This window comes from Rhinolophus ferrumequinum, chromosome 24, assembly GCF_004115265.2.
Source record: "Rhinolophus ferrumequinum isolate MPI-CBG mRhiFer1 chromosome 24, mRhiFer1_v1.p, whole genome shotgun sequence".
Taxonomy (NCBI): domain Eukaryota; kingdom Metazoa; phylum Chordata; class Mammalia; order Chiroptera; family Rhinolophidae; genus Rhinolophus; species Rhinolophus ferrumequinum.
In genome coordinates, this window is record NC_046307.1 from 14,294,959 (window position 1) to 14,367,047 (window position 72,089).

General features: G+C 39.8%; 1 protein-coding gene across 1 annotated transcript; it reads left to right on the forward strand.

Moving 5' to 3' along the window:
* Nucleotides 1-4,312: 4,312 nt before the first annotated feature.
* UBE2D2 (ubiquitin conjugating enzyme E2 D2) lies at nucleotides 4,313-57,910 on the forward strand. Its single transcript, XM_033096561.1, has 7 exons — nucleotides 4,313-4,961; nucleotides 43,239-43,302; nucleotides 50,034-50,065; nucleotides 50,145-50,222; nucleotides 50,310-50,415; nucleotides 54,683-54,776; nucleotides 56,243-57,910. The coding sequence occupies exons 1-7, from the start codon at nucleotides 4,938-4,940 to the stop codon at nucleotides 56,286-56,288; spliced, it is 444 nt and encodes a 147-aa protein (XP_032952452.1). The 5' UTR covers nucleotides 4,313-4,937; the 3' UTR covers nucleotides 56,289-57,910.
* The last annotated feature ends 14,179 nt before the right edge of the window (nucleotides 57,911-72,089 follow it).

Below are 72,089 nucleotides of genomic sequence, written 5' to 3' on the forward strand. Positions count from 1 at the left end.
ACAATGGTCAACAAAACTACATAGGTTTCAAGTGTACAATTCTATAATACATCATCTATGTATTGCATTATGTGTTCACCACCCAGAGTCAGTTCTCCTTCAATCACCAATATTTGACCACAAAGCCTAGCTATATAAGGAAATACACTAACCTCTAATAAATAACTTCTAATAACCTCTAATGGTGGTACTATCTTAGAGTCTGGAATGTTTGAGGACATTTTTATGTTTTAAAACTACGCCTTAGAAAATATCAAAAAAAGAAAAAAAAATCACAAAAAGGGGGAAGTGGAAGAAAGGGGAGGGGGGAATCACAAAAAGGGACCATACTGATGGAGCTAGAAAATAAATTCCTGGCTTACTTAATAGTCTTTACCAGTCATTTCAATAAGACTCAATAAACTCTTCTGTAGGATTGCTGAGCTCTAAAAACAGAGAGTTCCCAAAATGTTTGGGCTCTACTCTTTACTCAGCCCAGAGCAATCATCTGGGTATTTATATTGAGGAGAGTGCCCTCCTTATCATTTAATCACAGGTGTCAGCTCTGGGAACCATCTTAGTCAAGGGAAAGCCTTTAAATATTATAATGCTTGTAGTATTGGGTTAACAACCAGAAAGTGAGATCAAACTCCAAGAATATGCAGTGTGCTCACAATTTCAGTAAGATAGTGAAGGGTAAACAGAGGGCATAAGATCCATGCAGGGTGAGTGGGAGGAAAAATCACCTCCAAGGAGAAATCTATTACAGATCAAAATATTCTGTGTACTCTTTAAAAACTTGATATTGTTTTATTATACATATACAATTTACAAATGAAATGCACAGACATTTAGTATTCAGTTCCATGAGCTCTGACAAGTGTGCGTATATAATAAATATATACGTATATATGTATACATATATATAATCTGTGTAACCTTCACTCAAAACAATATATAGAACATTTCCATTATCCCAGAACCCAGAAAACCTCTTTGACCCCTTTCTTGACAAATGATCTTCCCAACAACAGCAACCATTTCAAACACCAAAAATTATATTTGTCTGCTTCTGGACTTCATATAAATGGAATTGTACAGTTCATATTCCTTTGTGTCTTTCTTCTTTTGCTTAACATAATTGTTTTGAGACTCATTGGAGCTGTTGAGTGTATTAATAGTTATCCTTTTGTTGTTATTGTAGAATTCCATTTTGTGAATATATCATAATTTGTTACCCCATTGTTCTGTTGATGGACTTTTGGGGCTGTTTCCACTTTTGGGCTACATACTCATATGAATAAGGCTATTATGAACATTTGTGTACAAGTCGTTTTGGGACATAATGTTTTTATTTTTCTTGAGTAAATACCAAAGAAATTCTACCAAATACTTATTTAAGGAAGAGAAATATGGAATAGAATATGGTAGATGTATGTTTAATTCTATAAGAAATTACCAAACAGTTCTCCAAAATGGTTGTACCATTTTACACTATTACCTGCAATGTATGAGAGTTCCAATTGCTATTTCCCTGTGATCACTTATTGTTGTCAATGTCTTTTATTTAAGTTGTTCCAGTAGGTGTGAAGTGGTATCTCATTATGATTTTAATTTGCATTTCCCTGATGACTAGTAAATTCCAAAGTATTTGAAAATAATCCTTGGTGTAAGAATAAGTCACAGGGGAAATTAGACTATTTTAAAATGAATGAAAATGAAAACATAACAAAATTGTGGGATGCAGCAAAAGCAGTGTGCTTCTAATGCTTTATTCGAAAGTACTTACATTAGAAAAAAGGAAAAGTTTAAATCAGTGATCTAATACAAATAGCCAATATCAGGCATACAAAAAGGGATATCATAGATGCTACAGATGGTAAGAGGAAAAATAAGAAGATATTATTATTATTTATTGTAATAAATTGGACAACCTAAATGAAATGGACTAATTCCTTTAAAACCACAAATTACCACAATGGACACAAGAAGAAAGAAAAATCCGAACATCCCATATTTATTAAAGAAATTGAACTTATTATCAAACTCTTTCCACAAAGAAAACTCAGGGCCAGATGACTTCACTGGTGAATTCTACCAAATACTTATTTAAGGAACAGAAATATAACAATCGTACTCAAGCTCTTTCAGAGCACAGAGGAGATAACACTTCCCAATTTATTTTATGAGGCCAGAAAACCTTGATAACTAGATAAAGAAAACTAGATAAAGATATTACAAAGAAAATTATAAACTGATATCCTTCATGAACATAGATGCAAAATCTGATTACTCTTTGATAAAGCAATTTCATTTCTAAGAGTTTACCCTAAATAAGCGCTCTTAGATTTGTACAAAGATTAACTACAGGATGCACACTGTAGCAAGATTTTTTAATAGTAAAAATTGGAAACAACTTAAATGTTCTCATAAATTTGACCAGTTAAATAATTATGGTACATGCATATAATAGAATATGTAGACATTAAAATATGTATTGAAACAGAAAAATTCACTGTATACTGTTTATTTTAAAAGTAGATGCCAAAGATGTCAGGTGCTCTCACCACCAAAAACAAAAAAAAAAAGGAAAGGAAACGGATATGTTAATTATCTTGATTGTAGTAATCATTTCACTGTGTTTATGTATATCAAATCATTATGTTGTACACCTAAATGTATACAATTTTTATTTTAAAATAAAGGTAGATTACCAAATAATATTATGATGTGATATTTTTCAAAGAAAAATATGTATTTATATGTAAGAGAAAAAGACTGGAAGGACATAAACCAAATATCAAAAATGGTTAATCATTGGATGATGCTCAGAGTATGGTTGACTTTTATTTAAGAAAAAACAACTTTTTTTTTTAACAGGACTTTGTTGGGGAACAGTGTGTATTTCCAGGACTTTATTGGGGGACAGTGTTTTTTTTCCAGGACCCATCAGCTCAAAGTCAACTTGTCCTTTCAATCTTTGTTGCAGGGGGCGCAGCCCACTGTCCCTTGCAGGAGTGGGAGTCGAACAGGCAACCTTGTGGTTGAGAGTCCACTGGCCCATGTTGGAAACTAACCGGCAGCAGGGAGCTCCAACCACCCGAGCCACTGGGCTGGTCCTGGTTGACTTTTATTTCCTTCCTTTTGCTTATCTGTATTTCTTGCGACTAATATACATTGCTTTTCTAATACAAAAAAGCTTTTGAAGAAAAAATTTTAAAAATGTGACCAATAGGCATTTTTGTCTCTCTCCTCACGCGTATTAAGAAGAAACAATTTGGGGCTGTGGAATATTCCTTTTCCCCTCTAACCTCAAACACACCCAACCTGGATGACTGGATACAGCTTTTCCCTCCTTTGATTCACTGAGTCTACAGTGGCCCTGCCCTATTGGCCTAACCTTCTCTACTTAGTAGGTGAGGCAATATAAGTATTGACAGGGCTCTCTACTGCATGACTTTTGGCAAGATCCTTCTCTTAGGGGCTCCAGTTTCTCCTGTCTAAATTCAGGAGTCAGAATCAATGATCTTAAAGGTCCCTTCTGGATAGAGGAAAGAACAGTTTTAGAATCAGAAAACCTCGGGGTGCACTTGAGAACGTGGACATCATCTCCCAAGGAAAATATTCCTTACTAATCTCCCCTGGAAGTGTCTTCAGCCAGATAACAAGCACCTCCCAGCCCAGGCCTGGCCTTATATCTCATTGATCCTGGTACAGAGTTCGACACAGAGTAGTAGTTGCTCAGTGAGTTAGCTTTTTGCCTCCACCCCCTAAAAAACAACTCCAGAATAGGTTTTCTAAACTTGTTCCTGATGGTTATCTGAACCACAAGGTTGGTTTTAACTACCGGAACACACAAACTGTACAAGTTTTTTTCTGAGGTAATTGGTACAGTGCGTGTTTGTAACAATTCACCAAAGAGCGTGAGGTCTGGGTACTTCTACGACTGTCATGCCAATGCTGAGACGTTGAAGTTGTCACCCAGCTGACGCCTCGATCGGAAAAGCTATCTCAGGGCTGCCCGGAACTACATTCCTTGCAGGGGTCCAGGCTGTTACACGCGGCTTGGGAAAGTTCTAGCTTTGCCACTGTGGAACTGTGTGACCTTGGACAAGTCCCTTCCTCCTTAAGAACACTGCAGTGGGACTAAGTGCCTCCTCCCGGGTTTGTCTATGCTATGGGGACAGTCGAGCGACCGGGAAAACATTCGCCTGTAAACGTTTATTGATCTCTGATGACACGCGCGTGTCAAAAGCAAGGGACTCAAGAGTCGCGGCGCGGGAGAATCCATGACCCGCGCCACGGCTCTCGCGAGATCTCCTCTCTGGGCTCCGCGGCGTCATCTTCTAGGGAGCCGTGGCGGCGACAGCGACGGCGACGGCGCGTAGATACTCACAGGGGCGGCCCGTATCCCTCCGCCGCAGACGCGACCCAGCCCTCCTCCCCCTGGCCCTCCAATCCCCGAGCCTTCCGACCTGCCCCTCGGCCTGGGCCCACCCCGCGCTCGGGCGGCCCCACCCCGGCGGCGCCGCCCGCCCGTCCGCCCGCGCGTCTCTCGGTCCACCTGCAGCAGGCAGTCCCTCCAGCTGTCCGACCCAGAGGCGCCGCCGAGCCTGAGGCCTGGGCTCTTGCTACCCGGCGGAGGGATCCGCGCCGGCCGAGGAGGCGGTGCTGAGCTAAGAAGGAAGAGGCAGCTACGGCGGCAGCGGCGGCGGCGGCGGCTCGGGCGGCAGCGCATAAAGGGGCCGCCGCCGGGTGATGCGGTGACCGCTGCAGCTGGCTCGGGAGCCGAGTGGGCCTCGGCCCTCAGTCGGTCCCTGCGGACCCGTGCTCCCGGACTCTCCATCTTCTCCGGTCGACCCGTGATCACCGAGGCGGCCTCGCGCCCCCTCGCCCCTTCCCCATCCCTCCCCTGTCCCCGTCCCCGCCCCGGGGGCTGCCGCCACCCGCCTCCCACGATGGCTCTGAAGAGAATCCACAAGGTAAGCGGCCGGAGGTCGGTTGTGGGTTCGGGCCGCCGGGCGGGCCAGCTGAGCAGGCCGAGGCCTGCACTTCCCGCCGTCGCCTCCACCGGGCTCGCATCTTCTTCGGACCCGGCTGCCCGCGAAGGCCCCGCCGGGCGGCCTTCACACCCCACTCCCAGTGATGGCGCCGGTGGAGGCCCGGGCGCGCAGCCCGCGCTTAGGCCGGAGGTGCTCTGGCCCGCTCAGAGTTCCTTCCCGGCCTCCTTTCTAGGCTCTGCGGTGGTATGGAGTCCCAGGGCCTCTCCCCGGCCGGGGACTGCTGCGCTAGAGGGCCATTGTCCCGGCATGCCGGGAGGGGGGGCTGGGGCGTTGGGCGGCCCCTTCGACCGAGGTCGAAAGGGCTCCTTGCCCCTCTCTGCCGGTTCTCCCCTCCCCCCCACCTGCCCTGGCTCTCCTCTGAACCGCCCGAGCTTGGGGCCCACATATCAGGCAGGCAGAAGAAGCCTTTTTGTCCGATCCACAAGTATTTCTTGAGTGCACTCACCTCTTGGCGGCCGCACACTTTGGTCCACTCTACTCGTCCAGAAACTGTTCAAGTAGGAAGTTCAGAAAGGAAAAAAACTTGATTCTTTGAGGGAGGAGGGCAGTAGAGGGAGAAGTGTTTTATTCCTGAGGTTGCCAAATGTAATCAGAAACTTCAGTTTTGCAGGAATGGATCTTACAGAAAAGCTGTTAAATTGGCAGGGGTAGTGGTAGAAACCTGAACATTGAAACCCACTGGAGAAGTTACACAAAGTTTCCCTTTACAGCTTAAATTAGGTGATACATTCAGGGAGACCCTTTTAGTTTCGAAGGGATTTTGTTAGATTTTTCCATTAGAAAGGACTTCTTTGCCCTTTAAGATGAAGGGTTATTCAGTTAGTTACCTATACGAATGTTTCCCTAATACTGCTTCTAGAATATAGACTTTGCTTAAAATTTAGGGTTCCCCCCTCTAATATTGTAATTTCCTAGTGCCTTTCACTATCATGTTTTTTTCATAGAAGTGGGGAAGCACCACTGGTGATTTTTGTTTGGTGTTTCAGTTGGCTGTATTAAACCTCTAGCTATTTAGGAGTAGATCCTGGGATTATCCATCCTGAAGGATGGGGTGGAGATGCAAGGGCAAGAGAACCAATTTTCACCTTGCCTTACACTTAGTGAAAGTGCTGATTGGTGGACAAGTTAAACTCCTCAGCTCAGCAGTTGGTCCTCATTTCATTCTTGATCCAAGACCTTTAATGTGAAATTAATCCCAATGGTTACTGTAAATTAGGTTAGATCCTTACCAACTTCTTTTGACTTCTTTGATTTCTAACAAATGAAAAAGGGCAATCTTTAGACAGAGTAAATCTTGTACTGAAATGAAGCAGGTTATTTGTTAAATGAAGCTTGAACTTTAAGCAAAGATCTCTTAACCGTTCAAGGGGCAGGAACACACTGAGGAATGGTCGTCCAAGTAAAACTATATATGCTTTTTTTTATATATATGCATTTTTAAGGGTTTTAGGAGTTACTAGGTTTTTATAAAGTCTCGGGGAAGTTACCAACTTGAGATTATTGCCTGTAGAAAATTGTGCTCTTATTTTAAAACCTAAAGAGGAGTGAGTATATGTGATAACTTACAGTCAAGAGATGTAGCCTTTCATTTCTACAGATTGATAACGTGTTACAGGGATCTTTTACAGAGTGGGGAAATAGCACTCAAAACATGCATTTTAATCTTCCAACGTGCTTGTTCTCAGTAATAATGTTTCTTTTGAGTTACTATAAATTCTCTAGATTTTCTCTAAAGTATCCCCTTATAAAAATTTGAATGAGGAAAATCAAGTTTAGACAATGATAATTTGAACTTTCAAAACTTAGTATGTTCCCCCAGTTTATTGCCTAGAGCCCTCCTCAAAGTATGGACCAACTTCTGAGACTATCAGGGATTAGAAAAATAAAATTTATTTTTGGTATACTAGTTAATAACAATTGTAAAAACAAAAGGGAGATCATTTTCCCCCAAAACTTTTTGTATGACACCAATTTTAAGTTGAATGCAGACTTACTAGATATGGATAATACCAATCCTATCTTATCCTCAGCCCTAGGAATATATCTACACCGGAATCCCCCAAAGACTTACTTATATAATTGACCTTGGTCTTCAACCTTCCCAGTTTTTTTCTGACAAAATAATTCTGCTTAAATACCAACTGTAGATATCATGAACTAATGCATCTGGGTTCTAATAAGATTTTGCTAAGAACGAAATACATTTGACATGTGGCATCTTTAGGAATTCAATATCTTGTTTCTCTGACAGCTGGAAATAGTGTTCTGTGAATTTGACAATGCCATGTCTTTTTTGGAAAAAGCTTTTGATGGAATTTATTTTGATACATGCTTTAAGGTATCCTGACCTATGCTTTAACAAAGTGTGTGTACCAAAGAGGGTTGTTACTAACATCCAGTATAGTTCTGTGCAGAGATTGGGACCCTCTGGGGTTGTTTGTAGCTACACCAAATGGCCCCAACCTGCTAAGTTTTAACATTTTCTGCTGACTTTATAGGTCTTTAGCTTTGATTTTGATACTTTGAGTGTTTCCCTCTCGCAGCACCACCCCCCAGCCCTTTTCCAGTTGGCTGCATCTCATCTGTTGTGGGCTGGGAAACCAGATCTCAGAGCTTATTAAAATTATGTCTAAAATAAGATCCAGTAGGCTCCGAGTGAAGAAGTCTTCATGAGTTCCGTGAACTGTGTGGTTTCTTTGACTGATCAGAGACCTTTTTAACTTCCTGTTTTTCTTCTTTACGTTTGTTATACAGATGCAGGAGGCTATTTGGTTCTCTTACAGTACCGTAGTGGAGGGCGCAGCTCACATGGCCCATGTGGGGATCCATCCGGCTCTAACCAACTGAACTAACCGGCCGCCCCCGTGCTTGTACATTTTAATGATATCCTGCTAATTATAGTTAACATTTGGTATACGTAGCTTTAATACCAGGACCATCACTTGATTTAATCTATTTCTATGATAAAGATTTAAAAATTGTTTTTAAAATTTATTTTCCAATTATAGTTGACATACAATATAGTGATTAGACCTTTATATACCTTACAGAGTGATCACCCTGATAAGTCTAGTACCCATCTGACATCGTACATAGTTATTCGAATATTATTGACTATATTCCCTATGCTGTACTTTATATCCCTGTGACTATATTTATATCTGGCAATTTGTACTTCTTAATCCCATTCACCTTTTTCACCCATCCCTCCAACTCTCCTCTCATCTAGCCACCACCAGTTTGTTCTCTGTAACTGATAAAGATTTTTATGGCTAGCTTCTTTCAAGGCCCCTCAAGAGACAATACATAAGTAAGTTAGTTCTCAGTAAAATAAAATTTTCAAACCTGTTGGCTATAAATGCCAGGCAGGTAATCAAAGTGAGCAAAGAGAATAGGGGATGGAGGGGACAGACTAAAAATTGCATGTGCTATCAGAAGAGGGCAGCTGCTACCCAGCTCTCTCCAAATGTTGTGATTGCCAGAATCTGTGGGCCTAATGTTGCCAGATCTTCCATTTTTTTAAAACAGGAAATCCACAATCCAGATTTTTGGCAACCAATTAAAAAAAAACAACCAAAAAAACAACCCATACTTTTTGGTAGGTTCGTAGGCACCAATGTGAATTAGAAATAACGAAAGACTGAGGTTCAGTAAGTAATCAGGAGTGTAAGGATTAAATCATTTAAACCATATTTTTCTATCTTTTTAAAAGTTCCAAAGTATTGCTTAATGTAGATGGGCAAGATTAGGTAGTTGGGCAGGATTAGGTAGTTATATGTAAACTTCAAATTAACTGCTTTGCTGAGGTTTTGTATGATTATGTGTGAGGTTATAGGGAAAGCCGATTTGGTAGATGCACTGATCCCATAGTAGAAGTTTACATCTTACTCTTAACTTCATTGTGAAGTGTTCATGTTATGAATCAGCTTTCTGTAAACTACATACTTGCAAAATGTCTAAGATGGGAGATTACCAAAGGATGATTCTTAAGGACGTGGGGAAGGCGTTGTAACACTGTTAACAAGTCTGCTAAATTTTTAAAAAGATTATTTTAAAATACTGTGCTAGAAGTATGATATCATGTATGACATTAATATTATCAGAGGTACGAACTGAGTGAATTCCAATCAGAGTGACAAAACAAAAGGTCTTGTGGAGTACTGGGAACTTTAACATAATAAATGGTTGGCTGAAGATGGCTGTTTGAATTAGTTCCGTCTTGGAAAGCAGACATACCTCTTACTCCAAAAGATAAGCTTCTTGAAATCTTTGGAAAGTTTTTTTTTTTTTTTTTTTTTAATTAGAAAAGGGTTCTTTGCTTTACAAAAGATTCATTGAATTGAGAAACTTTCTTGCCTCTTCCATGTTGCTATTTAAATGTAGTTTAAACAGCTATCATTGAAGAAGAACTATTAATAAATCCAGGTTTTCTTTGAAGTCTCCTGTGTGTATTACTGTACTGTTGACTGACAAAGAGGAAGTGTTGACAAAGTCCAATTCTGGATATTTAGAGAGAGAGGGCTGCTAAACTATCCCAGGCTGTTCCCAGGATCGGAATACCTGACTCATGCCTGATGCTGCCAGGAACCTTTGCAGCCTCATCCCAGAAATGCAGAAGCACACTTGTTTTTTTCTGTAGAAATAAAGTTTTGGTGGTTAGGTTTCTGGGCTAACCTTCAAATCATAATAAATGATGATATAGGAAAATAAAGTACCTTTTGTTCTTTTTGTCTACAGAGTCAGTTGAGATTTCACGTAATAGAATTGTAAAATGTTAGTTTAGCACTGTAACATATCTCAGAGCTAGTTTCTGAAAAGGACATGTGACTGACTTATTAGGGCTAGATCGAGAACCTGGATTTCTTGATTGTGTCCAGTGTCTTTTTGGCAAGCCATTTACCTTTATATAGCTGTTAGGTATGTAAATCCAGAGGATGCAATCTCTTTCTTTTGTTCAAACAACTGGGTGTTTAAAACTATGCCCTGGAACCAGAGGATCTTTTCCTCAACATCTCTTTATTGTTAGAAAGGTGTTTATAACTCCCTTAAAACTATGCGAATTTTGGATGTTCTGTCTTCTATATATCTTGAATCAGAGTCAAATGGATTTTTTAATCTCTCCAAAAGTTAAGAATCACTCTCCTACCTCCTTAAACACTCTGTTTTAATCTCAGTAGGTGACCCAATTATCTGTTTTGCAGAGAAAATAGAAATCTTACATGTGAATTCTTTCAGATTTCCTTCAAAACAAAACCAAAACCCCACCCCCACAGCTACCATCTTTAGAATACTCACTTTGTATCAGAATTATTGAATGGTCTGAACCACCCTATGAGAATTCTGTTCTCCCTGGTTAGATTAAGAAAAGGGAGACTTGGAGAGGTAAACAAACGCCCAGTGATTATTATATGGTCATGGTAGGAAAAGCCAGGATTTCGATGCATGCAGTCTTGACTCTTGAGCCAACCATTGCTCCAAATTTACCTTAGTCATCACTCTTTTTCCTCTTGTCTCTGGAGAAGCTATACTTTTCCCTTTGCCAGGCTAACTTTTGCTTTCCATTTTATTGTTTTCTTTCGGCCAGGTCATTGCTCTCCAGTAATTGACCCTGCTCTCCTAGTTCCGATCTCTTTTCTACTAATTCCCCTCAGCTTCCAAAATTATTCAGGATGTCCCTCATCCTAAAAAAACAAACAAACAAAAATTTTTAACCCTCCTCCTGGACTAGAACCCATGCCTTCCTCTTCTTTATCCCTCCCATCTTTGGCATTTCAGTACCAAAATTCTTAAAAGAATAGTCTTTTCACTGTCTGGGACTGTTTAGTAAGATCACTTATGATTACTTAATCGCTAAATTCAATGGATATTTCCGGTTTTATTTAACTTTTGTAACAGTTAACATGGTTATCCCTCATTTCCCTTAGTTTCTGATAAATTGCTGTCTCCTTCCTCCTATCTAGTGTTTCACAACTTTATTAGAACACTTTTCAAACTAATAATATTGATAGCTTCAAACGAGTTCATAAAACAATGCACACTTGGATTAAAATTGACAGCACAAATAGTCCCAGGTAAATTAATTAAAATACATAAACCACTACAGCACAAAATTAAATTATTTAAAAACAAAAATATATTAAAATGGAACATCATTCATTGTCATTTTGTTATAAAGTAACAAACACTTAAAGAATAGTATTTTTCTTACATAATAAAAGGGATCCTCATCAGGTGCTGCATTAAATGTTACATTGTTTTCATTGCAGCATACTTTGAAAATGTTTCAAACAGATGTAGCAAAAGAGGATATAGAGTGCAGATTTTCAATATTCATGCAATTAGGGTAGTACCAACATTGCTAATTATCTCAGACAGACAGGTCACCTAATTTAAAAAAACATAGAAGTCTATGCTTTGCTCATGTTTGTTTTAAAATAATCTGACTTTTGGGGACTTAATCAAAGGACTCTGATTTTTTTTTTTTATTTAAAACTTCTGTATTCTAGCTATAAGTCCATGGGAAATGGGGTTAGTATAGTAGAAATATTTAATGTACAATAAACTTTGATTAAATAACTTATCAAATGTATATTGAATTACAGCAGAAAACGGGAGATAACCAGTGGAATCAAATAGACAGTGCCTATGGTGGAATGCTGTTTGTGCATCAGAAAACAATGGGTAGCATTTGCTTTGTGATGTGCAAGTTTCTTAAGGCAAATTGTTATTTCTTAAAAACATTAAAAATGGACAAAATTTAGGACAAAATGTTGCCACCTTTATTACTATAATACATATTAGTATCTCATGAGAAACATTATTGTAATTGAAACAGTTCTAATTGATCCTTCTCGGAATCATTTTCCTTTAGTCTTTCCTTTTCCTTATCCAGAGAATGTCTTCTCACCCTACCCCCTCCTTCTGAATTCTTTATTCATCCTTGGAGACCCAACAGAAATGGCTTCTCTGTAAAGTATGCCCCAGGCATGCAGGCAGTAGGGTTCCATTATAGAACTGTTTCTTAGTATGTGGACATGACTGATTATTACCTCCTCTAGACTGAGCTCTCCTGGGCAAAGTTCTCGTCTTATTCATTATATTCCCTGAATATCACTGAATGCCTGATGCATATTAGGCATTCAGTTTTTGCCGACAACATGCACGAAATGCCAACAGCAAGGGGTGTGGTGGGACAAAATAGGAAGATTTTGGAGCATCATGCTTACTGAGTCATGTTCTAACCCTGTGGTCTTAGGCAAGTCACTTCACTAGTTTTCTTTAGCCTCAGCTCCCTTGTCTATAGAATGGGGATGGAGTCACATACCCTGCAAGCCTGTGGGAGATGAGTAGACAGAAAATGTGGACGCCACAAAGGGTGGTTTTTAATAGTAATTATCACTGTGGCTGGTTTAACTGCCCAGTAATGTTGACCCATGGAAGTGGTTGAATCTTGAAATCTTGGGTGTCAATGTTAAGGACTATTTAGCATTTCACTTCATTGCTACCCCAACCAAAAAAGAAAGAAAAAAAAAACACTATTATGTTGTAAAAGTAATGTTTTATAAAATTTCAAAGTAGAAAAAGGGACTGAATTCCAAATTTTTTCTTCAACTACAAAATATTGTCACGTAAGTGTGTTCGTAATGCATGTGATATTTTTGTTGGCCTAGAAGTAAAAACAATTCTCTTTAACATCTTGTAAGATGAACAAAAAAAGAAACATACACAAAATACATTATTTTGTAATAGAAGGATCTGCTGCTGTCCTTTGAGCACTTCCCTCTACTGCCTAGAGCGTCATGCCAGCGTAGGTGACAGCAGTCCTTTGCCAGCTTCTTAAGGGCTTATATCAGATGACATTTTTGAAATCTAGAGTTGTTTTACAGAAGCCACAGTTTATAGAAACATTCCTTAAAATAATAGTATACTAACAGGAGTGATTGATTTTCTTTAGATTAAATGTCCTATTATTTATACCATTTATATTAGTTACCTAATGAGGCTGCCAGTTAGTTACCAAAAACTGAGTGGCTTAAAACAACAAATTTATTCTCTCACAATTGGGAGGCTAGAAGTTCAAAATCAGTATATCGGCAGGCCAGACTCCCTCTGGAGGCTCTGAGAGAATCCTTCCATGCCTCATCCAGCTTCCGGTGGCTTTTAGCATTCCTTGGCTTCCCTGGTTTGTGTCTGTATCACTCCAATCTCTGTCTTCATCTTCATTGCCTTCTGCTCTGTGGGTGTCTTCTCTTTTGTCTCTTACAAGGGCACTTGATATTAAATTCAGGACCCACACAGGTAATCCAGGATGATTTTATCAAGATCCTTAATTTAATTATACCCACAAAGACCCTTTCTCTAAATAAGGAAACATTCATAGGTCCCAGAAGTGCCACATATCTTTTTGGGGACCATTCAGTCCGATATATTATGTAATCAAATTCTAATAAGTGATTGCTGTAATTGCCGTTGGGCTTTTCTGTTTTTGTTTTAACTTTCTAAAATTTTGAAACAATCTCAAGCCTACAGAAAAGTTGCAAATACAATATTTAGAACACTTTTTCTTTAACCATTTCAAAATGAGTTGTCAACATGATGCCTCATCAACCCCAAATCCTTTAATGTGTTTTTTAAAAATTTTATTTTCTCCTCAAATTTTTTTTTAAATTAAAGTTTATTGGGGTGATCATTGTTAGTAAAGTTACATAGATTTCAGGTGTACAATTCTGTATATTTTTTTAACTTTTATTTATTTTAAGTGTATTTTTCCAGGACCCATTAGCTCAAGTAGTTGTTTCAGTCTAGTTGTGGAGGGCGCATCTCACAGTGGTGCATGTGGGGATCGAACTGGCAACCTAGTTGTTAAGAGCACCTTGCTCTAACCAACTGAGCTAACCAGGCATCCTAACTTGTATTTTTTACAAACACATTCTGTTACATAATCACAATACAACCATCAAAATTAGGAAAGTTCCGTTGAGATCTTACTGACGTCTAGTCCTCAGACCCCATTCAAGCCTTGCCAATTGTTCCAATAATGTCCTTTTATAGGAAAGGATCCAGTCCAGAGTTACCTTGCATTTAATTACCTATCTTTAGTCTCTTTCCTTGGCTTCACGACCTTGACGCTTTTAAAGATTATAGTCCAGTTATTAATATTTTGCAGAATGTCCCTCAGCTTGGGTTTATCTGGTTTTCTTGTGATCAAATTTAGGCCCTATATCTTTGGCAGGAATGTCCCAGTAGCAATGCTGTATCCCACTCAAGTGGTGCATGGTTTTGGTTGGATTCTTCTCATTATATCCTGTCAGGTGGTATGCAGTTTCACTTTGACCCATTTACTGAGAATTTTCACTTTCATCACTTGACTAAGGTGATGTCTGTCTCCCAGGGTTCTCTACTACAGAGTTACTCTTTTTCCCTTTGTAATGAATAAATAATTTCTTGAATAAATAATTTGAAAAAACATATTTATCCTGTTTGTATTACTTATCTATTGCTGCATAGGAAAACACCCCCAAATTTAGCTGTTTAAAACAAACATTTATTTTCTCATAATTTCTGAAGATCAGGAATCTGAGAATGGCTTATAGCGAGGTGATTCTGGCCCAGGGTCTTTTGAGGTTGCAGCGAAGCTGTTGCCTGGGGCTGCAGTTCTCTGAAGGCTAGAGGATCCTCTTCCAAGCTCACTCCCGTGGTTGTTAGCAGTTCCTTGTGGGTTGCTGGAATGAGGGAGTCATCCCCGCACCCCCACCGTGTGGATCTCTCCATAGGGCTACCTGACTGGGCTTAAAACACAGTAGCCAGCTTCCCTCAGAGTGATCCAGAAGAGAGAGAGCAACAAAATGAAAGACCACGTTATTTTTTAGAACCTAATTTCAGAAGTGACATGCCGTTCCTTTAGCTGTATTCCTTTGGGCTCACAGACCATCATTGCTGCAGTGTGGGAGAGAGGACTACGCAGGGTGTGAATACTAGGAGTCGGGTCAGTGGGAGGCAACTTGGAGTCTGGGGACCACACTGTTACTCCAAAATTTTAACATACTCATTTTTAAACTTATATTTGTATTCACTCATTATTTCCTATTTTATTCAGGTAGGTTATAATAATTATCATTTATTTTCATCAAATTGTTACGAATTTGCTCTTTTTTCCCCATCATTCTTTGAGCACTTTTTTATATTCTGGCATAACAAGGTGTTTCTGGCTTTTTCTTCTACTTCTGCGCCAACCCTGTAATCATCTGTTTTTCCAAGGATCCCTAGTTCTTTTTAGTGGACAATGGTATATAGAAACCAAGATCTGGATGCTAGGTATACCCGTTGCTCTTAGAATCTCGCTTCCAAGCTTTCTCAGTGTAATCAGAACCATGAATTCAGACTGGTACCTCTAATTCCAGTCCAGTACCATAGGGTTCACCCTATACGTCTTCCTTTCAATCTTTTTTTCCCCTGGCAGTGAGAAACCTGGCTTCTGTTATTCTTAATATATTTACTCATTTGATCAGTTCTCCTGTATATAATCAACCTCCCATTGCTGTGACTCACCTGCATAAATACCATTCTGGTTCCCCTTCCCCTGGGGGATGCCCTTCTTAACTGTCTATCGTGGACATCCTGCCCTGGGCCATGCCTATCCCTCTGTGGATGTCCTCACCATTTTTAAAAACCTAAGTAAAATGTAGGGCTTATTTGACACATATTATTAGATAAAAACTGTTGAAATAATAGTGCTAGTCATGTAGAACATTACTTAAAACCGGAGTGGGGGTTAAGGAGGGGAATGGGGCGGGGAAGGAGGGGAGAAGAAAAACAGATAGAGGAAGTTCAGCCCAGTGATACGACCACGACCACGTAGTACTTTTCCAAGTTAGGGAATATGGCATTTTCTATAGCCTATTCTTGGAGAAAACTAAGACAGTTTAATGTTACTCTGAAACCATTTTGGTAACTCTAGTAACTTGTATAAAATAGTCTTCATCCCTAGAAATAGCTGGAGTCCCGAAATTTATCTTTTATTAAATATTTTATGTTTAAAAAAGTTTTAAACACTGATATGGCCAACCTCTGTATACTTACTGACCCCCTTAAAATTCAGACCTACCTAATTTAGCTTTAGTGTTCAAGTTTAGTCAGGAGCGATGGCTTCTCTTGATAATTAATGAGCTTGGTGTCTTTGCATATTTAGAAATATTATTCATGTTTTGATAAGGGAACATTGTTGGGGTGATACGGAATTACTAGTAGAACCTCCCCTACTTCACGTATTGCATCAAGGCAATAATATCATCACTGAGTTTAGTAATAGGCCAAATTCCTGTCCATCAAAAGGTTATTTGTATCTTTAATCATTGTGCTTTAATTGTGACTAAAAATAATAAAATCCTCTGAAATTATTGAGCTTATAGGCGTATGTCACACGTTTGTGAGCTCTTTTTAAAATTGATTTATAACACTGATTAAATTGGTTTATTAAAAAGTTGAATTTCTTTTCAAAAGATAAATAGTTATACCCTTTATTTTCATCACTATAGGACAAACCTCAAAATCTGTTTAACTTACAGTGGCAATCCCAAAACATGTTTATGCAGTCCATTCCCCCCCCCCCCAGTGTATATGTCTTATTTCTTCTGTTGAATCTGTTAATATAACTTGATGTGGAAATTAAATTGTATGAGGTTTCATGCAACATCGATAAAGATTGAGAAAATTGTTCAGACTTTGAGGAACAACTTGAAGCTAACAATTTTTATTGGCATTCGGAAAGGAGCTAGCTATTAGTTTCTTAGTCCAAACTGTGAACATGATTTAGCCTGAGATAGGAGCACTAGTGTGGCACTTTTTACTTTTGTAGTCAGTATTTTCATTGTCTTTTAGTTTCTGGTATTGCTGTTATACTTTGTCCCCAGTGTTGTTAAATTTCATGATACGTGGTGGTGTAGGTCAATTTTTATTTATCTGCTCGACATTGGTCTTTTTTCCATTTTGAAATTCATGTTCTAAAGTTTGGGGAAGTTTTCTTGAATCAACTTTTCTCCTGGTTTCATTAACTTCATTTTCTCTGGTCTCTCTCTCTCTCTCTCTCTCTCTCTCTCTCTCTCTCTCTCTTTAATTATTGGGGAACAGTGTGTTTCTCCAGGGCCCATCAGCTCCAAGTTGTCCTTCAATCTAGTTGCGGAGGGCGCAGCTCAGCTCCAAGTCCAGTTGCCGTTTTCAATCTATGGTTGCAGGGGGCGCAGCCCACCATCCCATGCGGGAGTTGAACTGGCAACCTTGTTGTTGAGAGCTGGGCTCTAACCAACTGAGACATCCAGCTTCCAGCTGCCCCTCCGGAAGCTCAGCGGAGCCGCTGCCTGTCTTTAATGTAGTTGTGGAGGGCGCAGCTCACTGGCCCATGTGGGAAATGAACCGGCAACCCTGTTCAGAGCTCGCGCTCTAACCAACTGAGCCAACTGAGCCATGGTCTCCCTTTAAAAAAAAGAAGGAAAAAAAACTTGTCAGATACTGGACTTCCTGGACTGGTCCCCTATCCCCATCTATATGGATTTGCCTATTCTGGACATTTCATATAAATGTAATCATACAATATGTGACATTTATGTCTGGCTTCTTTTGTTTAGCATAGTATTTTCAACGTTTAGCCAAGTTGTATTATGTATCAGTACTTAATTCCTTTTTATGGCTGGCTAATATTCCATTGTATGGATATGTACTTTTTTTTTCATTCATCACTTAATGGGCATTTGGGTTTCCATTTTTTTTAACTACTTAAATAATACCGCTATGAACATTTATTTTAAAAATTTTGTGTGAACATATGTTTTCATTCCTCTTGGATATATATTAATGCCTAAGAGTGTAATTGCTGGGTCATGTGGTAATTCTACGTTTAACATTTTGAGGAACCACCAAACTTTTCCAGACTGGCTGTACTATTTTACATTCCCACCAGCAATGTATGAGGATTCTAGTTTCTGTCCATCCTCACCAGTGCTTGTTACTTTATTATTTTGATTATAGCTTTCCTAGCAGGTGTCAAATGATACATCATTGTGGTTATGATTTGCATTTCTCTCTGATGACTAAATTATGTTGAGCATCTCTTCATATGCTCATTGGCCATAGATATATCCTCTTTGGAGAATTATGTACCTTTTGCCCATTTTTATTTTTTAAAAAAATGGGTCGCTGGTTTTAATTTTGGCTTCCCTCCCCCCCTTACTTCTTCCTCCCTCCTCCCCTACTCCCTCCTCCCCCTCTCCCTCCTCCCCCACTCCCTCCTCCCCCACTCCTTCCTCCCCCACTCCCTCCTCCCCCACTCCTTCCTCCCCCTCTCCCTCCTCCCCCACTCCCTCCTCCCCCACTCCCTCCTCCCCCACTCCCGTTCAAGTCGTTGTTTCTCAGTCTAGTTCAGTAGGACACAGCTCTCTGGCCCATGCTGGTATCATGAGCCTTGCGCTCCCCCCAGCAGAGGCGGTCGGTCACCAGCTGCTCGCAGGGAGAGCTGTTGTTGACAATCTTAGCTGTGGAGGGCGCAGCTCACTGGCCCATGTGGGAATCAAACCGGCAACCTCAGCATTGGGAGCATGGTGGGCCAACCACCTGAGCCACTGAGGGCCCTGTATTAAGTTTTGAAATCAGGAAATGTGAGTCGTCAACTTTGTTCTTTTCCAGAATTGTTTTCACTGTTTAGGTCCCTTGCAGTCTCATACGAATTTTAAGATCAGCTTATCGTTTCTATAAAATAAAAAAAAAGGCAGTTAGAATTTTGATAGACATTTCATGGAATCTGTAGCTCAATTTGGGTTGTATTTGGATTAGTCCTACCTATATTTTCTAGTTTCCATCTTTGTCTTTTATTTATTTTCTGGTAGACTGATTCCCAGAATGTATGTTTGTTTGAAGGATTTTGTTCTTGTTTCATAGAAGCAATACCTTCTGTGACCTTTGAGGATATTTATGAGTTTTTCTTTTGTTCTGACTTTTTCCCCCCCTTCCTGGTATTTGTTTTCTTTTTTTTTTTTTAATTAAAGTTACATAGATTTCAGGTGTACAATTCTATATTACATCATCTATAAATCCCATTGTGTGTTCACCACCCAGAGTCAGTTCTCCTTCCGTCTTTGTTTTCTTTAGCTTCTTTTTTTCTCTGCATTATTTTGGTCTTTCATGTTGAAGATGAATCATCATATGCTGATTCCTTCATTGTCAGTTTTCTATCCTTTTAAATTTAAGAGTAGGGCAATAAAAAGCTGATTAAAAGGTCTGGACATACCGGGTAAGGTTTGGCAGCTGTGGAATTCAATTTATGGTTTGCTGGCTGGGCTATTTCTCCAGATGAACCACTAATGTCAGTGAATTGTATAGCTCTTTATCTTGGGCTGGTCAGATTTTCCTGAGGATCTTCTAACCTCCTTCTTGGGAAGGTATAGGCTAGGCTTCCAGTGTTCTCTGAACCACTGGGAACAAAGTGTGTATATAAATATTGACTTAACTTTTCCTGTGTTCTATACATTATCCATGTCCTTAACTGTACTTAATGTCTTACAGTGCTAAGACCTCTGTTTTATCCTGTCCAAAGAGCAAACCTCTGGCCAATTGCTTGGGTGGGGAAGGCATTCAGTGGAGGAGTCCCGAGTCAGGGAAATGACCAAGGCATCACTTTATTACTTTTAAGTTTTAAAGTTTTAGCTTTATTATTTATTTTATTATTTTATTTTTATTGGGGAAGGGGAACAGGACTTTATTGGGGAACAGTGTGTATTTCCAGGATTTTTTCCAAGTCAAGTTGTTGTCCTTTCAATCTTAGTTGTGGAGGGCGCAGCTCAGCTCCAGGTCCAGTTGCTGTTGTTAGTTGCAGGGGGCGCAGCCGACCATCCCTTGCGGGAGTCGAGGAGTTGAACTGACAACCTTGTGGTTGAGAGCCCACTGGCCCATGTGGGAATCGAACCGGCAGCCTTCGGCGTTAGGGGCATGGAGCTCTAACCGCCTGAGCCATAGGGCTGGCCCCTACCTTTATTATTTTTAAGATTTTTATCCATAAACCATATATAATATTATTTTGGATGTTGACACAATTTACATGGATGTTATGGAAATGTATAAATGCTCCTCAACTTAAACAATGGGGTTACCTTCCTAGATACCCATCGTAAGTCGAAAATACATATGATACTCCTAACCTACTGAGCATCGTAGCTTAGCGTAGCCTACCTTAACTGTGCTCAGAGCACTTACATTAGCCTACAGAAGGGCAGTTTCATCTCAAGAGTAATTGCCTTCTTCTTCTCACCAGAAGCAGGCGACACAGATGGGATGCAAAAACCCAAAACACAATATTCAGAAAATGCTGGCAACACCGCACACTGTAGAGTATCGGTTGTTTACCCTTGTGGTCACGTGGCGGACTGGGAGCTGTGGCTCGCTGCTGCTGCTCAGCGTCACGAGAGTATCATACCACGTATTGCTGGCCCAGGCAAAGATCAGAACTCAAAGTACGGTTTCTCCTGAATGCGTATCACTTTCACACCACTGTAAAGTCAAGTTGAACCATTCATTGTAAGTTAGGGACTGTCTGTATACATTTTAAATAACATGCATTTTTCAATGAATACAAATATACCAACAATTTCTTTTTAAAAAGTTATTCCCCATGGTAGACATTAGTTTCCAAGTTTTTGTTACTACAAACACTAAAGCTTCAGTATCTTCGTATGTGTCTCAGTGCACATAGGTGAATGTTTTTCTTTATAGTCAGTAGAATTGTTTGGTTCTAGAGTGTCAGCCTTTTCATTTTTGTAAGATGTTGCCAAATTGTCTTCCAAAGTTTTTAGACAACCAACTACAGGATATGAGAGTTTGTAATTAACTTTTTTCTTTTAAATTTTCCTTATTATGAATATACCACACTATAGAAAAATACACAAAACACGTCAAGTAAACTTCAATGAAATTTTCAAACATTCTATAACAAATTTCCATGTGCCCCATCACCCATCATTTTGTATTAATTCTTGATTACTTCTTATACCCTCACTGGATTACTTTGAAGCCACTCCCAAATGTCATATCATTTTATTTCTAAATATCGGTAGTTCAGAATGTATTACTAAATGATAAGGCAGTGGTTCTCAACTGCGGGCAATTTTTCCCACCAGGTGACATTTAGCATTTTTGTAGACATATTTGGTTTTCACAAATGGGAGGCTACTGGATGCTACTGGCATGTAGTAGGTAGAGGCTAAGGAGCTGCTTAATATCCTACAATGCATAGGAGAGCTCTCAACAACAAAGAATTATCTCCCAAAATGTTAATAGTACCCAGGTTGAGATAAGGATTCTTAAAAAAATAACACACACACACACACACACACACACACATATACAATTATCACATCTAAACATATGAACAATTTCCTGATATCAAAAGTCCAATCAGTTAAAATTTTTTCTCTTTCAAATGAGATTTTTTAAACATTTTATTTGTTTGAATCAATATATAAACAAAGTCAACTAATTGCATTTGGTTGATGTCTTTTAAGTCTTTGTTAATACATAGTTATCCCTCATTTTTCTTACTTTTTTTGCTCGATAAAACAGGTCCCTTATCCTACATTCTATTCTACATTTTGTACACATTGCTGATTCCGTCCTCATCTACTTAAACAGACTTGCAACCAGTCCTCCTGTTTTTAACCCTGCTTCCAAGAGTTGCTTGCCCAGTCAACTTTGTAAATTTGGTTCCTTGTTGAGTTTTTCCCATAAATTAGGATTCAACCTTCCTCTGAGTCACTATCGTTCATCATTCTGCTTTTTAGTTTCCAAAAGTTTTATTGCTGTTGCTTCCTCTCCCATTCTTTGGCTTGTGGGTTTAAGCCTTTTTTAAAAAATCTGTTTACTCTTATTGTAATAGGATTTTGGGAGAGAGTAAAATTTATATGTTTAATCTGTCACTTTGCCTGGAAAGGTCTGAGATATTTTCAGTGGTTCTTCCTGTATATATTTCTAAACATGCTGTAGTGTTATACCAAAATTCATATTTCCAGGACTTGTAACTCGAATAGGCACTTCAAAAATCATAAAATACAGAACCCCTGTGGATCTAATTACCTTTATGTAGCTGATAAAAGTATTGGACATTTACATGTTTTCAAAGTAGTTCATTATTTTCTCCTAGATCAATATGTAACATTTAAAAATGGCTGTCTTCTTTGGCTACAAAAAAAGAAAGAAAGAAAAGCAATTTTGCCATTTGTGACAACATGGATGGACCTAGAGGGTATTATATACTAAGTGAAATAAGTCAGAGAAAGACAAAGACCGTATGATCTCACTTATGTGAAATCTATAGAACAAAATAATAATAATAATAATAAACAGAAAGACTCATTATACAGAGAACAAACTAATGGTTACCAGATGCAAGGGGGGGTTGAGGGACTGGATGAAAAAGGTGTAGGGATTAAGAAGTACAAATTGGTAGTTATAAAGTAGTCATGGGGATGTAAAGTACAGCACAGGGAATGTAGTCAATAATACGGTAATAACTGTGCAAAGTGCGGGGGGTACCAGGCTGATTGGAGGGATCACTTCATAAATTATATAAATGTCTAACCACTGTGCTGTACACCTGAAACTAATCTAAAATAATGTTGAATGTCAACTGTAATTGAAAAATAAATGTAAAATATAAAAATGGCTGTCTTCTAAATTTAGCTAAGGTGGCTAGCTTATTATTTACCTAGTTTGAGGTTTTAGGTAAATACCAGGGGTGCCAAAAAAAATGTATACAAGTAGACATTTTGGTCAGTGTTGCTCAAGCAGTAGTTCGCCATAATTAGAAGTGTCTGGACGCTAATGGTAACCACTTTGAGCACCTCTTGTAACTGCAGAAGTCAAATGTGACTCGTATCCATCTTTTGTTACCAGTATATGTTGAATATTACAATTTTAATACAGTTTTCCTTTCTTAAAATGTGTATTCGTTTTTTTTGGCACCCTCTGTATTTATACCTAAGATTAAATATTGTTTGGTGTTGTAAAGGACCCTGGATGATATATTAGGATATTAAATCTGAAAGGACATAGATCACTTGAAATAAACTACTTTTATTATGACTTTCCTCCCTTAACAGTATTTTAAAATATTAAAAATATTTCTCTTGAGCCAGTAGCTTTCATTAACAGAGTAGTTTTTGTTTTTGTTTTTGTTTTAGTATTTAACAGAATTAGAAATTTGTTAATTGTTTTGCTGAGAAACTGATATGGTGATAATTGTTGAAAGGATCTGTTATTCAGAGTCCTGTTCTCTATAGAGACATGTAGGGATATTTATCAGTTAGCTTTGCTGTATTACAAAGGACTCAAATTTCATGCCTTAAAACAACAATTTATTATTTCTCAGGATTCCGTGGATTGACTAGGCAGTTTTGCTTCATGTGTTATCAACCAGGGTCATTCCTATGGCTGTATTCAGCTAGCATCAGGGTTAGAATGTCCAGGAAGACCTCTCCCACATTTTTGGGGCCTTGATGCTGACTGTTGACTGGAAATGTGCACCTCCTCCCCCACCAATGGTCTTTTCAGCAAGATAGCTTTGACCTCCTATTTGGTGGCTCAGAGCTCCGAGAGAGCAAAAGAAGAAAAACTGTACTTGTAACTGACACAGTGTCACATTTGCTTTCATTTTTTTGGTCAAGCAAGACACAAGACCAGCCTGGATTTGAGGGGAAGGGAAATAGACGACTACTTGATAAAAGAAGTGGTATGTTCTTACAAGGAAGGGAGAAACTGTTGGCAGCTATCTTTGGAGATAATTTATTGCAGGGAAAATTACAGTAAATGTTGTCTTAATAGCATAGTAGTTATTGCTGGAATAAGGTCACATGTTGTAAATTTAATTTTGTAGTATACTTTTGCATCTTTGGATTCATTAAAAATAATTCTAATGGTTGAAGGATATTAAATTAACATTTTTTTCAAAATGTTGATTTCAAAAAAGTTTTTCTGAAGGTTTGTTTGACCAGTCAGTCAATGGGAGGAGGGAAGAGAGGAGCAGAGGGGAAGGGAAAAACTTGTTGGATGTGAAACCCCAAAATGTGATTGTTTTGAGGGGTGGTATAACCATTTACCTGGGGCTTGGTCTTTTCCTGTCAGAATAGCTTCCTAAGTCGCTTTGCTTCCCATCCCCCACCCCCCACCGGCTTTATTGAGATATAACTGACATATAACATTGTGTAAGTTTAAGGTGTACAGTGTTGATTTGATACACTTAGATATTGCAAAATGATTACCTCCATAGTATTAGTTAACACCTCCATCATAGCACATTCAGTGTTAGCTAAAACCTCCATCATGGCACGTAATTACCAATTTTTTAATTTTTTTTTTTGTGGTGAGAACATTTAAGATCTATTCTCTCAGCAAGTTTCAAGTATGTAATACAGTATTATTAGTTGTAATCACCAAGCTGTGCATTAGATCCCCAGAACTTATTCATGTTATAACTGGACATTTGTAGTCTTTGACCAACATCTCCCCACTTCCCTCATCCCCCTTCAAGTTTCTTTGTTTAGCCTAGTACTGGGAACTAAGGAAAGGGAATTAAAAAGGAAAAAGATACTAGGACGTAAGTGTTCTAAAAAGCACGTACTGGGATTAAACTATTTCTTTCTTGTAACATTAATATGTAATCACTAGGGTTTTTTTTACCCGGTATTCTCTAAGTTTTTCCTATAGCACTTTAAAAGCCTAAAGTCCAGGGAGGTGGCTCTCTTCATGGTTGCCTGTCTGTTGTGGGAAAGTCAGATAAAATTGAGTTATAGGAAGAAAGGAAGAAAGAATTTCTTATTACTAGCTTTGTTCCTCCAAGATTCTCACTTAATCATTGTCTTGATAGCACACATGTATTAAGAAACTTGAGGCTAACTAGTCTGTGCTTTTTTTTTTTTTGACTTGATTCATAATGTTTTCATACCGAAGAACTGCTTCTCTGCTTGCCACCTCCCCTTTGTTAATCTCAAAAATGCTCTCAGAATTCTCAAGTAGCACCACTGTAATGATTATACGAGTTAAGCATTCTCTGTAAGTTAATTGGTCAGATCTACCATATTGAAAACTGCTTAAAGTACTATGCTTTGTTCTTAATGTCAGGAAGTATAAAATGTTTTTGAAACAGAGAATATACTCCTTGGTACCAAACCTTTCCCCAGCCTAACTATGGGCTTGAATTTTCTGTCTAATCCTCTCCCAACCCTTGCTGCAGATAAAATGGAAACCCTTTTAGAGTGTGAATTTCATCCTAGGAAAACAAAAACTGTTAGTTTTTCTTATTATCGTCATGGTACTATAATATCCACCCCCAAGACAGTAGTAAATGCTTCTATTACTATGTAGAAGATCCTTGATTAGATGGCATCAAGTGATTTCAACGTGGACAAAGAGCTCCTGTCTCTAAGCTTACATAAAATGTAATTTTGAAAGGACATTTCTTCAGATGTAGCTATTCACATTTTTGTTATTACTGTCTATTGTCTAGTTTTGGAGGTTGGACCGTTCCAGGGAGACGCAAAAATCTTTTTCTGAAGTTAGATGATGGTGTTGAATAATTGTTCTCAAATATAATCTCAGCCTTGAGACTTGCTTTGGGCTTTTTTTTCTTTAACTTGAATTACATTATCTGTGCTTTGATTCATCACATAAGACAGCTTTGCAAATGTGCAGCCAATCTTCTAGCATAGTAAAATTTAATGGCTTACTTGACTATTGCGCACCTACCTAACTTACATCATAGAGACTGTCAGTCTGTAGGAAGATTGACGTAACTGGGCAGATTCATCATTTTGAACTCCCTAGGTTAGTGTTAGAGAACTTGTGAAACAAACTGTGCTTTGGAAGAGTGAAGAGTAAAGTACATGAGAAGTACTACTTTTAAGTTTCATTTCAGAACATCAGAGTACCAAAACTTAACCATGTTACTTACTAAAAATAGTATGTGTGGGGTTTTGAGGGGGTCGAAGCATAATTTTACAGGGTATAATAGGAAATAGGGTTTCATTTTAACCCCTTTTTGAGGTCCTCATTGTCGTGCCACTTTTAAGTAGTACACCAAGACAATATTATGTAACATTAATTTATTTCCCCGTTTTCTCAAATGTGGGACTATAGTACATGGTGATTAGTGTTACAGAGGAATATGGCAGTGATTTGACAAAATAAGTTCTTCAGGTTTCTAGTTTGCTATGTACAGTTGACCCTTGAACAACACGGGTTTGAACTGTGTGGATCCACTTATATGTTGGTGCAAATGTAATTGTGGTATGTGCAATTATTTTTAACCTTTTAAATAGCAATTACTTTTTTCCCCCCTTTTCTTCCGTCTCCCCCCTGACTCCCCCCCCAGTTCAAGCCATTGTTTCTCAGTCTCGTTGTGTAGGACACAGCTCCCAGGCTCATGCTGGTATTATGAGCCTTGCCCTCCCTCAGGCAATGGGTCTCCGGTCATTGGTCAGCTGCTCACAGCAGCTCTCGGAATCTCTCAGCTGTCGGCCACTCACGCCGGCCACCGGCCACTCATGGCAGCACATGGCAGCCCACGCCACCTCACCGCAGCCCCAGCCCAGCTCCAGGAAGAGCTGTTGTTCACAATCTTAGCTGTAGAGGGCACAGCTCACTGGCCCATGTGGGAATCGAACTGGCGGTCTTTGGCATTGGGAGCAGGACACTCCAACCATCTGAGCCACCTGGCTGGTCCCGCAATTACTTTTGCACCAACCTAATACTTGGATTTTTTTCAATAGATACATGCAGTACTGTAAATGTGTTTTTTCTCCGTTATGATTTTCTTAATATGTTCTTTTCTCTAGCTTACTTTAGTGTAAGAACACAGTACAGAATACAAAATGTGTTCATCAACTACTTATGTTATCAGTAGGGCTTCCAGTCAACAGTAAGCTATTAGTCGTTAAGTTTTGGGGAGTTAAAAGTTACAGATTTGTGACTGTGCAGGGAATTCAGCACCCCTAACTTCTGACATTGTTCAGGAGTCAACTGTAGTTGTTAACTGAGGTAGAATTGGCTGGTGTAGAGGATCCTGGTTGCCCAAATCCCAGGAAGGGAGCTCTCTTCCTAGCATTTCAGTGTTTTCTTTGAGGCTTAGCGAGTGGTGGAATCTTTTGGCATAGGTGCTCCACCATGTGTCAATTAGTACATAGACTCTTCCCATTTACCTGGCTATATGCCACCCCCATTTCGGAACTAGAATGTTGAAGAACAGTGACCACTGCTTCGGTAACTGAAAGGAGAGGGAATTTCATCTATTCATTCAGGCATTTGAATGTCACTTATGTTCCAGTCTCGGAAATGCAGTCAAGACTATGATATATAATGCCTTATCTCTCACACGAGGAATTTATAATTAAACATTCAAGGGGTGGAGGTGAGGGTACACAGAAGTTAACTTTTGATAGTTGTGGATAAAAATATTGAACATAAAATATTACTATATAGTACTACATATGATACTGGGTTTGTATGGTACAGTTAATGAATACCATAGCTGCTTGGAGAAAGAAGGATGTCCCTAGGGAATAAAGATTTTTTTCATCCTAAAACAGTATGTGAACACAAATCTTTTTATTAGGTTGGTGCAAAAGTAATTGGCATTTTAAAAGGTTAAAAATAATTTCGGATCCTGAATCAAAATGGCAGCATGAGGTGAGCCTCTGTAAAGCCCCCCTGGAATTTACAACTAAACGAGCAACAATAACTCCACAAAGGACTCCCTGCACAGCAGACAGGCAAGACGAAGAGGCCCACTACTGAATTCACCTCAAGGTGGGCAAATCGCGTGAGGGGGGAGGAGGAAAGGGAGAAGTGTGGAGACGGAGCCGCGCAGGCTCAGGACACAGATCTAGCTCAGTGCTCCGAGCTCACTGTATCCTGGAACTACTGCAGCTGCGGGAGAGGGAAGAACTCGGACTGCTAGGGCTCCATTTATGGCCCACAGGGCTGAGGGGACAGCATATAACACGGCTAAACCCAACGCTCACGGCAGAGACCTCGGAGAAAAGACTGAGGGAAGAAGGCTGAAAATGGTGGTTTAAGTCCTCACGGCCATCAGAGAACGGAAGCCTTAGGCACTGAGACTAGCCGCCCCCTCCTTACCCTCCCAGAGCTCACCCCACCCTCACCTGCCGGGTGCTAGAAGCAGAACAGTAGCAGTGTCAGATCAAAAGAACAGAATATTTGCTGTTCTGAGAACGGTGGACCGCAGACACAGATTCGCAGCCCAACTAGTTCCGGCAAAGGGGAGGGAGCTGTGGAAGCAGGACCGGCTCTGGTGGTGGTCACCGCCATTGCTCTGGGCCACCTCTCACAACTCACCCCGCCCCTGGCCCCACCTATCTGGGCGGATCCCTGCAGGAGAAAAAAGAACTGCTGAAACTCAGGAAAAAAACATCTTCACACTCTGTTTTTTTAGATTCACCTGGCCTCTTTTGAGTCTCTTCTTCTGCTTCATCCACATGGATGGTAAATGCAGGCTGTTGACTGTTTGCTTTCCAGGGAGGAACAATAATATGCTCATCATTTACAGGAAGATCCTTAAGAGGTGCAGCCCGTCTCGTCTTGGGTTTCTGCGGCGGTGCTGGACCCCGCTGGTTCCCGGCCTTCAGTACAGCCAGCCCGGCTCATTGTCTGAATCTGGTGCAGGAAGAGCTTTGGTACTTCAAAAGCTCTCCTTGTACCCACATAGACACTGCGCCCTGTGACCCAGGCGAACTATTAACACAGGAGAAACCCGTCTCCCAGGGAATTCCCCCCATTGTGTGAGAAGCTGGAATAGTGCAGAGAAAGCATAGCACTACCGTGTGAGAGAGAAAAAATGGCTGCAGTCGGAGAGAAAATAAAACATTCTACCAACAAGTACTGGAAAACAAAAGAAAGACCTCTTCCTATCAACCTGTTGCAGAAGCCACTCCTGTAGATGTCTAGGAAGAGAAATAATAAATCAGTAATTGCCATGAATAACCAAGGCAACAAGACAGCTCAGAAAGAAAGTGAAAAGTCTCCAGAAAAGGAACTTAAAGATATGGAAATATGTGACTTAAATGACAGAGAATTCAAGATTGCTGTTCTGAAAAAACCCAATGAGATGCAAGAAAACACAGAAAGGCAGTTTAATGAACTCAGAAACACAATCAAAGAACAACATGAGCATTTTACAAAAGAGATTGAAATTTTAAAAAAGAACCAAATAAAATTTCTGGAGATTAAGAACTCAGTAGAAGAAATTAAGAATGAAATAGCCATCTTAGGTAGTAGAGTTGACCAGATGGAGGAAAGAATCAGTGACATCGAAGATAGAAACCTGGAAATGACACAGATGGAAGAAGAAAGAGACTTGAGACTTAAAAGAAATGAATGAACTCTACAAGAACTTTCTGACTCCATCAGAAAGAGCAATATAAGAATAATGGGCATACCAGAAGGAGAAGAAAGAGAGAAGGGAACAGAGAATATATTCAAATTGTTGATGAGAACTTCCCAAACTTGTGGACAGAACTGGGTCCTCGAATCCAAGAAGGAAATACAACACCTAATTACCTCAATTCCAACAGGCCTTCTCCAAGGCACATTGTATTGAAACTGTCAAAAATCAACGACAAAGAAAGAATCCTCAAAGCAGCCAGGGAAAAGAAGATGGTAACCTACAAAGGAAAGCCCATTAGATTATCATAAGATTTTTCAGCAGAAACTTTACAAGCCAGGAGGGAGTGGAACCAAATATTCAAACTATTGAAAGAGAGAAATTATGAGCCAAGAATAATATATCCAGCAAAGATATCCTTTAGATATGAAGGAGGAATAAAGACCTTTCCAGACATACAGAAACTGAGGGAATTTTCTAACACACGACCTGCACTACAAGAAATACTAAAGGAGGCTATTCGACCACCATCAACAGGGACAATTTGTGGCAACCAAAACATAAAAAGGGGGAGAGTAAAGGCCTGAATTGGAATATGGGAATGGAGAAAGTAAGCGTGCTGAAGAAAATGGAATACTCTAAATATCAAACTTTCTTTTACATAAACTTGAGGGTAACCACTCAAAAAAAATCCAGAACTGAAATATATACTGTAATAAAAGAAGAAACAGAGGGAAACATCATAGAATACCACCACACAGAAATAATAGACAATAACAAAAAGGCAAAGAAACAATGGAGACACAGCCTTACCAGAAAACTAAAGATAGAATGACAGGAAATCCTCACATATCAATAATCACCCTAAATGTAAATGGACTGAACTCACCAATAAAAAGGCACAGAGTAGCAGATTGGATCAAAAAACTAAACCCAACCATATGCTGTCTCCAAGAGACACATCAGCTACAAAGACAAGCATAGACTCAAAGTGAAAGGGTGGGAATTGACACTCCAAGCAAATGGTACCCAGAGAAAATCAGGTGTAGCCATAATGGTATCAGATGAAACAGACTTCAGGGTGAAAAAGATAACAAGAGACAAAGGTGGACATTTCATAATGGTAAAGGGGACTATACAACAAGAAGATGTAACAGTCATCAGTATTTATGCCCCCAGTCAGGGAGCACTGAAATATACCAAGCAACTACTAACAGAACTAAAGGGAGAAATTGACCAAAACACAATTATACTAGGGGACTTAAATACCTCATTGACAGCTATGGATAGATCATCCAAACAGAAAATAAATAGCAAAATAGCAGCTCTAAATGACACATTAGATGAAATGGGCATAATTGACGTATGTAGAGTACTTCTGATCCTAAAACATCAGACTATAAATTCTTTTCTAGTGTACATGGAACATTCTCAAGGATAGACCATATATTGGGACATAAAATCAGCCTCAGCAAATTTAAGAAGATTGAAATCATACCAAGCATATTCTCTGATCACAAGGCTTTGAAATTGGATATCAACTGCAAAAAGAAAGCAGGAAAAAACACAAATACATGGAGATTAAACAACATACTTTTAAAGAACGACTGGGTCAAAGAAGAAATTAGAGGAGAGATCAAAAGATACATAGAAACAAATGACAACGAAAATACATCCTACCAAAATTTTTAGGATGCAGCGAAAGCAGTTTTAAGAGGGAAATTTATATCATTACAGGCCTATCTCAAGAAATAAGAAAAATCCCAAATAAATAACCTCATGTTACACCTTAAAGAACTAGAAAAAGAAGAACAAGTGAAACCCAAGGTAAGCAGAAGGAAAGAAATAACAAAAATCAGACAAGAACTAAATGAAATAGAGAAGAAAAAGACAATAGAAAAAATTAATGTGACAAAGAGCTGGTTCCTTGAAAAGGTTAACAAAATTGACAAACCCTTGGCTAGACTCACTAAGATAAAAAGAGGGAAGACACTAATTAAAAAAATCAGAAATGAAAAAGGGGAAGTTATCATGGACACCACAGAAATACAAAGGATCATCCAAGAACATTATGAAGGACTATATGCCACCAAATTCAATAACCTAGAAGAAATGGACAAGTTCTTAGAAATATATAGCCTTCCTAGGCTGAACCATGAAGAACTGGAAAATCTAAACAGACCGATCACCAGTAACGAAATTGAATCAGTCATCCAAAAGCAAAAGTGCTGGACCAGATGTCTTCACTAGTGAATTCTACCAAACCTTCAAAGAGGATCTAATACCAATCCTGCTCAAACTCTTCCAAAAAATTGAAGAAGATACAGTACTCCCTAACTCATTTTATGAGGCCAACATTACCCTGATACCCAAACCTGGTAAGGACAACACAAAAAAAGAAAACTACAGAACAGTATCTCTGATGAATACAGATACAAAAATCCTAAACAAAATTCTAGCAAATCGAATACAACAATGCATTAAAAAGATTATTCATCACGACCAAGTGGGGTTCATCCCTGGGGCACGAGGATGGTTCAACATCCTCAAATCCATCATGTGATCCATTATGTGATACATCACATAAACAAAATAAAGGACAAAAATCCTATCAGTTGATGCAGAAAAAGCATTTGACAAGATACAACATCCATTTATGATTAAAACACTTAATAAAATAGGTATAGAAGGAAAAAACCTTAACATAATAAAGGCCATATATGACAAACCCTCAGCTAATCTCATAATGAATGGTGAAAAACTGAAGCCCTTTGCTCTACATTCAGGAACATGACAGGGCTGTCCCCTATCACTGCTGCTTTTCAACATAGTGTTGGAAGTCCTCGCCAGAGCAATCAGGCAAGAAAAAGAAATAAAAGGCATCCAGATTGGGAATGAAGAAGTTAAATTGTCACTTTTTGCAGATGACATGATGCTATATATAGAAAACCCTAAAGACTCCACCAAAAAGCTATTAGAAACAATCAACAAATACAGTAAAGTTGCTGGCTACAAAATCAACGTACAAAAGTCCATTGCATTCCTATACACTAACAATGAAATCTCAGAAAAAGAAATACAAAAAATTCCTTTTGCAATTGCAGCAAAAAGAATAAAATACCTAGGATAAACTTAATACCTAAGAATAAACTTAACCAAGGATGTGAAAGACCTACATGCTGAAAACTGTAAGACGTTTTTAAAAGAAATTGAAGAAGACACAAATAAATGGAAAGACATTCCGTGCTCATGGATTGGAAGAATCAACATAGTTAAAATGGCCATATTACCCAAAGCAATATATAGATTTAATGCAATCCCCATCAAAATCCCAATGGCATTTTTTAAAGACATAAAACAAAAAATCATCAGATTTGTTTGGAACCACAAAAGACCCCGAAATAGCCAAAGCAATCTTAAGAAAAAAGAACAATACTGGAGGTATCACACTCCCTGACTTTAGCTTGTACTGCAGGGCTACAATAATCAAAACAGCATGGTATTGGAAGAAAAACAGACACATAGACCAATGGAATAGAACTGAGAACCCAGAAATAAAACCACATAAATATGGACAGATAATTTTTGACAAAGAGGCAAAAAACATACAATGGAGAAAAGACAGCCTCTTCAATAAATGGTGCTGGGAGAATTGGATAGCCACGTGCAAAAGAATGAAACTGGACTGCTATCTGTCACCATGTACCAAGATTAATTCAAAATGGATCAAAGACTTAAGCATAAGACCTGAAACAATAAACTGCATAGAAGAAAACATAGATACTAAACTTATGGACCTTGGGTTCAAAGAGCATTTTATGAATTTGACTCCAAAGGCAAGGGAAGTAAAAGCTAAAATAAACAAATAGACTATATGAAACTTAAAAGCTTCTGCACAGCAAAAGAAACCATCGACAAAATAAAGAGGCAACCAACTGAATGGGAGAAGATTTTTGCAAACAGTGCCTCCGATAAGGGGCTAATATCCAAAATATACAAGGAACTAATGAAACTCAACAACAAAAAAACAAACAACCCAGTTGAAAAATGGGCAGATGACCTGAAGAGATGTTTCTCCAAAGAGGACATACAAATGGCAAATAGACGTATGAAAAAATGCTCAGCATCACTAACCATCAGAGAAATGCAAATAAAAACCACAATGAGATATCATCTTACCCCAGTCAGAATGACTATCATCAACAAGACAAATAGTAACAAGTGTTGGAGAGGCTGTGGAGAAAAAGGAACCCTCATACACTGTTGGTGGGAATGCAGACTGGTGCAGCCATTATGGAAGGGAGTGTGGAGGTTCCTCAAGAAATTACGAATAGAACTACTATATGACCCAGCAATCCCTCTCCTGGGTATCTATCCAAAACTTCTGAAAACATTTATACATAAAGACACGTGTGCTCCAATGTTCATTGCAGCTTTGTTTACGGTGGCCAAGACATGGAAACAACCAAAATATCCTTCGATAGTTGAATGGATAAAGAAGTTGAGGTATATATACACAATGGAATACTATTCGGTGGTAAGAAAAGATGATATAGAAACATTTGTGACAACATGGATGGGTCTTGAGAGTATAATGCTAAGTGAAATAAGTCAGACAGGAAAAGCAGAGAACCATATGATTTCACTGATATGTGGTATATAAACCAAAAACAACAAAAGAACAAGACAAATAAATGAGAAACAAAAACTCAGACACAGACAATAATTTAGTGGTTACCAGAGGGTAAGGGGGGTGGGGGATGGGAGATGAGGGTAAGGGGGATCAAATATATGGTGATTGAAGGAGAACTGACTCTGGGTGGTGAACACACAATGGGGTTTATAGATGATGTAATACAGAATTGTACACCTGAAATCTATGTAATTTTACTAACAATTGTCACCCCAATAAATTAAAAAAAAAAGATTTAGTCACAAAGATGTTTTGTTAAGAGTATTTTTATAAAAACAAAATGAGAAAAAAAATGCAGCAAACACAAAGAATACAATTTTAAAGAATCCATTGACGAAATGGAAATCCGTGGATGAAATGGATACTATGCTGTATGATAGACTGCCAGGTAGGCATTAAAAAAAGAACTATGTTGTAGAAGAATAACTATGTGGAAAGACTAAAAGGAAATGCTCCAAAATGTTAGCAGTGGTTATGTCTAGGTAGTAAAATTATAGATGATTTTTCTTTTCTTTCATACAATTTTTTATATTCTAAATGTATTATAATAAATATGCATTATTTTTAATAAACCAAAAGAAAAGCACAATAAAGGTTATTTTTTTAATTTTTTACTTATTGGGGTGACAATTGTTAGTAAAATTACATAGATTTCAGGTGTACAATTCTGTATTACATCATCTATAAATCCTATTGTGTGTTCACCACCCAGAGTCAGTTCTCCTTCCATCACCATATATTTGATCCCCCTACCCTTATCTCCCACTCCTGACCCTCTTTACCCTCTGGTAACCACTAAACTATTGTCTGTGTCTGTGAGTTTTTGTTTCTCATTTGTTTGTCTTGTTCTTTTGTTGTTTTTGGTTTATATACATATCAGTGAAATCATATGGTTCTCTGCTTTTTCTGTCTGACTTATTTCTCTTAGCATTATACTCTCAAGATCCATCCATGTTGTAATAAAGGTTATTTTTAAATGCTTTAGTCGTCATTCAAAAAAAAAAATTTCAAAAACCACAATTACTTTTGCACCAACCTAATAATTGGAAGTATTTAGTGTTGATGTATTTTAAAACTGTAACTCTGCTAATTGTGAAGATAGATAAAAATAAACTGGGATCTAGCCTTTTAAAAACAATTTTAAACCTCATGTTCATAATTGGGTTAACTATATGCATTGTCAGAATTTCGTATTGGTTTCTCCTTTGTGAAAATTGCCACGTGCCAAGCAAATCTGAATGCCTTATAACTCAAATCAACTATAATTTATTTTATAGAAATATCTTATAAGTGTGAACTCACTAACTTCTATTTAGACTTCATTTTCTATAGTTGACTTTTTCCCACTTGCCAGAGACTTAGTGACAGACCTCATTATTCTCTGACTTCCTGATTCTACTCCCCTCATCTCCGCTTTATTAAAGTATATTCCTTGTTGTTTAAGGTCAATAATGAGTCTAAAGAAAGAATTTTCTTTGAAATTTTATAATTCTTTGAATTCTTTGTTTTAGCTTAGAATAATCAGGGTCTCCTTTGTTACACATAATTTTAGATCATATTTCATAAATATAAATGCAATAAGGTACCTTGCTTAGCTTGAATTTCTGGGTTGTTATATGGATAGTATAAGCTTTCAATATTTATCTAAATTTTTTAGCATAACAGGATTATATAAATGAAAATTTTTGCCATTATCTTTAGCATATCATTTTCCTTTTAAAAGATACATGCTTCATAAGAAAAATATTTTTTCCCCTTTTTACCTAGAAAAACTATTTTAAGCCATAGATGACACATCAGCTATATATTTAATGATCACTACTAGAAGCTATCAATACTGTCACATAAATAACATTTGTAAGGATTTCCTGGAACTCGACAAAGGTAACTTAAAAAAAACATCCCTGTTTGATAATTAGTAGAAACATGTATTCTCTCTTGGAAAGGGAATTTATGTTGTGTTAAGTATATCTGAAAAGCACCTCATACATGAGCTTTCTCTCTTACTATAAACATTCTCTTAAAATACTTTTAGCACAGCATTATGAATGTATTTAATACCACTAATCTATACACTTAAACATGGATAAGATGGTAGATTTTATGTTGCATGTATTTTACCACTATAAACTAAATTTGAGGGGTGGCGGGTTAGCTCAGTTGGTAGGAGCGCTGAGTGGTGCTCTTAATAAGGTTGCCGGTTCGATCCCCACATGGACCATGTGAGCTGCGCCCTCCACAACTAGATTGAAACAACTACTTGATGTGGGTCCTGAGAAAACACACTTAAAAGTTTAAAAATTAAAAAAAAAAAAGCACTGAGGTAATTTATAATCTAGATGAGGGTGACAAGATACAGACATGAGAATTATAGGACAGTTTTAGCTGTGTTATGTAGATTTCTCTGTCATTCTTGAAAGGCTTTTATTGTAAAACTAACATTTCTTTGTTTAGGATAAAAAAAAATGTTTTTCTTGTTTCCTTCAGATTTATTTCTGACTTTCCCATAGGCATTTTGTGAAAATAAAATTTTGGATGGGGAAGGTGGTGTAGGAAGAATGGGCCAAGGAAAAAGGCAAAGCCTGGTGCTGAGTTCAAACAATAATGTTTCCTTTATGTAGGACTTCCTTAGAACCTTGAATATCCTTATAACGATGTGGATTATAACATTTCCCAAACTTAACGAGTATTTGACCCCTAAACCTATAACCAAACCATGCTGTGTAAACTTCTAATTTAGGTTAACTTCCTTGTTTTACAAATATGAAAATTCTGATCTGGAGAAGTTGAATGACTTGCTTCAAGTTACCCTAAGAACAGAATAATGAAAAAACATCAAAGAACATTAAGACTGAGAAAACCTGAATTCTGCCTATTGCCCCTACAGATACCAGCAAGAACATAAACAGGTTATAGAATAACCATCATAATCCTTTTGAAAACTTTTTTTCATTAATATACTTACACGTGAGATGGTTAGTTTTCAATATTTACAGCATAAAGATCTCCATGCAGTTTTTTGGTAGAACCAAGTGAAGGACATCTAGAGTTATTTATTTATTTATTTATTATTTATTTATTTTATTTATATTTAATAAACTTAGAAAATAACCATCCACTTGGACATTTAGAACAAAATTCCTCTTTAATAATGGAAGCACTTCAGTTTAATAAATAGCAAATAAGTTGTATGAAGCATTAACTATAGAGTTGGTGAGAAGAAAGGGTTCCCCTCAAGCACTCACACATTTTCTGGTGATACTCAAGAAATATATACCCCATATTTCTGTAGTATTAGATGATGATGAAAGTCTTCTTGGACATTTAATCATTGCTGGCGAGAAATGTGCTGCTGATCTGGGCTGAATGGTTCAGGTGGGGGGCAGTGTCATGTTCATCTCTGTTCTTAGAGGTCGGCACATGAATTGGCCTCCTGATTAAGCATGTTTTAGGGATTGTTTTCCCTTCTCTAGGCAATGATCAAGTTTGCAAGTTCCAGTGTATTCAATAGTATACTTATTTTTTGCCAGTGTGTTTAGACTGAGAAAATAATTTTAAAAATACATACTTAATAAAAGGCGTTGTTACATGGTTAAGAAGAGGTTTGGAGGGGTTGTGCTTTTCTATTTAAATTGAAGAAGTGTTTACCTAGAAAAACTCACGTGTACAAGAATAAATGAGAATATTTACTAAAAAATTGTAATAGTGAAAAATAGAAAATACATTAAATGTCCATTAACTAAAGAAAGGAACCATTGTGGTTTAGACATTAAGTAAGCAAAATAAACAGCACTAAAAAGGAATAAACTAGATCCACTTGTGTATCTTCATGGAAAAATATCTCAGTATGTTGAGGGAAAAGCAAAGTACAGAAGAATACATCCATTTAATACTTTTTAAATAAAAGTTTAAAAACACGATAGCAAGACTATATTGTTTCTGGACACAGAAAAGTAAAAAAGAATACAAGGGAATGATAAACACTAAATTCAGGGTAATCATTACTTCAGGAAGAATACACAAGGGACTTTTATTTTTTTATGAATAAATTTATTTTTAGTGAGGTATCATATATATAAAGAGAAGTGCACAATTAGTAAGTATATACCGTGTTGCCCCGAAAATAAGACTTGGGACATCTTAAAGACCCAAAGTTAACATGGCAATGTTAAGATTTGGTAAAGCTGGGTGGTACGTTTTGTGGTGGGTATATTCTATACTTTTAGTTGACGTTTCATTTTTTGAAAGGAGTACAGACTAATCTTGAATGAAGTAACCACTTCTGCTTATACTCAGTTCAGGGAAAGATTGATATTGCCATGTTTCCATTAATTTGTCTGTCTTTAAAATAGAAGGCAGCATTATTAAGAGAGAAATAGAAAATATTTGAGAGTGCCAAGAGATTAAGTGCCAGATAATTTGAGATTCTATAACTTGAAATTGTCAAAGATTATAATACTACTTCTCTTTCAAATTCATCTATGATAACTATGAGTTACTAATAATTCCTGTATTTTAAAAACTTGTAATTTTAAATACTTGAGCAATTATTTTCAAAAATAGCTTCAAGTATTGTATAGGTCACATAAGCAGGTAATAAAAATTAACATCTGTTGCAACCCTGATATAAGATAGGACTGGGGCAAGGGCATGCAGTACTATGGTAATGACAGACTGCTTCCCTTCCATGTGTCTTGAAAACATGGGACATACCTTATCTTTCTAAATCTCACCCCTTTCTTGATTTCTTAATTTTGTGCTACCATTTTGCCCTTCACCTTCCCTTCCAGTCTTGCTAATAGTGAGTTTTTTTGTGATTGCCTTTTGTCTCTGGTGCTTAACTAGGCAAAGGTAATCAAGATTTAGTGTGCACCAGAATTACCTGGGAGGTTTGTTAAAACACGTTGTTTAGGCTGCACTCCAGAGTTTCTGATTCAGTAGGTCTGGTTGGAGCCTGTGAATTTGCATTTCTAACGTTTTCTTGTGATACTGATTCCAGGATCTCGTTTTTTGAGAATTACAACTGATTTAGCTGTTCGTTCTTTACAGTTGACCAGTCATCTTAAAGGACGTTCAGCTTAATTTCCTGGGCAACATATACCTTCTCAGACAGTCTAACTTGTATATTTCTAATATTTTTGATCCAGACTATGAAAGAAGCATGATACAGTGGAACACTACATCCTTACTCTGCTAATTGCTAATATCTTCCTTGAGTTAGGTATTTTGTATCTTGTTTTCTTATAAAATTGGTAATTGATCTAGATGATTTCTTCTTACTTTGAAGTTATAATTCTGTGAGTCATAATCTGCTTAAATCTTCTCATATCCTGGTTATCACCACCAAAGATACAAAGATTTGTATAGCAATATTCAGAACTATAAAAACTTGACTTTAGAGCTATTTTTCTATGAAATTAACCTCTTATTTTCCCACCTTATTCCTTTCACTTTATCCCACAGCGTGAAGACCAAAATGATGTAATAAATCTTTATTCCATGCCATCTGTATTTTGTTTCATAATTGTAAAGGTTAGAAAAAGAGTTACTTAAAAATAGCTAATAGAAGCATTAATTTTTACCAAGTAATGACCTTAGGGATACAGTAAAAGGATAATCTGCAAAACCTTTGCAGGACCCCCTCCCCTCAAAGAATTAGGGATACTTCTTTCTTTTTGCTGCAATGCTATGATACAGAAATAATTTGAGGCTTTCAGAGGTTTTAGTGTTCTATTTTATTTGCTAGTGGTTCATTTTAAGTAAGGGCTAATCCTTTGGAAAATAGATGTTCGTAAGAAAATAATAGAAGGCACTGTTATTATCCCTGAATGAATATCTTCATTGCAAATCATATTCCTGAGCCAAAAAAGATACTAGTAGGAAATGTATTTAAAAAGTTTGTGGAAAGTTCAAATTAATTGGTATAAGGTTTTGAACTAAGATGAGAAACACTTAGGAAAGATGAAGGGGAATCAAAGTTGTTTATAACCCTAAATCTTTACAAATACTAGTTCTGCTACGTACCTTGAAACAAGGGGGCTATACAGCGTCAAAGAAATTTTTAAAATTGAGAACAATTCAGTCTCAAAAATCCATAATTTTCTCCCAATAAAATAAGGATTTATTTTAACATTTTTTTTTTAGATTCCAAGGAAGGTTAGAATATAAAATCTTTTTAGAAATTGAGGCTTCTCTACCTTAACTGTCAAGTTTCCTCCTCCCTCTTTTCTGAATTTAATTTTATGCACTTTATTTCTCTTCCTCTTTCTACAGAAAAGTTTTTCAATGAACAGAAAAATTCCTTGGTTGTAGGTTTTGTCCTAGCCCTACTCTCAATCCTAGTAATGTATAATTTGCTATATGATATAGAAGACAAATCTGAATAGTTTCTTTTAAAATGAAAAGTTGAAGAAACTAATGTGTAGGTATAAAAGCCAACTGTTAAACAAAAAGACAGCCTGATATATTGAGATATTTATTTCTGCCCAAGTGATCTGTCTAGATCAGTGCCTTTGTTAAATTTTGAGATTCAATTTCAGTTTTCATCTTGATGCAGAGACATCAAATTTTGTAGCTTTTGTGTTTATTCAGTATTTGTTTTCACTATTTTGATTATCTTCCGGATGACTACAACTTTTTTTGGGGGTAGGCAAGACATTTATTCACTTACTGTATGATCTCCGTGTAACACATGCCTACAGTATAAATAGTAAACGTACAACTAGTCAAAACTATTAATAAAAATTTTTACATTGTGCAATACATGTAGGGATGTTTAATTTGATAAGACAAACATCACATGTCTCCCAAATAATAACTCCAGATTTCCTATTGTAATTTCTTAAAATACACAAATTAATGTTATCAGGTTACAACTTTAAATAGCTATTTTATTTCAATCCAAATTTATAGTCAGAATTGGTCATTTATTTTTTAAATAGGAAATAAATATACTTGTTATAAAATTTAAAATATATGAAAGGAATATATATATAGTTCCCATGCTCACCCCCAACGCAAGCTTTCCTTCCTGAAGGCAAGTACTGTTTACTAGTTTCTTGCATATTCTTCAGAGATATTTTATGCATATGTAAAAATGAATGGATATATGCGCCTTTTTTTTTTTTTTAAAGGAGGGCTCAGCTCACAGTGGCCCATGTGGGGATCGAACTGGCAACCTTAGTGTTATTAGCACCATGCTATAACCAACTGAGCTAACTGGCCACCCCTGGATATATGCTTTTTAAAAACTAAACCACTTTGAAATATATATTACATACAATAAAATTCAATTTAAAATACCAGTTTGAGTTTTGATAAATATGTACGCAGTTGTGCAAAGTCCTCATACAGAACATTTCCATCGCCCCCACATTTTCATTATGTCCCTTAGGAATCAATCCCCTCCAACTCTCTCCATCCCTTGGAACTATTGATCTGCTTTCTGTCACTATAAGTTTGCCTTTTCTCTAATGTCATATCAATGGAATCACATAGAACATAGTCTTTTTATGTCTGACTTCTTTTCACTTAGCATTATGCTTTTGAGATTAATCCATTATCGGTGCCTTGAACCAAGGAAGTGTTGAATGAGTGTGTTAAATGTCCAATAGCCTAAGTTTGGGTTAGGTTTTTTTAAAATTAATTATGCAATACTGGCTCATGAAATGGACTGATGGATCTTATATTCAGCTTAAATAAAGTTTAGCTTTGGATTTAAACCTTGATGTCATTCAGCATGGAAGACGGTGACTTAATTTGAAAGGAGCAAGAAAAAAAATATTAAGGATAAATCACAAGTAAAATTTCATTTAATGAACATGGCAGGATTTCAGCGTAGCTTGTTTAATTCAAATTATATTTTAAGAGCAATCTTGCTATATTAGTCAAAAGAAATGGCTAGTTGTGTTTTTTTAAATCAAGCAGGCATTCCTGGTTATACTAACCTGTATTACAAACATTTGGAATGGGCACTGTATATAGGTTATTTTTTCTTGAGATGGGCAAGGATTCTCTGATGTAGAGATACAAAATCCAAAAACTGAGATACTTGAGAAAGTAAATACTGTTAAATCTTTATCTCAATCCCAACACTTTAAAAAGACAAACTTTATTTTTGTACTTCTATGCTTTGTCCTCCAAGCTTGTAATTGATGTACCAAATTACTGGTTGAGTAAGTTAATTCAGAGGAAAGGACTTTCGGAAATAACTATGGTGCTGTGAATTAAAAAGTATCTAATTAGAATATTAAAATCATACCTTTAACTCTATAAGATTCTAAGTAATTTTTATTGTACTTTAAAAATATTATATTTTACTGTTGTAGTTTTAAAATAAAATCTAAAACTAATCCTTCCCTAGAGCTTGATTTTATCTCAAGTACCAAGCCAAGAGGAAAGGGAATATAGTATGATTTCCTGCCTCATGTATTTTTTCAGGCGTTGCCACCCAGTAACACATCTCAAGTTTGGGGGCTCTTATGTTAAAATAGCTAAGAAGTTGGCATCTGGTTGTAGAGCATTACTACAGGTTGACCTATCTCTGATTATAAAACTTTATGGTGGATTTTATTACTTCAGTCAGCCTTTTTAATGTATCCTTTTAAAAGATTTTTTCCTACTCCCTTTGGAGCCCTGGTAGTGGATATCAGCTGAAAACATATCAACATCTTGTCAGATGGTCCTGTATAATTTGGAACATTTATGACTTCAAGAGCTTGTCCCAAGTGTAACCTAATAGTTTTGAGGTAGAAAAACTAGCCTTGAATATTTTTTGAAAACTAATAAATGCCATTTTTACTTTAAAAAGTTTTTGTGGTTCTTTAGTACATAATCATGTTTACCTTCCTTATATTTACCTACTAAACTCTGAACAAAGCAAAAATGATCTACTTTTTAAAACATATGTTTGCATTTAAGAATCTAAAATACTTTAACCTACGCCTCTCTGATTTTGAAGGAGTGCTCCTAAAAGAGCTTTACTGGTGGGACAGAGAATGTTGGTGGTGAAATGTTTATTAATGTATAAAAGTTAGATTTGTGTTGAATACATTTCTTTTCTCTCTCCTTTCTTAAGGAATTGAATGACCTGGCACGGGACCCCCCAGCACAGTGTTCAGCAGGTCCTGTTGGAGATGATAGTAAGTATTTAAAACAAATGATGAAGTAAAACAGCGTAACAGTCTGCCCCTGGGGAACTCTGGGACTGATGAGTATACATCTCTCAAGGTTATTTTGGGTGAAGGATAATTTTACTATAGAGAAGAGGCCGTGTTGACCGTACTTGCCAATGAAAGATGCTTTTCTACATGTATCAAACCATCTTCTGTATTGTTCAGTACATTTTGAACCTTTTTTGCCAGATATTGTCTACGTAATTATTCTGGCCCCTTCCTACCTATCCTTTACCACATCTGGGTATTTTCCTGGAGTAGAATATTTGAGCTTTTTTACCTACAACTAGGTATTGTTCTTTAAGATAATATTAAGGATGATTGTGTGTGTGTGTGTGTGTGTGTGTGTGTGTGTGTGTCTGTGTGTCTGTCTGTCTGTCTACTGGCACATAGTTGTGAAGACAGGTACAGTTTATTTGTTTTCCTTTTTTTTTCAGTTTATTTTTAATGTCCAATTTATTTGCTTAATCCTGTCTAAAGTGATTAAATCGTATTGCACATGTTGGATAATAATTTTCCTTTTGTTCCACTTGTCTCAACTTAGCCTTCCCCCCTTATACCATCTTCTAGCCTTTTTTAAAAGGAGGATGTTTGAACAAGATTACTTTTTAATACAAAACTAATTCACACACCAAAAAAATGTAACATAGCAAATAGAAAAAATAAGCATACTTGGAAACATTTGTGTAAGAGAAGTATATAGATTAAGACAAAAAGTAAACATGAGGTTGCATTAGCTTGTGTTTAAAATTATTATTTCCTGATTTTCTTAAGAATGATGTTTTCAGTTTGTTAAATCCTTAAGAATCAAAGCAAGGCTCTTTCATAAGGATTGTATTACAGATAAAAAAAAGATGGATGTTATAAACTATAAGACTTAAGTACATGTGATGAAAAATCCCATTTATATTATATTCAGACCTGTCTAGTATGAGTAACTATAGTATTTGATACCAAACAAAACAGGTCAAGTACTTAAACACACATTTTCTCATTTAAGCTTCATAATAATTCTTTTGGGTGAGTGGAATAGAAATTGTAAACTGTTGTAGAGAAGAATCTAATAAGAGGCTCATGGAGGTTCCCAAAGTGAACTCATTCTTAAGTTTTCTAATTTTAGTTTTGTCATTCCATGGTATCATATAGTGTAACTGCATCAGTATGGTCTTTCAATTGAAAAAGTGGTTTTATTTCAGGCAAATTGCTCAACATTGAGAATAATTGATCTTTAATTAAAAGTGTTTGAAGTCTGGGGATAAGATTTCATTTTTGAAGTTCTCTTTACTGTGCTAAAGTAATTTGCCTTTGCTTTGCTTCTGTCATAGTTAATATTATCACATTTCTTTCTCAGGTAGAAAAGTTGTTACCCTGGAGATTTAAATAAAACTCCCCCAAAACATAATCAATAAAAGAAAAAAAAACAGATAAATTAAAATTGAAATTTAAAATCTAGGTGCTGCAAATGATACCTCTAAGACATCCAAACAGAATGAGAAAAAGTTTGCAGGTCATATATTTGATAAGGAATATTTATCCAAAACATATTTATAAAAATTGTAATTCAACAATATAAAGATAAGTAACCCAATTTAAAAATGAGCGAGGGCGGCCAGATGGCTCAGTTGGTTAGAGCACGAGCCCTGAGCAATAGGGTTGCCGGTTCGATTCCCATAGGGGCCCGTGAGCTGCGCCCTCCACAACTAGATTGAAGACAACGAGCTGCCGCTGAGCTTCTGGAGGGGCGGCCGGATGGCTCAGTTGGTTAGAGCGCAAGCTCTCAACAACAAGGTTGCCGGTTCAATTCCCGCATGGGATGGTGGGCTGCACCCCCTGCAACTAAGATTGAAAATGGCGACTGGACTTGGAGCTGAGCTGCGCCCTCCACAACTAGGTTGAAGGACAACGACTTGGAGCTGATGGGCCCTGGAGAAACACACTGTTCCCCAATATTCCCCAATAAAAAATTTTTTAAAAAATAAAAATGAGCAAAGGATTTGAATAGACATTTCTCCAAGGAAGACATACAAATGGCCAATAAGCACATGAAAGGTGCTCAACATTATTAGTCATCAGGGAAATCAAATCAAAACCATAATGAGATACTACTACTTTACATCCACTAGGATAGCTAGAATCAAAATGTCAATAACAAGTGTTGATGAATGTGTGGAGTGAATTGGAACCTTCATACATTGCTGGTAGGAATACAAAAGGACCCAACAGCCTGGTAGGTCCTCAAAAAGTTAAACATAGAGTTACCATATATGGTCCAGTGAGTTTGCTCCTAGGTATATATCCAAGAGAAATGAAAACATATATCCACACAAAAACTTGTACATGAATGTTCTTAGAAGCATTATTTATAATAGCCAAAAAGTGGAAACAACCCAGATGCCCAACTGATGAAAGGATAAAACTTGGCAATAAAAAGGAATGGAGTACTGATACAGACTACAACATGGATGAGCCTTAAAAACATTATGCTGAGTGAGAGACGCCACGTACAAAATGATTCCATTTATATGAAATATCCAGACCAGGCAAATCCATAGAGATAGAAAATAGATAATGGTTGCATAGGACTAGAGATTTGGGGGCAATGAGGAGTGACTAATGGATATGGAGTTTCTTTTAGGGATGATGAAAATGTTTTAAAATTAATTGTGATGGTTGCACAACTTTGAATGTATTAAACACCGTTGAATTGTACACTTTCAGTGGATGAATTGTATGGTATGTGGTTTGTCTCTCAGTAAAGCTATTTAAAAAAATCATCTCTTCCTGAACTCCAAGTCTTCCTATTCAACTTTGAGTGTCTTAAGTTAGATACTATTAAAGTGTCAACAGTACCTACGGTGTTTTGCCGTATATAATGTGCTCCTGTGTATAATGCACACCCATGTTTTTGGCCCAAACTTTCAGGAAAAAATCGTTTTAATTTTTTAATTCAATTTTTTATTTGTTTACATTTAGGTACTTGTTTTTTGTATTATAAAGGAATTTTAGCATTTATTTTTTTTAACATATTATGGTACAAGAAGTTTTATGTAACAAATAATTACAAAACACAAGAACCAGATACAAGGCACAAGAAATTTTGTGTACTGGTAACAAATTTACAATATTTGCGCATCATAGAAGGCTAAGTTCAGCAAAACCGATTATCGTATTCCAGGGTATTATTTTGCATACGGATATCGTTAATTGATTTTTAGAGTTACACTTTTAACTCATAAGCATAAATAAAAGAATTAAAATCATTTATATAAATACAGAATTACCGTGTTTCCCTGAAAATAAGACCTAGCCGGACAATGAGCTCTAATGCATCTTTTGGAGCAAAAATTAATATAAAAGACCCACTCTTATTTTACTATAAGACCGGATATAATGTAATGTAATATAATATAATATAACACAAACACAACATCGGGTATCATATAATATAATACAGGGTCTTACATTAATTTTTGCTCCAAAAGACGCATTAAAGCTGATTGTCCGGCTAGGTCTTCTTTTTGGAGAAACAGCGTAAAGAGTAATCATTGAGCTGTGAATTTCACATTTAAACTTGCATAAAAGAGGGTGTAGCTTTTAGTTTGACAGCATCAGACCAAGGTGGTAGTGGGATTTTTTTTTTTTTAGACTATCAAACTTTAAAATTCAGTACCATGAATTTTATTTTGAACAGCTCCTAAGACTGAAAGGTTTGTATATAAAATGTAGCAGTATTTTATACTTATGGCCAAATATTTCACCCAGTAACTATTTCTGGAATTCTTTCTACTTGGAACTGTAGTGATTCTTGAAGTATTTATAAAATCATTGTAATTTGAGGCAGGTTAGATATTCTCTCACTACCTTCTTCCCTTTTTTTTTTTTTTTAACTTTATTTAAGAGTGTTTTTCCAGGACCCATCAGCTCCAAGTCAAGTAGTTGTTTCAGTCTAGTTGTGGAGGGTGCAGCTCACAGTGGCCCATGTGGGGATTGAACCGGCAATCTTGTTAAGAGCATCGTGCTCTAACCAACTGAGCTAACCGGCCACCCTATCCCCTCCTTTTTTTATACTTCCACTTTGGAGAGCTAGGAGTCCAGGAGAGTTCCAGAGGGAGACCTAAGTTAGTGATTACAATAGGTATCCTTATTTTTAACCAGTGTGGCAGAATACTCAATTAAGATTTAAATGATAGGTCTTCAAATGCTTTTGATAATTAAATTCATCCTAATGTGTTTTTACTTTGTCTTTCTCTGCCTTTTGTTGGTATTGTAGATTCTAGATCATTTTAACAAGAGACAAATATCATTGATCTCAGTTGCTACATTAGCGCTTTTCTTTGTCCTTTTCCCTCCTGTTTTAGAGACTTAGCCCTATGTATATGTGTTTTCATTCATTTTTCTGATGACAGTACTTGAACCTTTATTTGTAAGAGTGAGAACAAATAAGTTAATCAGTAAATAAAGGTTAGCATTTGAGTATTAATGGTTTTTATTTAGAGCTTGGAATGCCAGTGGTTCATATCCAGTTAGTCCTGTTGAAATATTAAACAGATATGATTTACTAACTAAATAGATATGAATTACATGAAATATCCTGTTGATGTTACTTGTAAGAGTTCTCAATAATATAAAAATCTTACTCTAGAATGCCTTCAACTTTCTGAGAGTACCTTGTATGAAAGAGATTGTAATAGAGCAGGGGTTTCCAAACTGCGGCCCGCAATCCATTTTTAATTGGCCCACAGCAAATTCCAAAAATATATTTAGTTTACTTAAATAAACCAGGTGAGGCAATACGTACTTCAGCTCGAGTGAGTGGCCCGGCTGTTTGTGTATTTTACCGCATATGGCCCTTGGTGAAAAATGTTGAAAAAAGTTTGGACACCCCTGTAATAGAGGGATGTTCTTTCTGTAATCGTAAATGTTCTAGTTGCCAGCTTGCAAGGATTTTTGCTCCATACCCCTTGCGGGTTCTGTGTTGTCCAATTTTTAGGGGGTTTTCATTATAGAGCATAAAATATGCTTTGGTTTTTTTGTAGAGGAACAATGAGAAATCACAAAAAAAAAGAAGTATTTTACCTTTAGCCAAGAATTTGTCCTGATTAAAATTTTCCTAATAACTTCTTAAATCTGGTAGTATTTTTTAACAAAAAAAGGATTGATCTTGAAAACACCCAGAAGAAAAAAAAATAGGACTTAAATAGTTCATGGAAAATTTAACTTAATTTTTTTTAGCATGTCAATATTTATATTATCTAAGTGCTTTCTTCTTATTCCTTACGTTTTTTTGACTCTTGCAGTCTTGAGCAAGAGTGCAGGTATAGATAGTTATATCCTCCCATTTATTGCCACAAAATTAAAGAACATAAGAGGATTAAGTGGGAGAACAAGACCCATTTTAAAACAGGTCCCTTGACCTGTGACTTGGTCCTCCTTTTGTCTAATAGGGTTTTCAGCCTTGTTATTTGGGGTTGTTTACTCCAGTTATCAGTATGTTTTATTTCCTGGAATCATATTTTTTAACACAGTGATGAAAAACAGAGTGAGACTTCCTTGTTTCTTTTAACAGGAATTAGGAGTCTTTTATAGGACCTTTGGTGAAGATACCAGCTCAAAGTGACTTTCTCCTTAGCTACTTAATCCACAAAAAAGTTGATTGGCAGAAATTGTGAGGAATTTTTCTTAGTGCTAGTAATGGGTAATCTAAGAAGGGGAGCCTCAGCAATACCTCTCCTTCGTTTTTCATTACTAATAAATAGCTGCTGTTTGTGTGTTCTGGCCTCCATGAGGAACAAACGAACCATAAGGACAGTTTCATATGCAGGAGGTCAGAAGGCTTTGGCTTGACATCCGAGTGGATTTTCACATGGCTTCTTAGTCTTCACATTTCCTCCTTGTGACAAGAGTTAGCTGGTTTGTGTTGTTCACGTGTAATCTCAGTGACAACTTCCCTTAGTTTGCCCAGATCCTGGTATGAATGTTAAATGCTAAATAGCTTGCTTACAAGTGACTGGCTTTTGGTCTCTGTAGTGTACTTAGTGACACCACCTTCAAAATGGAACAAACATCATTTTTTGTAGTTTGAAGAGAAGATATAATTATTAAACAACTTTATAATTTATTTGTATTATCCTTAGAGCTTGTGATCAATCTTGGGGCTTTCAGCTAATGTTTTCTTTATTTATTGAGGGACCAGTAATTCTAAAGACCTAGAAATTAGAAATTAGAGCTCTTAGAAATATTTTCACATTGTAAAAACCATTCTTTCCTAATAGGAGTATTATCTACTTGACCTCACATGTCTGCTCTATACCAGTAGTATAGAAGGAATATGTTATATATAATTGTGTTGGGGAAATGATATGTCAAAGAGTTGAATCTTTTGGTTCTTTTTTGCCCTTTGAGGTGAGGAAATGCCTGTTTAAAAGTAGAACTTTGGGCCTTGTCAAGAATTTTGTCTCTCTGACATGAATTTTCAGGTTTTAGCTCAAATACTTTCATTAATCAACCCTATCAGTGTGCTAGACCGTGCTAATCATTTTTCTCCCTTCAGACTCAAACTTGATTTAGATTCCTCATCCTGCCCAGGACTCATCATATGGCTTATAAATGAACTGGGATTAGATGGGAATGATTTGTTGTTATGATGTGGGTACAGTGTGGATATTGTTTCATGGTGATTTTTTGTTGTTCTTTTTCAGTGTTCCATTGGCAAGCTACAATAATGGGGCCAGTAAGTATTCAGATTAATTTCAGAATAAATAGTTTATGTAATTCACTCATTTTAATCCCACTTTTCTCGTTCTCAACAGAATGACAGTCCTTATCAGGGTGGAGTATTTTTCTTGACAATTCATTTCCCAACAGATTACCCCTTCAAACCACCTAAGGTAATTGGGATATGGCAACTGTTTTTTAATGTGTTTTCTATGATACTAATAAACCAGTTTACAAAGTTCTTTTTCTTTTTTCTGTAGGTTGCATTTACAACAAGAATTTATCATCCAAATATTAACAGTAATGGCAGCATTTGTCTTGATATTCTACGGTCACAGTGGTCTCCAGCACTAACTATTTCAAAAGGTAATGGAATGGGTATTTGATATCAAGATAAAGCAACTATGTTTTTAAGGTTATTCTTGAAAAAATTACTCACATTCCTTTTCAGAGGAGGTAGCAGTCCCTCGTATTCTAATTAGATCTTGAGACCACTGGAGAGAGTTGGATTTTTCAAGCGTAGGTATCCCTCGGTGATGTGACTACTCTGTTTATTTTGCTATTCAAGCATTAGGTTGGAAAGTCTTAAAGAACAAAGTATAGGTGGATTCATATTCAGACTCTTTAAGGTTTCACCAGCACTTGTCTTTAGCTTCCTATCAGGAATAGATTTCACCCCCTATGATGATCAGTTTAATATAAATTTTTATTTAAGCATATTAACAAATTTTGGTATGAAGTCGTGTGTGTATGTGTGTGTGTGTGTGTAAATGTGTAGGGAAAATTAGTCACTAATTTTGTGATTAAAGACCTAATTGCAGGAGTATGTTGGGCATTTTTTTATATCAGTGAACTGAGTGGATAGTTAATAAATATCTTGTGTATTGATTTGAAATTATACAACCCTTCAATATCATACTTAAATGAAATCACAAGTGAATTAAAGTTGTCAAAATACAAATACAAGGGGTAGGCTGCAAATAGATAATGGGCAAATATGTTTAAAATACAAAGAACAAGGGTGGCTGGTTAGCTCAGTTGTTTAGAGCGTGGTGCAAATAACACTAAGGTTGCCGGTTGGATCCCCACATGGGCCACTGTGAGCTGCGCCCTCCTTAAAAATAAATAAATAAATAAAATAAAAATAAAATATGAAGAACATATATAAATCAGTAAGAGAAAAAAAGAACACCTAGATCCCAACAGATGAGTGGACAGAAAGGAACAAAATTAAGAAATAAAAATTAAAGTATGTTGCCATTTTTCACCTTTTTAATTAACAAATATCTTTTAAAAAGAACTAAATGCTGGTGAGTACATTGAAATGAGTATTTATAATACTATAGACTCACAGATTTGTATAAACCAGTATGTATTAAGAGATGAGACTTAATAATTAATAATCTTTGACCCAGTAATTCTAGTTTCAATTCATTTATATTAAGAAAACAACCCTAGGCAGTTGCTCTCCTTCTGGGCCTGTCCACTACCACATTTTGGGAGTGTATTCTCATTCTTTTAATAAATCTGCTTGCTATAAAAAAAGAAAAGAAAACAACCATGCTAAAAAAAAAAGCTTTGTGAGCAAGTACATTTGTGACAGTGTTATTTATTTCTGAAAATTAAAAATTACTTACAGGCCCAACTGTAGAGGAAGAAATAAATTAGTTCTAGCATATGCATTTGAAAGTATTGATCCTTACAAATACTGTGAAAAATGGGAAAATACTGTGAAAAAAGTAGAAAAGAAATTTGTATACACTATAACTTGAGTTATATAGGAAAACGTGTTAAATATCTAGAAAGACAATTTGGGTGGTGAAATTCAGTGTACGAAAATGTTTTTCTATCTTTTATAATTTCTTTAATGCATACATTTAGACACGAGGCAAGATAAGTTTCATGTTAAAGAACATAGATTCCAGTTCCAGCTACCTGTATTCAGGTATCACCTTCACCTCTTACTGAATGAGGCTTAAGACGAATTAGCTTCTGTTTCTCCTTTTTTTTTATCTATCGAATAGGAATGAATGATGATAACTATTTCATTGTGGTCATGAATATTAAAAAATTAAAAATGCAAAATTAACTGGTTCCTTGTAGGCACTCAAATAACTTGGTTAAAGGCACTATTGGAAAAAATATTACATATTTATCATGTTATAACTGTTATAACTGTGATAAGACATATATTCTGATAAATTAACTTTTTAAAGGAAACAAAAACTCTGGGGCATTAAATTTAAATTTCTGGGGTCCTAGGCAAAAATAAAAACAAAAAACTAGAGGACCACATTAAAATTTGTGATTGAAATAGTTTTCCAGATAAGTGGCCCCTTTTCATTTTGTAGGTCCCTGCCACTCATGGGCTACTTATGAAAGTGTTCATATAGCTGTTCTTGTGATTTCCTGGCCTGTTTGCTCTTCCTTCACCAAGTAGCAGTAGAGAAGTAAATCTAGTAATTGGACTAAGAGAGGTGGGAGAGAGAGAGTTGGGGAATGGGGAGATCTAGATAGCTGAAATTACCACAGACAGCTTTTTATTTCTTCCTCTCCTGCGCCTAGTGTTGATTTTTCAGTTATTCTAAATCATACAGGTTGCTCGTTAATTTGACTTATGTTTTCTCTATCTGGGTAGCTATCTTTTAAAATAATTGCAGTGCCATTTTGTTGAATTTGATTATATCAGTATACCTAGGTTTAATGTTTTAATGATTCCCTTTAGTACATTGAATGTATGAGCAAGCAGTTCTGTGAAAGGCCTGAATCCTATGTGTGATATTAATTATTCCTTTAACATAGTCGGTTTTCAATGGCAATAATTTTGACTCAAAATTGCCTCTACTTTGAGTATATATGTTAACTGACCTAAATATAAAGAAAACCTAAAGAAGCAGATAAGTGTGCCATAAAGTCCCTTGATTATATGTTTTTAGAATTGGAAGTGATTGTGGGTTATGACACTAATGAAAATGAGTCTATACTGATGAAGAATGTATACATAAATGAAAATTTAGTCACTTCAGTGAAGAGTCTATGCAGGTTGTAGAAATAGGAGTTACTCTCTTTACAGCGAAAGAAGGTGTAGTACATTATAAGCCAAAATCAATTTTCTTCAAATTAAAGGAACTAAGTAGTGTTTTAAGAATCCTTTCACCAGGTCCAGATAACCACCACCCTGGCTTCCTTTCCTGGAAAGAAAGTAACACAAGTTATTTCTTTAAAATTTATCTTTTAAAAGTAGCCTTAATGGAATAATTGGAATTGTAAATAAAGGAAATTTGTAACTAATACTAATTTGGTAGTATGTCTAATTTTAGGTGAAGAATCAGTTGTACTCTTGCCAGTTTGATAGGCTGGACAAGTTTCTTCTTTCTATAGTTAGTAATTTCATGAACATTCAAAAATCTATAACTCCCTGTTGTCATTTCCAGGAAATACATGAAATCTTTCCTAATTGCTGTTAGAATGTTCTGTGCTTGAAGAGGGCATCAGGTGATACACCTGACAATGGGAAGAGAAGATGTTTTGGGAATGCCATCTGCCAGAATTGTGGGCAACAGGAATGAAGAGTCAGAAAACATCTTTCCTGATGTTTTTTATTTTCCATATACTCTTAAGGCAAGGAAATAGCTTCTTTGTTAACAAACCGAATGATAAAGGGCGTGTAAACTTTTCTTCACCTCTCAAAAGCCCTTAATCTCTATAGAATAGATTTGATAGGAAAATGAAGAAATCCTTTTCCTGCTGAATTTGATGTTTTGGGAGTAAAGTGGGATCAGAATCATTGTCTCTTGCTACACAGAACATTAGAGCCGAGTTCTGTTAGCGTCAGAATAGAAGGATTGGAATTTATTTCAGTGTGTCAGAGGCCACTGGATTTATTGTATTTAGTGGCCTTGGCTGCTGCTTTACATTCAATAAGGAATGCATAAATTAACAACAAATTTAATAGAGGAAATTGTACTATTGAGATTTGTGTGCTATATTCCAGGTTGTCACTAAGGAAATGGCTTAGATGAGATTCTAAATCATCACTGAAAAGAATTTGAGACCTCAGTAGAAGTATGTTGTAGCCTCTGTAATAAGTGTGAGCAGCCCCATTTGGAGGCAACTTACTAGCCTTTATGTTCTTAGACTAAATTGTTTTCAACTGAAAATAAAACAATTCCATTGCCCCTGAATGTAGTACCTGTCATTGAAAAAGCAATGATTGTTGGATTTCATGGTTGTCATTTCTGACTAAGAACATTCAGTAGTGTGGTTGTCTTTGGAATGTTGAAAGCCATTTATCCCTGAACATAGGCTTCTAAAAATTGAACTTTATGAGCTATGAGATATGTTACTGGTCTGGGATTTGGAAGACCTGGATTCTAATTCCACTCTAATTATTCACTAACCAGTGATATTGGGCAAGTCACTTCACCAGCCTGGGCAAACTTCCTGAGGGGTTTAAGCATAGAGAAATCTTAGAATCTTTGTTGATTACTGTTACTATAAAGTTAGAGCTTACAAAGCTTCTAGGCACTACAACATAAATAGATTCTTAGAATATTCTTATGTATTGGCATCTTATGTTTGTTTGAATCCTTTGCTTTATTCTCTACTAATTTATACATTTTTTTCATTCTAGTTCTCTTGTCCATCTGTTCTCTGTTGTGTGATCCCAATCCAGATGATCCTTTAGTGCCTGAGATTGCTCGGATCTACAAAACAGATAGAGAAAAGTAAGTACAGCCTCCAGACAGAAAAGTATCTGTGGGGTGTGGAGATGTTTGTCTCAAATATTTCTTAACTAAGGGCTGGGTGTGGGTCAGATACTTAACATATATCCCCTGGGGACTGGAAAGCAGAGTATTTGTATCATTATAAGTAGATGATACTGATATTATCTCTAATTATTTCACATGACACCTGTCTAGAAAAACTTTTCTACAGTATATTTTTTAACAGCTTTATGTCTTCTTGGCTTTTGACACATAAAGCATTTTGAATCAAGAGCCCATTTATTTTAGCTGCTATTTGAAAATTCATGGGAATAGGAAATTGTTTTCCTACCATTTGGCATAATCTAAAAAAGAAAGTGAATAAATGCTACAAGACACAAACGCCCCACATTTCCTTCAAAAACAAAACTTAAGTAGAATTTACATATTTTAGAATTATACTATGAATTATTAAGAATGGTCAGGATATCAAAAGAGATAGCAACTAAAAGTGCAACTAATCTTTTTTTATTCTGTATATCATTCAGCAAGATAGGAGGAAATAGAGGGGAAAGAGTGGATAATTTTCTAAAGTTAACATATAAAGGATTAAAGAATTATTTGAATTCTATTGGATGAGCGAGGCATATAGATAAAATATTTTTAAATGGAGCTACACCGGGAATGGGGGATTATTACAGCATTGGTTCTTTAGTTCAGTTTTGTCTGTGTGTAGGTCTGAATAGTATCTGTAGTAATGTATTTCTAGATGCATTCAGAATAAAATTAGAACATGCTTTTTTCTATTTGTGAATTTATTCACATAAATTTTTTTTTTTTGAGAACTGTTTTGTCCAATATCTAGAATTGTGGGCATGAATGCCTACCAAAAGGCATTTCCTAAGCCATTCTGGTGGTGTAATGTTCAGCAGAAATTTCCTGCATCCCTTTTTTAATCAAAGAATTGTAGAGCCTTTTGCCCTGCTAATTTTACTGCCAGAATGTTCTTCTGGAGCAATAAACTTATTCATTTTAGCAACCAAATTGTTAAAATGTTTTGACAGAACTAGTTTTTTTATTGAGACAGAGAAAAGTATCAGTTTAAACACTATTAGTATTAGTATATGATTTTAAGAACCATATACTATAGAATTATATAGTTTGAAGAACTTCAAATAAATGAACAAAGATTGAAGATCTTTCTTAGAAATAGGGCAATCAAGTATAGAATAGGGATATGCCAGCAAATGCTAAAATTTAATCAGGATCCTCTATTAGTAGCATTTACAAGACACTGTTTCACATTTTAACAGCTTGTTACCACTGTCACTGAATAAATGATTATTAGAAATTTGGAATAAAAAGATGGCTTCACTTGAATGTACTGTACATTTTTCCCCTCAAGTTACTAGCTGGGATAATGAATGAAATCTGTTGCCTTCTGACTCCTCACCTATGTTAAGCTAAGCTTCTCTTTGTGTGTACAGGTACAACAGAATAGCTCGGGAATGGACTCAGAAGTATGCGATGTAATTAAAGAAATTATTGGATAACCTCTACAAATAAAGATAGGGGAACTCTGAAAGAGAAAGTCCTTTTGATTTCCATTTGACTGCTTTCTATGAGCTCACGCCTCATCTTCCCCTGTGCACATGTTTACCTGATACAGCAGTGCTGCGTGTTGTACATACTTGGAACAACAAACTAGAAATACTGTACTTCTGTACCAACATTGCCTCCTAGCAGAGAAGTGTGTGTGTGACAAGCCAGTTCTCCAGGCGTAACCTAGGTGTGAGACTAAAAGCTTTCCTTTTTGACTTAAATTTGGATAACGGCAAGGTGAGGGGTGGTGGGTATGGTGTGTGCTTGGATGGGGAAGAAAAGCTCCACTGACCTGTAGGAGATTGTTTTTAAGTGGAATCCTTTTAAATTCAAAACAGATAGGAAAAGCAAGGCGAAGAACGTGAAGCTGTTTCTGTATTCATTTTATTCCGAAGGACCTATGTCTTAGGTGAAAGTTTGAGCAACCAGATTAAATTCTACCCACATCCTGTATTTTAAGGTCTAAGTTTAAACTGGTCAACATTTAAATGGATTGGAGCTATTAGTACATAAAGTGTAATGGGCTTTGTTCCCAACTCTTAACATCTCCCCACCCTTTAACCCTCGTCCTTTCAGCCCCTTTCTCTCTTCCATATTCTTTGGTTTGTATGTGGTTTCTCAGTTAATACATAGCTAATAGCTCTTATTTTTCTTATGTTTTTAACTGCTTAGGTCTATCTGGATGTAAGGGTGAAAATTCATTTGATGGAAATACTTGTGTATATTTAAAGACCCAATTGCTCCTCTGGAGCTTGTACGTTCAAGAATGATTAATCTGTGTAATAAACTGATTACTACAGTCATTACATATAATTTTGTGTGAATAGGCTTTTTGATTTTAAGAACTTTACCTAGCTGAGATTAGTGGTGGATTTTCCCCCACCCCTGAAATGTTTTCATTTATACTGGGTGCATTTCGAAATCATGAAATAATTCCAGTTTACATAGTAAAAAGATACCTTGAAAGTAATTTTATTGACTAAGATAGGGGCATAAGCTTAAAAGCTTTTCCATGAAACTTACATGTGCAGTATTCCAAGAAAATGACTGTTAAACTAAGTAAGAAATTTGCTTTATTAATGAAACTAAGCTGCATTTCACCAAAACCTTGTGACATTCTCTTGGTACATAGGACATAAAATAAAGGCATTGCTATTTGGTAAGTTAAGCTTCTGTGATTGTAAAAGCAACATTGACGAAACCTGAGAAACATGAGCACAATCTTGTATTGGGGAATCTACATAATTACTTTGCACTAACATTACAGGATGTTCATCCAATTTTCAATTGTACTGTAATGTGGCTTTTTGAAGTCTTCCCTTGACTCTAGTAAAATGTAGTTTGAAACTTGTAAACAACTGTGTTTGCCAGAAACATCCTCCGTGTGAACTAGGCAAGTTACCTTTTTCCCCCTCCTCCTCTTAATCTCGTTGTAAACCAGGCCAGCCTGAAGGCCATGGCTGATGCTCACTAGCCATCACATTCTTTCAAATGCATCTTTACACTCTTGCACAAAAACTGAGGAATAAATGTCCACTGCTTTTGGTTTTAAACTTGTTCAACTTGTCTTATCTCTCAGTGTCACTATTCCAGTGGGAACTAAAGTGTGATACAACCTGAAACCTCTTAAAGTGCTGCATTTGAGCTGCTGGCTACTTATTAGCATTTCTGGCATTCTTGACTTTGCAAGGAAGGTTTGACTGTTAATAGTTGTGGGGAAAGGAGATAGAATTGAGCTCTAACCTAAAATTACCCTGTATTCTCAGTATCATGGGCAGGTGGGAATTCATCAATTTTTGACTTGCTATTAACTATAGTGTTGGCTATGGGTCAGTTGCACAGACCCTGAAAGCCCGTTCTTTGTCATCTTAAGAGAGCAGCCAGCTCATTCCCATTTATTAGGTCATAATGTAAATATTTTCACAAAAGTGCTCTTGAGTATTTTTAAGTGCTAAATAAAAGCCATCATCCTGGTGTGCAGGTGCTGAATGAAAGGGTTTACATGGTCACAAACAACATTAGGCCCTTGAGTGCAGTTTGGTCTTGCTCATTTGAGTATGGAGCATGTTAATTTGGTTCAGTCTGTATACACATGCCTTGGCCAGAATGAAGGCTTCGTGAGGGAGGCCACCTTCCCCAATCACAAAAATGTGTCAGGATGGTTCTCAGCTGGGCTCACATTGCTTATTACAGGAGTGTCTTGGCTTTATCACATGTGAAAGCTAGTTTGCAGTGATCCTGGTTATCTTGGTGAGACAAGGGAATGTCAAGTGCATGGGGTTCCCTTTGTTTTGCTTTGCTTCTTAATAACATGGAGGGCTTGGTCAAGTTATAGTTGGAGCAGTTTCTTTTGGTGAAACTACATCATTTCAGATACTTGCATGCTGTTATTAGCCAATGGTCAAAGGTACCATTTTCCTGCTTGTTTCTACACTTTGGGTAGTACAAAGACTTGGAAGAAGGACTGTTGGGGTAAGGAGTGGCCTGGAGATCTGTAGAGAGAAGGATATGCCCTGATCTAGCAATAGAGGCATTCTTTTTCTACTTCCAACTGCTCCAGTATTCCATTTTTTGAGTCATCTTTGCCTCAACAAGTTATTTTGAGCCCTAGGTAGATTGACAGGAGAAATGATTTCTAAATTACAGTTGGAATGCCTTTAAACTGTCCCTTGTCTGCAATTAAGATGAAACTGGGTTTTGTCTCAGTCTGCTGTACGGTACCCCTTGACACCCAGTGGCTAGGTTTTTTAATAGGAGAACATTCTTCAGCTCCTGGGTCTTCTGAATTATGAACGTATCTTTTCTTCTTTCCTACTCAGGAATAAGTGTCTTTATTACCTCTGCAAAAAATTGTCACTAGTGTTAGGGACCCCATTCATTACCTTCTTTTGATTCCCTTTGTGAAACACTTTATTTCAAGTGATGAGTTATTTTGGTGGGTGTGATGTTATACAAGAGAAAACAGATTTTTAATATGAAAATAACAATGAAAGTAGTGAGCTATACATTCATACACATCCAAGGAGAGAAAACAGACTTCCATGGGGACACTTTTGGAGCCTGTTCTCTATTTAATTTTTCCTTATGTTATGTATGCACTTAAATGAAAAGTTGCTCTGAGTTCTCTACCCCACAAAAGCTTTCCTTAAAATCCTTTTCCTAACCTTACTTATCCCCCACTCATGTAAGTGGTTGGTATTCAGGTTTCTCTGAATATTTCTAGGCTAATTCCAGGGATGGGTTTAGAAATATGAAAACTGGCCATGGGATGGTAAATATTCATAATACTCGTTCCCCCATTATTGCCATATTTTATATTAATGTAAGTGGGAAAGCTCAAAGGTTGGGACTGACTGCTAAAGCCTTTAAGGCCTTGGGCGTCGTGGCTGAATGTGTAACACAATCACCAACCAGCTTTGCCCTTTTTCATTGACTGCTCCTGGGCTGGTTGAGGCAGAGGCAGACGCAGACATTTTTGTGACAAGTGATCACTTTTCATCTGTGAATTATTTGTGGAGCTGTACCTGATCAGAGGCAAAGTGTAACCTGCCTCTTAGCAGATGGTAGGGCTATATAAATATCTGAACACCAAGACCACAGCTTAATAGTTTTCATTTGAGGGCTTTTTGTTTTCAGCCTCCTGTATAAGTTGTTACTGGTAGAACGGCCTTTTCCAGGGCTGGGGCTCTTGATTGCCCTACGGTGTACTCTGAAAGCAAATGGTTTATCATCTTTGAAAAGGCCAAGAAGAAGCTACTCATTGCCTGGGTCAGGCCTCCGATGATTGCTGTCCAGGGAAGAGCAGTGTCAGCCTTGGTGCTCCTTTTCCGACTTCTAAGTATATGAGAGATGGTAGCTACCATTTTCCCAGCCACCTCTCTCCTTGTCCTGAGCCACTTGTTCTCCTATTCGAATTTCTTCCTAAGTACTGAAAAATCTTGACTCTTGAGGGGTACGCCCTTGCCCTAAATTGTAGGGCCCCTAGAGAACGAGTGGGAGTAGTTTTCCGTAGGAAATTAGGGAAACTTTGGAGGCTCTAAAGTTCCTTGGCACCCCCAGACTTGGAGGTTTCTATAAACAGCTCACAAATACAACCCGACATTTGGGCTCCAGAGCCAGCACCACCTCAGGGTAAGAGAGATGGACCATGCTTGAGATAACTGACAAAAGCTAGGCTACCTGATAGCAGAGGTGTCTGGAGCTTCCCCCAGATAATTAAAGGGCATACTGGTTAGGTCTTTTGGGGCAGTTTTCTCTCCCTCTAGGCAGCGTCGTTGCCATCTTTGAAAGGTGTGGGTGCTTGCAGGGTGTTGCACTAAGAATTGAGGGGAGCTGACCTTGTTTCAGAGGACACCCAGTCACCTGCTGCAATGTGATGGAACCAGGGGAACCAAAGCTTTCTCAGACCTGACAGAGAAATGGAGCTTCTTGGAAGGATGGCTCCAGGTCATCTCAGCCTGGCCCTCCTTTGGAGGAGACAAAGAGACGGTGTAAGAGAAGGGGTGAGGGGAGGTTCTGGTGCATTGTAACGGATTATGGGGCAGGTTCTATTTCCATGAATGCAAGTTTAACCTCCCAGCTGGATAGAAACAGCACTTCTGAAGTGTCAGATACACATTTTGGGTAGGGTGGCAGAATTCCTTTGTGAGTCTCCTCTCACACACTGTGTCCCTGGGTTTGTCCTTGCTTATCCTGCCCCCTGACATCCCCAGACTTTAGGTGACAGATGGGTTTAAGTTTCTGTGCCTACAGATGGAGGAGGTGACTTGAAGTGCATTTGCTTGGGTAGGGAGTGAGCTGGTGTCTGAGTGGATGTTAGTGCCTTAGTGGCCAGCAGAGGGCAGTGGCGACCCACAACTATAACAACCGAGATGAGTGGTCAGATGCTTGGATAGAACCTGAGAGGGGCTTTTGTTGAGGTGGGGAGGCCTATTTGTGCTTGGCTTTGTTCACAGTTTATCCAGAACTGGAAGGTCCAGTGCCTAGCTCAGTCTCCGTCACATCTTTAATCATAGTTAGGGAACAGGTTAGTATTCTAGCCCAAGGCTTGCCAGAAGTGTCAGGCCACCAGTCCCCCACTCCCCTCCCCATTGATATATAACCATATCCCTGTGTTGTGGACCAGGTTAGTAGGGTCCAGGCCAGGGCCTTTGCCCACGTGGCTACAGGTTATATGGCGGGGGTAAAGGCTTATCCACTGCTTCATGTGAACGGGGTGGGGGGGTCTCATTTCTGGCGGCTCTCTGCCTGATGCCCACTGTTGTCTTTCCCCAAAGGCAGGCAGTCCCTGTGACCCCAGCCAACTAGCCCTGCAGGAGGCTTTTCATACCCTAAGGGATGGAGTCCTGGGGACAGGAGGAACAGAGCTGGGGGCTGGTGATAGGGCCTGGGAAGTGTTCTTTGTCATTTTCAATCTATCTTGTGTTTTGGGGCCCCAGGCTCCCCAGTCTTCCAGTCCAACAGCTGTGAACCTCCAGGCCCACTACCCAGAGCCAGCTGCCTCTTCTTGGGGAATTCTTTGAAATTCCAGACATGGCCATCTGGGTGTGCAAATAGCTCCAGGTTTGTTAATTTCACCAAGTGGCTTGTACCTCAAGCAGAGCTGTGAGAATTAACCCCCACCACCCCCAGATGGGGAAAGCTGCCTAGGGGCTATTGGTGCTGGAGTCCAGCTTTCACCTGCTGAGAGACTGAAGGGAGGGGGACTCCTGGGGCTGTCCAGGTCCTGCTCTATTTCCTAACTTTATAAGGGATTTTGTATCCAAAGGGTGAGTTGGGAAATCTCTGAGAACCCTTTCTGGGGTATGAAGCTCTGGGTCTAAGAAAGTCCCTGGAATAAGAAGTGGGGGCTCCCTGCAGGGAAAGCTAGCTTCCTACCGTGGCAAACCCAGGCGACAGAGCTATGCTTAGGCATAGTAGTATGGCCAGCAGCCTGGTCCCCAGAATGTCTTTCTCTCTCCCAGGCCTCCCTCTTGGGCTGGTTATCTGACTGCAGCAGGAGGAATGTGTGCTCTGGGGAGGGGGGCCGGTCAGGGTCAGGGCGGAAACCCGGGAATGTGGACTCTCTGCCTGCCCCTGTCCCTGTTGGAGGGAGGGAGCCATGGAGAATGTGGCTGACAGGCCTCAGGCGTGGGAGAGTGTCGGCCTGCCTGTGTGTGTGTGTGCAGGAGGGGGCTGCCCATGTGTGCAGGAACTTGTGAGAGTGTGAGAATTGTGAGCATGAACATTCCTTAGTGTTTATGCATGTGGGTGTGAGCCTAAGCTGTGTAACCTTTGAGGAACGGGAGTCAAATCTGTGTTTGAATCACAGGCCCATGACTTTTCAGTTGTATATTCTTGGGCAACTAATTTATCTCCTCTTTGCTTGGTTTTCTCATCTAGAAAATGGGCTCTTGGCTCCCCACCTAGCCCATAGGTAATGCTTGGTGGGAAATAGCCTTATCAAAGTGTTGTGGCTGTGGGTGCTTATGGGTTCAGGGAGGGAGGCATGGACCGTGAGATGTCTTTTCTGGGTTCCTGTACAAGTCAGAGATTTGCCCTTCATTGAGTAGGACCAATTCCTGGGACACCCAGGCACTTGGAGCAGGCTGTCTGGGCTCTTTTGGGACCTATTGCTCATCACATACCTGCTTGGCAAGGCCTGCGAGAGTGTACTCAAAATGGGTAGGCATTTGGGTGGATATGCCTGGCAGGCCTGTGTCCTTGCCCAGGATCTGTCTGTTCTTCTGCTTCTCTTGGGGGACAAAAAGGGAGTCCAGCTACCCCTTCTGGTGAATAAAAGCTTAAAGCACGTGGTAGGAAGAGTTGCCTCCAGCCATGAGGTAAGGGGTTATGTGGAGGGAGGCCAGACCTCCCCCATCTATTTCTCAGGTGGAGGGTAAGGGATGATCCATGGGTAATTGTAACACTGCCCACAGCCCAGGATCCTTGCTTCCCCTATTCTAGGTCACAGACCTAGTGGTCCTACAACCCCCTCCCTAGTTAGAGTGCGTGGGGGTGGGGGTGGGGGAGTCTTGGATCAGCAGGCAGGATTTGGCATCTAGGCACAGAAAGGTTGGGGAATTAGCCAAGGTCACACAACCAGGCAATACTTGGGGATGTTGGAAATCTCTCCAGGTGGACCCTTAGGGGGAGCTCTGTGGCTGCAAGGGGATCCCTGGAAGCCCCTGGGCAAGGGCCGGGGGGGGGGGGGGGGGGGGGGGTTAGGCCTTAGTTGGAGGAAGTCAGGGCTACAGCCCAGCTGGCCAGCGGCTAGAACCACAGGAGTGGCCTACAAGGGTGTGTTGCAGGAATGACGATCTGGCCCTGCTCCCGTGCACATGTACCACTGGGAATGGGGGTGGGGGGAAATGGCTCAAATCAGGGGCCAGCCCTGTTTCCTGCTTTGAATTTGGACTAGGGAGGGCTTTTCTGAGGGCTCTGGAACTGATGCCTCAGTTTATGCATGGGGAAATGGTGGAATGGAGAGAGCGGCTGATTAGGGATGGTCCTTAAGGAGCTTATGTGAAGTTCTGGGACCCTGTGTAACTGAGTGGATCACTGTTGGGTGGGAGGTGCTTTGTGGTCTACAGTTTTGTGAGAGGCAAGATATGGAGCGAGTAGCTATGCACCTGGTGAGAGACTGGGGGTGTTTTTCCCACCAAAGTCCCAGAGTATATACGGCTGTGTACTTACGGGAAGTGATAATGTGTAGCCACTATGTGGTGAGGACAGCAGTGTGAGTTGTATTTGTGACACTTGAGTTGTGTTTCCCAGGTGTGTAATGGTAGATGATCATTATAATGATGTATATTGATGGTAGTGATTATATTGATATGACTTACTAATATATGTTAATAATGACCCCAAGACCCTCTGTGTTTTGAGTATTTCCCAGGTGCCTGGCCCTATGCTGAGCTCCTCACCTGCAGAGTTCATTGGTTTTGTCAGAGCCCTGTGAGTCAATGGTTTGCCTGTGCCACAGTGTTTGTTTATTGTGCCACGTTACATTCATGTTGGGGACTGTGAATCAGCTGTGTCTGTGTTTTAGTTGCTGGAGTGCAACTGGTGGTTGCGTGGCCCTGTTACATACCTGGGCTCTTAATCCCATTGTGTTGCCAACATGGGGCACCATTATATTGTTGCATAGTGTGAGGCCCATTTGACAGTGTGCCTTGAATGGTGGTGGTCATGATGTACGTAATTTGGCCGTGTGACTTTTTTGCTTTGTTGTGTGACTTTGTTGTGCAGCCATAGTATATGACTCCCTACCGTTGTGTGGTTCAGACTAGCTAGTGGAATTTATGACTCATTTTGTGTCCTGGTGATATGGGTGTCTAGTGTAGGGTCATCAGTTGTGGTGAATGAGGCCCTGTTATGGGGTGAACTGGTTGTGTGATAGTGTGACCAACCGGATGGTAGTGTGATCCTGTTGTGTGTGTGCATGTGAACCATTTGTTTGACCCACCCCCATCCCCCTTGTGTCGTGACTTGTGTAGAGACTGTTGTGATATGGTGTGACTCCGTGTGGTGTGTGCCTCCTTTGTGGTAGCGGTGGCCCATAGTGGTGTTTCCCTGTACGGATTATATGTCCATGTGACCCCTCTGTGCTGCTGTTCCCCTTTGCGGGTCTGTGTGTTGTTTGACCTCAGCCCCCGCCGGCCCGCCGCCCCTCCTCCGTACCATCCGCCCGAGCCGTGCAGCGATCGATCGCCATTGATTGTCCCTGACGAGCTGCTCCACTTTCCAGCCAATGTCAGGAGGGGGGATCTCCGCCGCCCTGGCGGTGTCATTTCCACACACTCCCTGGGTTGCCGCCAGCGCAGGCGCTGCCAAGAGCCGGCCTGGATCGCCCAGAGCGCGGACCGGAGCGCCCACACCGCGCCAGGACGCCCCCGAAGACTCGGCCCGACCCCACTTGCTGGGCCTGTGGCCCTGCACCCAGGCCCCCCCTTCCCTGGTGGGTGGATGTTGTCGCCACACCAGTTTGAGCTGGGCCCCGGAAGGGGTGTGCCTAGTCGGACCGCCTGTGTGTGTGCTGGGTGGGGGTGTGGGCCGTTTCCGGCGGGTGGAGGTGCCGGCAGGCCAACTTAGCTGTGGCCCAAACAGATGCTAATGATTTTCCGGGAGGCGCCGGTTATCTCTGGCCTCAGCCAGCCGGGGTGCGGGCCTGGGCCGGGCACAGCACCTCCCCACCCTCCCTCTCCCTCTCATAAGCCCCGCCTAATGACCATCTGTCCCCAGTGGACAGTGGGGGGGGGGTCACAGGGTGCCCCAGGTATTCTGGCTGAATGGGAATGTTTGCACCCTGTCCACCCAGGATGCTGCTGCATTCTCTTCAGAGCCCCTTCCCAAAGCTGCCACCCCGCAGCTCCTGCGAGCAGGGAAACTGAGGCTCCCAAGGTCACCCGACCCAGCACCTGCTGGGCTGAGTGGGTCACCCTCTCTTAGAGCTACCCAGTCGAGACTTGCAGCCCCCCTGGTCTCCCAACTGTCCAGAGGCCAGAGCCAGTTTCCAGGCTCCCCAGTGGAAGTGCTGACGTGGCTCTGGGCAGCTGTCTGGGGCCAGGAAGCGGGGCAGATGTCACAGTGCCCAGGGGAGGAGGCGGCTCCATGGGGAGGGCACACGGCAGGGCCTCTTGCCTGGCTAGACACGCCTCCTCCCCCTAAGCCTGGCTGTCTGTCTGGGTCTGAGGCACAGCCAGGCTGACCTGCCTCTAAATCTAACTCAGCTCCTCTGTGTGGCTGCTGACAAGTGCTGCAACCTCTCTGGGCTTCCCTGTCAGAGGAAAATAACAACACCTGCTTTGGATGGGTGTGAGCCTCAAATGAAAGCAGAGGTGTGCAAAGCCCCCAGTTCAGTGCTGGGCACAATGTTCCTGTTCAATAAATGTCAGCTTTTGTTGTCTTTGCAAGTGGGAATTTGGTGTGTCCAAAGGCAAAACTGGGTCCTGAGAGTGCCAGCTGGTTTCACAGGTCATTCCAGCCAGCCCTCCTGCCTTGATGCCCCTGGCCCTCTGCATTTCTCATGCCTGCCTAGCTTTGTTCTTTTCACTGAAGTGTCAGCCCCCCTCAGCTCTGCCTGCCTGCCAAGCTGCCCCCAACCCCCTCTCATCGGTGTGGTTCCCTCCTATCTGGCCGCCACATTGGGTCCCTCGAGCAGCACAGCCCCCTGGGAACAGCAATCGATGGGGCGGAACAGCCTCCCTGACAGATGGACCCACGGAGGCTGGGCTGCTTCAGCAGAGCTCCCTAGGAAACCAGAGACAGAAGCAGAGCTACCATGGCTGCCTCCTAAATAGAGATGGGAGGTGGCAGGGAGATGAGGAGGAGGCCAGAGCTTCCAACCAGCCACAGGCTGGGCCAGCCCTCTGGGAATGGATCTGGAGGGGCAAGGCAGCCCCTGTGCTTTTCCATAGGCCCAGAATCCTCTTGGGGAAGGGGGCTCTGTAGAGCTTGCCTGGTAGGTGGGATATGTCAGTCCCCCTACGTGGGCAAATGAGTTTTTGCAGGCCCCCCCATCATGGGCACTTTTTCTAACAAGCCTGGAGGCTGGTGGGTGGATAGGTGGCAGGCGCCTTTCCACATTCCTCAGGCCACAAGGGACCTTTGAAGCCATTATGGCAGAAGGGCCCTCTCTGCCTGTGGAGTGGGAGATGAGCCTTGGCCCACGCGCTCCTCCTGCCTCCTACCAGTCTCCCAGATTAGTCAGGGAAGTTCTTCCCAAGGTTTCTCAGCCGTAGCACTATTGACATTTAGGGCCATTTAATTCTTCGTCCTGTGCATTATAGAATGTTTAGCAACATCCTTGGTCTCTACCCATTAGATGCTAGTAGCAGCAGTTTTGACAACCAACAATGTCCCCTGGACATTGCCAATGTCCCCTGGGAGACAAAAAGCCCTAGTTGAGGACCAGCTCCCTGGGTTGGAAGGGCCAAGACCCCAAAGGGATGTCAAAGAGTCTCTGCAATAGTGGAGGGGAGGTTTCCAGAATGCCCTGTCCCAGCTGTCTCAGGCCTAGGAAGGTGGGAAACACCCTCTGCCCCACAGCCCTCATTGCCCCCACTGCCAGGTTGGAGGGAACCACGCTTGCCTGAGATGGCAGGGCTATTGGTGTCACTGCTCAGCTGCGCCAGGCTTGGTGCCAACACCTCACTGCTGGACTCTACAGCATGGGGGCAAGGGAGCGGGTGCGGTCATGGGGCATTACTCAGGTGGCCTTCTGTCCAGCCAGCTTGAGATGGGGGAGCCAGCATGGATGATCACCCTCCCTACTTCCCTTAGTATCCTGGCAGTGTCTGCTGCCTCCCTCTGTGTCGTGTTGGGCTGGGGGTGGGGCTGCCAGGCCACAGAGCCAGTGGGGGCTACTGCCCAGAGTAGGAGAAGGATTGTGGACACAAGTCCAACAGGCACAGCCAGCTGACAGCTGGGCCACCTGAGTGCCAAGCTGTCCTCTCCAGGAAGGGGAGGGAGGAAGGCACTGTGGGCTGGCTAAATGATGCCCGAGTCCCCCAACCCACAAGTCCTTGAGCCAGACTCCCTCTGGAGTCACCATTTTCCTCTTCCTGTCCAAGCTGACAGGGAGGCATTGAGGTGAGGAAAAGTTCTCCGGTGCACAATTTCACTGCTGGGAAGTCCCTACTTAGGTCTAACCTACTTTGCTCCTATAGCATCCACCCTATCCTGGACTGCATGCTCTGGCCCCCGGCAGTCAGGGCCCAACATTTCAGGTTCTGTGGCCAGGGTGAGGCCTTATTCCCAGGGAAGAGAACCCTCATCCATGGGGAAATTTCAAGCCGAATACGGGTCAGTGGATTCCTATGTGGGCAGAGGAATGAGGGTGCCTAAGTGGGCAAGGCTGAGGGGATGGAGAGAGGCATTGGTGCCAGTTGACAGACCAGTGCTCACAGAGATCAGGGTTGCCCCAAGACACACTGAACCCAGCACTAGCCTAGGGGGTCCCAGGGTGGGGAGGAGGAAGTGGCTGGGAGGTGGGCAGTGGCTTTGTAACCAGAGATGGGCCAGGCTGGCTGAGGCGACAGCTTGGGGCTGGGGTTTAAAATAGCACCTCGTCCTGGCCAGGATCGGGTTCGGGTCACCCACAAGGCAAGGCACCGTGGCCACCGCCATCCGGCTCGAGTTTCTTGTCTTCCTTGATGATTTGATGGAGGAGGGGGCTATCCAGGCAGATGGGCCTAAAAAAAGGGGTCCAAGTACTGCCACTACAGTCCCTGTCCTGTCTCCCTTCTCTCCCACACCCCTTCACCTGGGACAGGTTGCCCAGCAGCTCCTGATCTTTTCCCTCCTCTTTAGTAAACGTTTATTTAACACCAACTGGGGAGCAGGCCACAGAGATGAGTGAAGCCTTGAGCCTGTCCCAGGCCCCAGGAGTCCTGGCCCCCAGGAGTGCACAGAAGGGGAAGGGATATCAGTATTCAGCAGAGACCCACCATGTTTCACTGACGTCCTAGCCTCACCCTGAAAGCCCTAGGCATAGGGAAAGCAAGGGGCATAAAGACCTGTTTATGCATGTGAGAAGTGTTAGACCTCAGAGGAGCCTGCCACTGGAGAAAAGGTGGCTACGATGGGGAAGGGAGAATGTCCTCTCAAAATCTAGTGATCATCCCTGAAGACTGCCCAGGGTGGTTCACCCCCCACAGTGTTCTCTGGAGAGAGGGACCAAACAGAATGATCTGCAAAGCCCTCAGACGGGCTGAGAGGGCATTCTCCTCCTGTGTCCAAGTAGAATACCCGCTTCCTCAGGATGAGCCAAGGATTAGGGAAAGGGGTCGGGAAATGAAGTGGGGGGTCCCCTCTTTAGTTTTTCAGGGAAAGTAGGTCTATCCTGCCACACCCCATTATGCTATTGGAAAGGGGGAAAGACTGCTTCAAAGAATAAAAAAGTTCTACCTAACCATAATCCCTTCTACTCCACTCTCCCTTGCTAGAGAGACTTTGGGCCCCCGAGGGCAGTGGCAATCTCTGGACCGTGGCTCCTGGGCCCTGGCAGGTAGGGTCACTCCCCACCTTCCTCTCCTTCCCCAGCCATGGGTCTACATGGGACAAGGTGACATAGGAAGCCAAGCCCGCTCAGGACCAGATCCCCCTCTAACTGGGGCGTGGCCAGCCCTCCTGATAGAACTCACATATATCTAAAAACGCGTCTTGTGTATCTTAATGATTTCTCAACAGCCCGATTGAAGCATGCCCAATTTAGCCGTGCCGTAAGTAACCTTTTATATTTCCTCAGGGAATCATTTCACTTATGAATCTTTTCTGAATCTGCAATCTCGATTAAAAGTTGATTTTTATTATTATTTTTTTTTTTTGGTCTCTGGCTCCTTGCTTCTGAGATGCCTCCCTACCAAAAAGGGTGGTGACACCATCAATCCTTCCTTATTAGCTTGTCTGGGGCAGAATTCTTCCTGGGAGTCTGGGGAGCAGCAGCCAAGCCTCCCCTGTGGTAGCACCGGGGGTATGTGGCCTGAGGGAGGGGTTCATAGAGAGGTGGTAGGGGACAAGCCAATCTCCTGCCCACATACACTCCCCTACGTGCCCCATGTCAGGCCCCTCCACACCCAGCTGTTACACTGGAGGTGGGGGAGGGTAATGTCCAGCCCATTCTGCCTTTAGGGTGTCTCCTCACCTGTAGTCTAGGACTTTGAGAAGGAGGCAGAACTAACCCTTCAAGGATTCAGCTTGAGAGCACAACACGGGTTCAAATCCTGACCCCATTCCTGTATAGCTGCCACATCCTGGGTAAGTCAGCCTTGGTAAGTGACCTGTCCTTTCAAAGCCTCAGTTTCCTGATTTGCAAAATGGGAATGTGATTGCTAAATAGATTACCAAGCAATAATGGGTTTACTTAGTACAATGCCTCCAGAAAGGCAACCTTTATTATTTCCCTTGAGGGACCCCAGCACCAGGAAGCTGAGGGTCCTATCCTAATTCTGACCAGTATTTTTCTCAACCCATTCATTACCTAGTCCTGGCGACAACCTGACACCCCTGAGTGGGTGGGATGGCATAATTATCTCCTTGAGGAGAAGAAAGGTCCGGTGGGACTGCGACTTGCCCTGGGGCTGCCCCAGGAGGCCCGGACAGAGCTGCAGCAGGGAGGCTGCAGGGCAGACTAGGGTGAGAGGCTCTGAACTTAGAAGTACCTTCTCCACAGACACACTCCCTGATTCCTGCCCCCACCTCACTACTCATAGTTGGTGAGGGACTTGCCCAGGAGCTGTGACCTCTGGCTCTGACCTCTAACCTCTGACTTCTGGGCTGGGGGTGAGCTCTCTGAGGGCCAGAGTCATGACTGGGGGTGGGGCTAAAGGGGACCCGGCAGGGGTGGCAGCAGCAGCTCTGGGAGTTAACGATTTACGAGGGGCCCCTTCCTGAGGCCTCCCTCTTCCCAGGCCTGGCAAGCAACCCGTGACTGCCCAGGCGGCTAGACACAAAACCAGTCCCGCCAGTTCAAAGAGCAGTTCGTTCCGGGCCCACCCCCAGGCACTGTCTGAGCTCCCCATTCTCTGGAGTCTGAAGGGGAAGGCAGTAGGAGTTGGTGGAGTGGTCCCCTGGTCTGAGGAGAGAGGCTCAGTCCCATTTTGAAAGTCCCAGTGTGAGGGGCATTTACCACCTACTTTGCTCTGCCTTCTGGGACCAGGTCTGTGAGGGGAGGCTGAGCCCCACCCCTTTACCTTCCCCATCCTTCCCCACCCTAGCCTGCAGGTCTTGGGTAGGGCACTTTCAGGCAAGGCTGGCTTCTAGATACCCAAAGCACCCTTCCCCTTGGATCTGGTCTGGGGTCTTTGGGGAGGGGGCAGGGGACTAGAGCCACAGCTTTAGCCTCAGGGAACACAGTCTCTCCCAATACCATAATAGAGATAAACCATGATTGTGCCTAGAGAAGCCAAGAGTTTTACTGTCAGGGACAAGACACCCCCTCCCCCAAACGTTCCCCATTCCTCTTTCCCCCCACCCCTCGCCACATACAAGCTGAGTTCCCTGTGCCTGGCAGAACATGGGGCTATGTCTGGTTGTCTGTGGCACGTGTGTGGCTGTGCCTGGGCAAGGTGAAATACCAACTGTGAGTGTATGTGTTGGTCTGGTCTCTGCTCCCTCCCAGCCTCACCGAGTCATTTTGTTCTGGAACTGGAGTCCCCCCTCTGACCTCCTTTCCCCCGTTTATACAGCTCAGGGTGAGGCGTGGGCCACCAAACTGACTTCTAGAGGGCCTTGGCCTTCTAAGAGATAGAGCTGGACTTGCTGATTTTTCTCTCTAGTTTCACAGCTCTCTTATCCCTTCAAAAGTCATGGGGGCAGGGATGGGGAGAACCAAGGACCAATGGCCCGGTAGTGAGGGCTAAGAATCCAAAGGCTTGGGCCTGTGTCTGGGCAGTTAAGCTTCTCTCTTCCCCTGCCCATGTTTGCAACCCAGGCCTACCCTGGGATTTTGGCTGAGGTCACAGTCCAGTGTGACTCCACTGAAAACCATCCTGCACCCTGCCCTGAGGCAGGGCTCCAAATGCCCTTGCTCCCATTCTCCGTGATACAAGTGATGGAACCAGGGCCCAAAAGGGGTAGACATTAGGCCAGGCTCCAGGTTAGCCATTTTTACTGGAGACCCTAACTCCTCTTCATGCAGCCATTTCCCAGTTCTTTGGATGTTTAATCAATGACTGACATTAGCTGATAAATGGCAGTAGTGGCAGGTCCCTCAGACAAGGCATGGATTTAAATCCTGGTTTTGCTACTTTG

Bases quoted from the DNA above. Each gene is read 5' to 3' on its own strand.
- UBE2D2 (XM_033096561.1), top strand. From the start codon at position 4,938: ATGGCTCTGAAGAGAATCCACAAG. The intron at 4,962-43,238 runs GTAAGCGGCCGG...TCCTTTCTTAAG, and splicing joins CTCTGAAGAGAATCCACAAG to GAATTGAATGACCTGGCACG. The intron at 50,223-50,309 runs GTAATTGGGATA...TTTTTTCTGTAG, and splicing joins ACCCCTTCAAACCACCTAAG to GTTGCATTTACAACAAGAAT.